Source organism: Bombina bombina, chromosome 1 (assembly GCF_027579735.1).
Source record: "Bombina bombina isolate aBomBom1 chromosome 1, aBomBom1.pri, whole genome shotgun sequence".
NCBI lineage: Eukaryota > Metazoa > Chordata > Amphibia > Anura > Bombinatoridae > Bombina > Bombina bombina.
In genome coordinates this window covers 739,552,200-739,624,288 of record NC_069499.1, presented here as the reverse complement: position 1 = coordinate 739,624,288, position 72,089 = coordinate 739,552,200, and the positions used below count along the sequence as shown (strand labels likewise).

General features: G+C 37.4%; 1 protein-coding gene across 1 annotated transcript; it reads left to right on the top strand.

Moving 5' to 3' along the window:
* Positions 1-19,984: 19,984 nt before the first annotated feature.
* On the top strand, positions 19,985-64,694 carry HS6ST2 (heparan sulfate 6-O-sulfotransferase 2). Its single transcript, XM_053714678.1, has 4 exons — positions 19,985-20,028; positions 21,202-21,362; positions 38,395-38,455; positions 62,919-64,694. The coding sequence occupies exons 1-4, from the start codon at positions 19,985-19,987 to the stop codon at positions 63,613-63,615; spliced, it is 963 nt and encodes a 320-aa protein (XP_053570653.1). The 3' UTR covers positions 63,616-64,694.
* Positions 64,695-72,089: the final 7,395 nt, after the last annotated feature.

Below are 72,089 nucleotides of genomic sequence, written 5' to 3'. Positions count from 1 at the left end.
GTAATTTTCCTCTTACTCGTTTACTGTACCCACACATATTATATACCGTTTTTCTCGCCATTAAATGGACTTTCTAAATATACCATTATTTTCATCATATCTTATAATTTACTAAAAAAAATGATAAAATATGAGGAAAAAATGGAAAAAAACACACTTTTTCTAACTTTGACCCCCAAAATCTGTTACACATCTACAATCACCAAAAAACACCCATGCTAAATAGTTTCTAAATTTTGTCCTGAGTTTAGAAATACCCAATGTTTACACGTTCTTTGCTTTTTTTGCAATTTATGGGGCAATAAATATAAGTAGCACTTTGCTATTTCCAAACCACTTTTTTTCAAAATTAGCGCTAGTTACTTTGGAACCCTGATATCTGTCAGGAATACCTGAATATCCCTTGACATGTATATATTTTGTTTTAGAAGACATTCCAAAGTATTGATCTAGGCCCATTTTGGTATATTTCATGCCACCATTTCACCGCCAAATGCGATAAAAAAAAAAAGTTCACTTTTTCACAAATTTTGTCACAAACTTTAGGTTTCCCACTGAAATTATTTACAAACAGCTTCTGCAATTATGGCACAAATGGCTGTAAATGCTTCTCTGGGATCCCCTTTGTTCAGAAATAGCAGACTTATATGGCTTTGGCGTTGCTTTTTGGTAATTAGAAGGCCGCTAAATGCTGCTGCGCACCACACGTGAATTATGCCCAGCAGTGAAGGGGTTAAATTAGGTAGCTTGTAGGGAGCTTGCAGGGTTAATTTTAGAGATCAGCCTCCCACCTGACAAATCCCACCCCCTGATCCCTCCCAAACAGCTCTCTTCCCTACCCCACCCCACAATTGTTCCCGCCATCTTAAGTACTGGCAGAAAGTCTGCCAGTACTAAATAAAAGAGTTAAATAAAAGTTTTTTTTTTTTTTTTTAAATAAAAATAATAAAATATTTTAGTTGTGATGGACCCCTGCCTTAGCACCAACCTCCCTGATCCCCCCCCTCCAGCTCTCTAACCCTCTCCCCTACCTAATTACCACCATCTTGGGTACTGGCAGCTGTCTGCCAGTACCCAGTTTGGCCCCACAAACCAAAGTATTTAAATTTTATTTATAAATTTTATTTTTATTTTGAATTATTTCTGTAGTGTAGCAGCCCCCCCACAATACCCCCACCCCCTCCCCCTCCCAGATCCTTTTATATGTAAAGAAAAAATATTAACTTTTTTTCCCCTTCCTTACTTCATTGGTGTCAGTGTGGCTAATGTGTGCATGTGCACGTGCACGTGCGCCCCGGTGCACACGCGCGCCCCCTCGTGCACGCGCGCACACGCTCCCTCCTCCCACCCAGACAACGGCACCATCGGCACCATCGGCACCATTGCTACCGGTGCAGAGAGGGCCACAGAGTGGCTCTCTCTGCATCGGAGTCTTGTAAAGGGGTATTGCAGGATGCCTCCATATCGAGGCATCACTGCAATACCCTCAGAGCTGCTGGAAGTGATTGTGATCACTTCCAGCACTCTGTTAGACAACTGACGTACCAGGTACGTCTATTGTCATTAACAGTTAGTTTTTGCATGACGTACCTGGTACGTCAGTTGTCATTAAGGGGTTAAAAAGCATTCTGTATCTAAATCATGAAAGAAAAAAATGGGTTCAGTATCCCTTTAACTCAATCCCTGACAGTAAACCTCTTGGTTAAAACAGCTGTAGAAGCTGAACTAAAGTGCTGTTTGACTTGCCTGCATTTTATAGCAACAGAAGCTTTGTATGCGGTTGACATTTATTGTACAATAAGCTTCTCTAAAATGTATATTATATTATGGTTACTGTACCTCTTATTATGTTATCTGGCTTTATTATTTTCTAGTTTACTTCATATAATAACCATAGATATGTGTCATGTGGCCTTGTACCTCTGTGAGCTTGTAATAAGCAGTCACGAAGCACAATGAGATCCCAGGAGACCACCGTTGTGTGTGGGTAGTTTTAACTTAGTATATCATTCCCTGTGTGTCATATCTTAAATCTGTATTACAATATCTTGCCTAGATCGCAATGGCTGGTCTTGTAAAACAGAACGAGAGTGTATGTTCTGTTCTTAAATACCAAAATTAGATATTAATTAGACATTTGAATGTGTTTTTTTTTTCTTCTCTAATGTTTCAGTTTTGATTTACAAAGCAAATATCACAGGGAAAATGACAGACAAATTCAGAAAATAGCACCAAATATATTAAAATGACATACGCGATACATTGCCAGGTACAAAGTCAGCTATACATATTCATCTAGCATAACATGAGCAGCAATGCCCGTCTCCCTTTAAGTTTCAAATAGATTCAAGATATTGTTTGTAGAAATAGCTTTGTATTGTAGATAATATGTTTCTGTACTGTCGACTACAAATAATTTCCCTTTAAAAACCAGTAAGTTACAATCCTTGTGCAATGCGTGTACATTTATAGTCGCTGTGTAAATATAATATCTCAGTTTCTAATGTCCCATCTCTGACAACTGAGCAAACATGGTGACTTTTATTAGATTTGCTGGGTGAAAGAGCCAATTATACCAGGAGCTGCAAAGACAATAACAGCCTATTACAGAGAGACTTTGTGATCTCGTTTCTCATCTGACCTTGGTCTCGGTTCTTTATCTCCAGTTTCCAAAACTCTAGATCTTAATCCCATCTCACACAGTCACAATGTGCATCCGCATCCTAAATTTGGTGCCTTCCATGGTTTTTTTTTCTTTGTGTTTTTTTAATTGTACAGAATAATTCAGTTACTGGGCAAACTTGAATACAATACTTATGTCTTTAAAGAGATATTCTAGTGTAAAAATAAAGAGAATATTATTTTATAAAAAAATATGCTTCTTTATTGTGTTTAGTTTCTTGAAAAGGCTAACACTCATATTACACTCCTGGGACACTCCCTTCCTACTCCTGACGCTCAACAGCTGTATCCTCATAAGGAGTGGCACAGGAGCAAAACTTTGACTATGTAACTAACCCTTTTGCAAGGATTAAACATATAGGGCTAGATTACAAGTGGAGCTCTAATTTATTGCCGCCTGTAGAAGGGCAAATTTTTCTGTTTACAGGCGCACAATAAATAACCAGACATTACATCTCTTGTTAATTTTAAAAATGTCCCCCAATTGCCCCCAAACTTAAAGGGACAATAAAGTAATAATTAGACATTCATGCTTTAGACAAAGCATACAATGTTAAACAACTTTCCAACTTACTTATATTATTTAATTTATTTCCTTCTCTTGTTATCCTTTGCTGAAAGGTTTATCTAAGTAAGCTCAGGAGCAGCAAAGAACCTAGGTTTTAGCTGCTGATTGGTGACTGCATATATATACTGATTGTCAATGGCTCTCCCATATGTTCAGTAAGCAACCAGTAGTGCATTGCTGCTCATTCAACAAAGTATATCAAGAGAACTAAGCAAATTAGATAATAGAAGTAAATTGGAAAGTTGTTTAAAATTGTATGTTCTACTTTTTTTTTAATTGTATTGTTATTGAGGTTATAGAATATACAAATAGATGCAAAGTTACAATACAGTCTTAAACTTGAGTATAGTGTTTTTAAACTTACACAATATAAAAAGAGTACATCAATATACTTTGTATATAAAATAACATTGGAACAGGATATAACTCTCCTGGTCATAAACATATCAATTTGTAAGTAAATAGCAGGTATACTCATCATCATACCTCTTTTATAGTTAAATCGGACTATTTCCCATTAGAGTAAGCGGCCACTCTTGGGCCATGACCATTAAAAATGTAAATAGGTGGGAGTAGTGATATACAATTTACAGGGATGGGGGATATAGTTATATAACCAGAGGTGGACTGTGATTTATTAGGACTAGTAGTAGGTGATGTGTAGAGTCACCTAGGAAGTCAGCCGCCTCTGTGGCAAAATGTTTACCGAGAAAAATGATATATTTTCCTTTGTTTACAAAGTAAACACTATTGGGGGGGCGGGGTTAATGGCAAGAAATTGGAATTCCTAATAGGGTGAGGGTAATAAGGTAAATTAGAATGTTAAGTGATGTCGGTTAACTGACTTACCGATTATTTCTCAGCACTAGGGTATCAGAATCATGTCAACTAACATATAAGTCTAAATACACAGAAAGCATAACTTAACCTCTAAAACTATCAGATATATATTTATCCATTAAACTAGTCTCTTATATGTGGTTACTTGTCAGCAGATTTCACCTATCATTAGGGTTGTATCATGGAACTCCAAGAAATATACTGTTGAATCAGTAATGTTGTTTAGCCTGTAGTGTTCATACATAGTGTGAAGTGTCATCACTGGAGTGTGCCAATAAATTATATTCATTGAGATATAGGGGCCGAATTATCAAGCTCCGAATGAAGCTTGATGCCCCTGTTTCCGCACAAGCCTTCAGGCTCGCCGGAAACAGCAGTTATGAAGAAGCAATCTAAAGACCGCTGCTCCATAACTTGTCCGTTTGCTCTGAGGCTGCAGACATCAATCCACCCGATCCTATACGATCAGGCTGATTGACACCCCCAGCTAGCGGCCAATTGACCGCAAATCTGCAGGGGGCGGCATTGCACAAACAGTTCACAAGAACTGCTGGTGCAATGATAAATGCCGACAGCGTATGCTGTCTGCATTTATCGATGTGCGGCGGACATGATACGCTACATTGTATCATGTCCGCTTGCACTTTCATAAATAGGCCCCATAGTATTAAGTATGTGGAAATACTAATATGTATAGTGTTTCAAGCATCTCTATGGGTATCGGAAGACACACATATGCTCTCAGGGATATCTCATAACGCATAATAAAACAACCTTTAAACATATCTGGCTGGGCTTACTTGTTCTATGAATTAAGCTATACATATAACTTGTGCTCTCATATATAGAGTTTGTAAGGTTCCTTTTTTAATTAAATAAAATGTAGCATCTTTAATTTTTTTTAAAACATAACTGCACAAAGCAGTTTAAAGAGGTTAAAGTGAGCGGTGTGGGTATTAGAAGAAAACGACATATACACATATTAACACATAAATACATATGTATATATTTATATACATATATATTTACACTTTGCTGCCCATCGCTGTACGAGGTTCTCTGCTGTGTCTCACGGCAGGAGAACAAGGCTCCCATTGGAGCCTATGAAAGTGCGCTCTCATGAGCACAAAGCTTCTCTGCATTGCGAGGTTGCGTTTGCATTGCACTTAACCTGTAATACCAATACACATTTGCGTGCGCTGGTATTACCAATGGAGCGCAAATATCGTGCTCGCAAAAGTGTAATTCTCCGCTCCATTCGTAATCTGGCCCATAGTGAAATAAAGGAATTTAATTTAAAAATAAAACTAGATAACAGAACAGAGCCTTTTATTTTTACTCTAGAATGTCCCTATAATACTGCAGTAGTTATTCAATAACACAGCATGATAGCTAGGAGCTTATATATGACTTGTTTGTTGCCACTTGACCTTCTCTTTGGCCTGGGATTTGACAGTTCATACTCAGAAACTTGTTAAGGCACATTGCCATTATTTGCTTTTCATGATTGTCAGAAAATATTTTTTAGCTGAACAGCCTTTTGGATCTGATAAATTCTACCAGTGTGGGGGTGGGGGTTACAAAAAAAATAGTGAGATCTAAGGAAAGGGATGTGCAGTCGGTAGAGGCAGGGGAGGCAGAGCCTCACCTGTCATTATGGGAACAGAATTGTAAATTAAAAAAAGTTTTTTGTGTATAATTTTTTTTTGTATAATTTTTTTTTTGGTATATAAATCTATGGAGAGAAGCAGTGACTAGGTCTGCCTCCTCCACTGTGCAATGAGTATCATGTGTGGCTAGGAGCCGTGAGCACCAGTGCCACCAGCTGGTTAGTATAAACTAAGTGCGCCGCATTAACTCCCATTTGAGGCAGCTCCCATAGCTGCTTTTTGAGGGGTGGGTAACTATCCTGTCACGTTCACACCAGGAACGTGACCAGAGTGGTCAGTGAGATAGGAAGAGGCGGAGCAGCTGAGAGCGGCAGAGGAAGAATCTCAGAGTGGATGGAAGAACTGAAAGCAAGGTAACCATGTGCCTTTGCACATTAAAAACAACTTGGTACTGTGTAACCACTGCAGGAGAAGGTAGTGGAACAGCTTGAAACACCTATTTTTTGGAGGAACTAACATAAGAATAGCTGAGGTACCTGCATGGGAATGGACATGACTCCTACTCAGCAGACAGCTCATTGCAAGAAATTATGGCTACTCACACACTCCCCAACCTGTGCAGCGTTTTAATCCTTGCAATGAGCTGTCTGCTTCTGAGCAGGAGTCATGTCTGTTCCCATGGAGGTACCTCCATGGGCATCAGGAGGGGGAGGCAGAATGGGGTGGGGGGCAATTTCCTCTGGTGCCGTTAGAATTTGTGCAATGATGGTTGGTACAGGGGCACAGAGGATGCAGCCCTGTGCATAGATCAGAGTAGCTCATAGGCTGCATCTCTGGGTGGGATAACAAAGTCATCCATATATGCTTGAAAAAAACCTCAAGCTCAAGCCTGTCTAATCTGCTGTGCGGTGCCTTTGTGATAGTATTTCTAGCACCGGAGTAAGTCAGTGGGCTGGGCCGCCTGTGTCAGTAGTCCAGGAAGTAGCTGCAGCACTTAGATCTCTATATTTTTAAAAGGGTAAGCTGCAATTTACTCACAGACTTTCTCCCTCTCAAGTTGTAGAGATTGCTCCTCAGCTTTAATTGAGGGTTCCCAGTCTTATGATTGTATGGGTTGCAGCAAGGTGCAACTCTATGTAAAAGGCTGTTCAGGATGCTATTGGGGTTATCTTTCAGTGCTCTACCAGTGCCCTTACATAATGTTCGTGAATATCAGCACTGCCTATTTGTTATCCTGCTCTTTTTGTTACTGCTGTTAAATATCTGAAACTCCAGGCTAAAGTGTTTGTTGTTCTAAGACTTAGAGATATTGTTGTTAAGACTCATTAGGTTGTAGCCATAAGAAAAGCCTAATAAAATTTGATATATATATATATAGTGTAATGTGTATGCATCCCCATATGTAAATTTTATTTTATTTTTTAAGATAATTAGGACCCTGTTTGTAAGTATGATTGCATGAGAGTCTTTCTGTGTAAATGGTACCTGTTATATGTGTCCCACTGTAGTACGTGATAATCTGTGTATGTCCTTGTAAGTAAGCATAAATGTGTGTAGAAGAAGTGTTGACATACAGTATGTAAATATGATACTTGGTATGTCCAAGTAATTATGATCCTATGTATGTGTCCCCTGAATATATGTTAATTTGTTTAAATGTAATAATGTGAAAAAGCAATGCTGTGTATAGATGTGCCCCTGGATATGTGTGGATTTGACCCATGTGTGAGAAGATAACCCAGTGTGTCCCAGTTGTAAAGATTACCCTGTGTGTATGCCTCCCTGCCTGTGTGTGTGTGTGTGTGTAACCCTGCCTGTGTGTCTGTGTCACCCTGCCTCTGTGTGTGTGTGTGTGTGTGTGTAACCCTGCCTGTGTGTTTGTGTCACCCTGCCTCTGTGTGTGTGTAACCCTGCCTGTGTGTGTTTCCCTTCCTCTGTGTATGTGTGTGTGTGTGTGTTAGTGTGTGTGTGTGTGTGTGTGTGTGTGAAACCCTGCCTTTGTGTGTCACCCTGCCTCTATGTCTGTGTGTGTGTGTCCCTGCCTTTGTGTGTGTGTAACCCTGTCTGTGTGTGTGTTTGTCACCCTTCCTCTGTGTGTGTGTGTCACCCTTCCTCTGTGTGTGTTGTGTGTGTGTAACCCTGTCTGTGTGTGTGTGTAACCCTGTCTATGTGTGTGTGTGTGTGTGTGTGTGTGTGTGTGTGTGTGTGTGTGTGTAATCCTGTCTGTGTGTGTGTGTCACCCTTCCTCTGTGTGTGTGTGTGTCACCCTTCCTCTGTGTGTGTCACCCTTCCTCTGTGTGTGTCACCCTTACTCTGTGTGTGTCACCCTTCCTCTGTGTGTGTAACCCTGCCTGTGTGTGTGTCACCCTGCCTCTGTGTGTGTGTGTGTGTCACCCTGCCTGTGTGTGTGTGTGTGTGTGAGTGTCACCCTACCTCTGTGTGTGTCTGTGTATGTGTATAAATATTTATAATTCTACAGATTTGACTGAATATTGGGCTGGTCTTCAAATTTATTCAGGGCTGCTTTTTATTCACCAATACCTAATCATTCCTCTGCTCACATAACATGTTATTGGATAAGGTATCACTTAAAACTGGCATTTAGATGGTTAAACATCTACTAATTCAATTATATGTAATAAACATGGGAATGGGGCAAATGCTTAAAAAATGTATGCATATAGTTATGTCAATTGGTGGGTGTCAAATAATCTTTTTCTTATGGGCAACAGAAGGCAAAGTGATATGAAACCTGTTATAGTAAAATAAATTGTAGACCCTATGTTAATATTCCAGTAGCTGTGCTCAATCACACTGTTACTGTTTCATGTCACTTATTCAGTGACACCTTGTTTGCCCCTTACCTCATGTGTGATATTCTTCATAGAGCTAAACAAAAGCATTCCTTCCTTGTTATGAATAATGAAACAACTTTACAATATATTTTCATTATTTATTTTGCCCCTTTTCCCTCTGTAATTTAGCACTGAATATTGAGACATTTCTAATTATCAGAACATGTCTTGCTCCTTGCTGACTTCTCAAGGCTAAACCTGCTACATATACATCCCTACTTGGCTTTAGTGAATAAGAGCTGCAAAACTCTTTATACTTACTCCATGACAGTGACCTTGTTGTCTGAAGAATAAAGCCCAGATTGGCTTCTCTAAATAAGGCACGTGGTGGGTGGAGTTTGACTACTGGAGAATAGCTGCTGTAAAAAGGATGTTAATTTGTTTTAACAACGTTAATGAAGCATTCAAAACAAAATTTTTACTTAATGTTTCAGATCGAACATACAATATTAAACAACTTTACATTTTACTTCTGTTATCTAATTTGCCCTTTTCTTTTGGTATGCTTTGAAAAGCATACCTATGTAGGCTCAGTAGAAGCAATATACTACTTGGAGCTAGCTGCTTATTGGTGGCTGCCCATATATGCTTCTTCTCATTGGCTCATTTAACGTGTTTAGTTAGCCCCCAGTAGTGCATTCCTTCAACAAAGGATAGCAAGAGAATGAAGCAAATTTAATAATAGCAGTAAATTAGACCTGCAACCTGACAATTTGATCGTACATTTAAGCTGCCTCTGTCAGGTTCATTTATGTGTTTCTCAGGCGTATCATAGCCAGTGCCTCACTAGCCTCTGTCCTCACTGCACGTTTTAGGAAACAAGCATCTTTAAAGGGACACTGAGCCCAATTTTTTTCTTTCACGAATCAGATAGAGCATGCAATTTTAAGCAACTTTCTAATTTATTCTATTCTATTATCAATTTGTTTTCTTTCTCTTGGTATCTTTTTTTGAAAAAGCAGAAATGTAAGTTCATGAGCCGACCTACCTTTGGTTCAGCACCTGGCTAGCGCTTGCTGATTGGTGGCTACATTTAGACACCAATCAAAAATTGATAATAGAAAAAAATTAGAAAGTTGCTTAAAATTGCATACTCTATCTAAATCATGAAAGAAAATTTTTGGGTTCAGTATCCCTTTAAAACTTCATTTCTGGCATCTAATGGGTTAACACAACTTGCCACCACCACTTTTGTGTGTTAGCATGTATATGCATGTGTCAGTGTATATGTTAGTGTCTTTATGTGTGTGTATGTTTGTGTGTAAGTGATTATATGCACTATATTGCCAAAAGTATGTGGACACCCCTACTAATTATTAAGTTCAGGTGTTTCAGCCACACCCATTTCTAACAGGTGTATACAATCCAGCGTGTGTTTTCTTGTTTGAGTGTGTATGTTTACTACTGTTGGTGAGTATGTGAATGAGTGTGTATGTGTGTGTGTATGAGAGTGCAAGTATGTGAGTATATGTGTATGTATCTGCATGTTTGAGTTTCGGTATGTTTTGAGTGTGTGTATTTGTGAGAGTATATGTGGATGTGTGGGGATAGAGTGGATTAATGGGGTAAGGGGCAGTATAGAGGGAGGTATTCTGTGATGTTAAATAAAGGAGCTATTATGATCTGTAACAGGAAGATTAAGGCTGGTGTATGAAATGAACGTATTTTGGCTGTATTCATATGCAGTACTGAGCTCGAGTGACTCCATGTCAGGTTAATTGTTCTTTCAAGGCGCAGTTACAACTCTAGTTACAGCTGTCTTTCTTTTTAGCGCTGTCTTTATTTTTAGCAATATATTTATCAACCCTATAAACACAATGACATGTATTTGGTGTGTTTTTTGCATGACATTCTGTACTAGTGAATTACAGTAGAATGTTATTTTGTGCTTTTAATAAAGATGTGTGTTTTTCATAGAGATCCATGCAGGCTATTTTTGGGAAGAAGCAATGGGCTCATTGTTTTTCTTTTTAAGTGGAATTAAAGTGTCCTCTTTCATCTATTATTAAAATCAAATTGACTAACTGCTAGTTTAGAAACAAGTGAATTTTCTAGATAAATTATTATCCTCACCATTAGCATACACTTCCCAGGAACAGCTTCTGCAGCGCAGCAATATATCGCCTTGTGATAGCCTAATTCAACATGCACGTGTGACTAATGTTGGTAATTATAGTATAGGACACAGCCCTCAAGTAAAAGATCAATAACTTGCTTACAATGCCTTTATAGGCTTTAACCCTTTGGCTGCTAGAAAGTTTAGATAAGTGGCTTAACCCCTTGGATGCCAGTGTTGGATTACATTGTTTTCTAAACTTCTTGAGAACAGCATCTGCTAGTCATTTTCAGGTTGTTGCAGCAGATTAAGAAATATTTTAATTACTCTTTATTTTGTTATACTTTGCAGCCAACTCTTTCTTCTCTGTATTCATAGCATGAGCATAAACTAAAACTGTAAACACAGAAACAAAGAGAAATAATGACGTTGAGAAAAACTACTTTACACTATTTAATTGTAGTGTAAGGTTAGGTGTTAGTGTAAGACAGGTTAGGTTTTATTTTACAGGTAAATTTGTATTTATTTTAACTAGGTAGCTAGTAAATAGTTAATAACTATTTACTAACTAGTCTACCTAGTTAAAATTAATACAAACTTACCTGTAAAATAAAAATAAATCCTAAAATAGCTACAATGTAACTATTAGTTATATTGTAGCTAGCTTAGGTTTTATTTTATAGGTAAGTATTTAGTTTTAAATAGGAGTTATTTAGATATTAATTGTATTTTTTATTTAGATTTATTTTAATTATGTTAAAGTTAGTGGGTGTTAGGGTTAGGGTTAGACTTAGGGTTAGGTTTAGGGGTTAATAACTTTAGTATAGTGACGGCGATGTTGGGGGTGGCAGATTAGGGGTTAATAAGTGTAGGTAGGTAGCAACGACATTGGGGGCGGAAGATTAGGGGTTAATAAGTGTAATGTAGGTAGCGACGACATTGGGGCAGCAGATTAGGGGTTAATAAGTGTAATGTAGGTGTCGGCGATGTCGGGGGCAGCAGATTAGAGGTGTTTAGACTCAGGGTTTATGTTAGGGTGTTAGGTGTAAACATAACTTTTCTTTCCCCATAGGAATCAATGGGGGTGCGTTACGGAGTTTTACGCTCCTTTATTGCAGGTGTTAAGCTTTTTTTTAGCCGGCTCTCCCCATTGATGTCTATAGGGAAATCGTGCACGAGCACGTAAAACCAGCTCAAAGCAGCGCTTCTATTTGTGTGCGGTATGGAGCTCAACGCTGCCATATTGCCTGCTAATGCCGGGTTTTTGCAAACCTGTAATAGCAGCGCTATAGGGAGGTGAGCGGTGACAATAACTTGCAAATTATTACCGAGCCGCTCATAACGCAAAACTTGTAATCTGGCTGTATGCTATTTGCTAAATTACTATTAGAAGCAAAAAAAAATCATATCAACAAGGCGAACAAATTTCTAGATGGTACTGTGCAATTATTATTACCATCATTTATTATTATTATAATTATCATTTATTTGTATAGCGCCAAAACATTCTGTAGCACAATTTGTGTTTGCTCTTAAATGATTTCATTAATAATATTCACATGTTTACCCGGTACTGCAACAACTACTGGGCTATACTTTTGCTCAAGTTTTGCTATTGAACATTTACAATGTTACTCATATGGGGACCGAATTGTCAATGATGCCTCTGTTTCCGCGCAAGCCTTCAGGATCGCCGGAAACTGCAGTTATGAAGCAGCGGTCTTAAGAACCCTGCTCCATAACTGGTTTGCTGCCTCTGAGACTGCAATCTGCCGATCCTATACGATCGGACTGATTGACACCCCCTGCTAGTGGCTGATTGGCCGCAAATCTGCAGGGGGCGACATTGAACTGCTTGTGCAATGATAAATACCGACAGCGTATGCTGTCCGCATTCATCGATGTCTGCGGATCATGTCGGACAGACCGATAATAAATGGGCCCTATGGACTGAAAAACTAAGTTTAACGAATATTCACAAATTATATTATTTTCTGTGTACTCAACTTGAAAGTTGTACAAAAAAGTAGTTGTCCCTGCACTCCAGAATTAATCTGGTGTGTTTATATATATATATATATATATATATATATATGTGTGTGTATATATATATATATATATATATATATATATATATATATATACAGTATGTATGTATATATATATATATATATATATATGTGTGTATATACACACATGACACAGTCACGCTCATAGAAACACCCACAAACACACTCATAGACACACACATGCACATTTTTCTTGTTAAAATGAATTTTCTTATTTTCTCCATATTCTGTCACAAGATGAAGGTAAAAATGAAATCTTATGTAGTGTCTTATAAATCAATGAGGCATTAAGATGCTTGGAGCAGGGTGAGTGAACTTCAGAAAATGAAAAACTACCACAGTTCAAAATCTTTAGGTCTGTGGTTATGGTATTCAGTTCTTCATAGCACCTGCTTGCAAGTGACACAAAGCTACTGGCATTGCCAAAGTCTGTTACATTGTCTAAATGAAATATAAATATCCCAGTGATGATCTGGCTCGCTCCTCACTGCTGCTCACTGGCTTGCTCTAGTAACTGAAAACCTTGCGCTTTAGTGAATAATAGAAATGTTATTTTTTTCTGCTTTGTGCTGCGAGTTGACACCTAGTTATTAAGAGAATTATTTGATTGAAAGAAACAAAATTTCTTGAATTAATTCAATCCTATCTATGTGTGTTAATCACTTTAAAGTTAGGTCCATAAGAATTTGGACAGTGACACATTTTTGATCATTTTGGCTCTGAATTCCACCACAGTGTATTTCAAATGGAGCAATTAAGATGCAGACTCTCAGCTTTAATTCAAGGGGTTAACAAAAATATTGAATTAACCATTAAGAATTAGAGCAGTTTTCACATATAGTCCCCCATTTTCAGGTGGTAAAATGAAGCCTTAAAGGATCAGTAAACATAGAAAATAATGTTATATATTTCTGCACATAGTGCAGAATTATATAACATTATATTAGTGCTAGAGTTATATAACCTAATATTGCCTGTTTTATTAAAAAAGTTTTATTAAAAAATACTGTTTTCCAGACCCGTTCTCTGTGCTCTTCTGAGCGGGTCTGTTTTTTACACTGAGCGCATCTGGCCAGCTGTCTAGTCACAGCCCGGCCCGGCCGAGACTGCTCTGTCTGACTGCGGGAGCGAGCTGCACTGAGAGTAATGGCGCGGTCGGTCCGGGCTGTGACTAGACAGCTGGCCAGATGCGCTCTGTGTAAAAAACAGACCCGCTCAGAAGAGCACAGAGAGCGGGACTGGAAAACAGTATTTTTTAATAAAACTTTGCAGGCAATATTAGGTTATATAACTCTAGCACTAATATAATGTTATATAATTCTGCACTATGTGCCGAATTATATTACATTATTTTCTATGTTTACTGTCCCTTTAAATAAATAAAACAAAATGACATTCTTAATATTTGAAAATCCTTTGTTGTGCATGGGCATTACCACAATTAGGGGTTTCTACCCAAGTGATGCTTTGCCATGTCTTTAATGTCTTAAATTGCTAATTGTTTGTGGCTTCATATTTGTCTTTGGCAAGTGAAATGCATGTTCAGTTGGGTTGAGGTCAGGTGAATGACTCGGCCATTGAAAATATTCTACTTATTTGCCTTGAAACGCTCATTGGTTGCTTTGGTAGTATGGTTTGGGTCATTGTCTATCTGTGCTATTAAGTGACGATTTGCAACTATCATTGTAGACTTTGACAATGATACCCTTACCTCCTGGTTCTTTATTTGATTAGATGTAGTAAAGGTTTTTTTCCACCAATTAAATAATTTTGAGAGAGATATAGATAGATAGATAGATAGATAGATAGATAGATAGATAGATGGATAGATAGACAATACAGATAGACAGACACACAGATACTTTCTTTGTGTGGAAAGTCCATAGCTTTTTGCTTTTTATATTATATAAGCCAGATATCTAAAAAAAACTGTTTTTACTCTCTGAGAGAAGACAGCTAGTGGTTTTGTTTGTCAATATGTGTAATGGATTCTAATGGTTAGGCCTGTATCATTGTGAGAGACTTGGGTTAGTAGATAGAGAAGAGATTTAGGTCCTTATTCAAAATCAAGCGATATTGCAAACTCATGGCAAAATCTTTATCAAAAATTCAAGCCACTATTTACAATCAACCAGTCCCACTCCCATTTGATATACGCAGCTCTTTGGAGGAAGCATAAAACCCATATCGGTGCACTGCAAGGCCTTGTATGTCAGACGTTTGAGTTTGGTCTTTGAGTATACTGGAAGTCTGTGAGGCAACTGCAAGATGGCAGCAGCAAATAATAAAGGATGAATTCATTATAAATTGAAGTGGGACAGTCAGCTGAAAGAATGATCAATTTGCAGTGGTTTAAGGTAGTAATATACAGCAAAAATCCTTTAAAGTGTTGTATGTGTATAAAGTCTGAATAGCTCTATATTCAAGAATAAATATACTGTCTTGCTCTCCCAATTAATAATGGAAGATAAATGCTCTGTAAAGCTGAACTTTGCAGTGTGTACAAGTTGCACAGAAAGAATAAGAGCAGCATGAATTTAAAGTGAAAGTCAATCATAGCATTTCACAAACGCTAGGATTTACTATTGAAACAAATAAAGGGGACTTTCATTCATGAAGTATAAGATACTTCATGCAAAAAGCTCCTTTATTTGTTTCAAACGATCGCCGCTCTGAGCTGCTAAGGCAGGCCACAGCAGAACCAACGTAATGCAAGCGGTGCTTACCCCCTTCGTGCTGTAACGACCTCTTCTGCATTGCTTCAGCGTTTCTTCGGCATGTGCACACTGTCTGACATCCCATCCGGCAGTACACAGGAGCTCGGAAGTGCGTCTCTGTCCCAGACGTCACAGTAACAATAACATGTGTAATCCTAAAATAGATCCGGCTAACTGTGTAACAAAGTCCAAAAACAAAGATTTATTCAAGAATACAGTGCATTAAAAACAAAAGTAAAGGACAATAGATAGAGACCATTCAAAAGAATGGTCATAATAGGCAGCAAAGGCAGAACTCTGTTTTGCTAAGAGGTGACGTTTTCACCTCTTAGCCAATAGCCGTGCGGTAAATCCAGCTTGGCGCCCTTGGGAGCCGGATTTCACTCATGCTATTTGCTAGGGTTGACTTTCACTTTAAGGGACATAAAATTCGATTTTAAAATTTAAAAGTAGTGGATTTAATTTGTCTAGGAGCATTTTGAAACACATTTGAGAAAAGTTGCCATAAGTTCTGTCTTTTCTTGCACCTGATTATCCCATACATGCTCTGTGGCACACCAGTTACAGGTTCTAAATGTTTAAAGGGACATTCTAATGCAAAAATAAAATGATCTAAAGGGACAGTATAGTGGACAAATTACAGGCTCTAATTTTGTTTGCCAATTACATGCTCTACTGAAGAGCTCAGTGACTGTAAATGTGGCATTGATAGTTTGTGAAATTTCTGCCCGGTCAACTGTAAATTCTGTTATCGTGAAGTGGAAGCATTTCAGAGAATCAACAGCCCAGCCATTAAATGGGATAGCCCCAAAAAACATAGGCCTAGATTTAGAGTTGGGCGGTAGCCGTCAAAACCAGCGTTAGAGGCTCCTAACGCTGGTTTTTACCGCCCTCTGGTATTTGGAGTCAGTCAGGAAAGGGTCTAACGCTCACTTTCCAGCCGCGACTTTTCCATACCGCAGATCCCCTTACGTCAATTGCTTATCCTATCTTTTCAATGGGATCTTTCTAACTCCGGTATTTAGAGTCGTGGCTGAAGTGAGCGTTAGAAATCTAACGACAAAACTCCAGCCGCAGAAAAAAGTCAGTAGTTAAGAGCTTTCTGGGCTAACGCCGGTTTATAAAGCTCTTAACTACTGTGCTCTAAAGTACACTAACACCCATAAACTACCTATGCACCCCTAAACCAAGGTCCCCCCACATCGCCGCCACTCGATTACATTTTTTTAACCCCTAATCTGCCGACCGCCACCTACGTTATACTTTTGTACCCCTAATCTGCTGCCCCTAACACCGCCGACCCCTATATTATATTTATTAACCCCTAACCTGCCCCCCACAACGTCGCCGCCAGCTACCTACACTTATTAACCCCTAATCTGCCCAGCAGACCGCACTGCTATTATAATAAAGTTATTAACCCCTAATCCGCCTCACTCCCGCCTCAATAACCCTATAATAAATAGTATTAACCCCTAATCTTCCCTCCCTAACATCACCGACACCTAACTTCAAGTATTAACCCCTAATCTGCCGATCGGAGCTCACCGCTACTCTAATAAATGTATTAACCCCTAAAGCTAAGTCTAACCATAACCCTAACACCAGGTACAATAGCTATTAAATAGTTAAGAACTATTTAATAGCTAAAATAGTTAAAATAATTACAAAATTACCTATAAAATAAATCCTAACCTAAGTTACAATTAAACCTAACACTACACTATCAATAAATTAATTAAATAAAATACCTACAAATATCTACAATTAAACCTAACACTACACTATCAATAAATTATTTAAATACAATATCTACAATTATCTACAATTAAACCTAACACTACACTATCAATAAATTAATTAAATACAATATCTACAAATAAATACAATGAAATAAACTAACTAAAATACAAAAACTAAAAAAGAACTAAGTTACAAAAAATAAAAAAATATTTACAAACATTTGAAAAATATTACAATTTTAAACTCCTACTCTAAGCCCCCTAATAAAATAACAAAGCCCCCCAAAATAAAAAATGCCCTACCCTATTCTAAATTAAAAAAAGTTCAAAGCTCTTTTACCTTACCAGCCCTGAACAGGGCCCTTTGCGGGGCATGCCCCAAAGAATTCAGCTCTTTTGCCTGATGGAATCAGCCAATCAGAATCAAGTTCAATCCGATTGGCTGATCCAATCAGCCAATCCGATTGAGCTCGCATTCTATTGGCTGATCGGAACAGCCAATAGAATGCGAGCTCAATCTGATTGGCTGATTGGATCAGCCAATCGGATTGAACTTGATTCTGATTGGCTGATTCCATCAGCCAATCAGAATATTCCTACCTTAATTCCGATTGGCTGATAGAATCCTATCAGCCAATCGGAATTCGAGGGACGCCATCTTGAATGACGTCATTTAAAGGAACCGTCATTCGGCGAGTAGGCGTCGGTTGAAGAGGATGTTCTGCGTCGGCTTGGAAGAAGATGGCTCCGCTCCGCTCCAGAAGAAAGAAGATTGAAGATGCGGCTTGATAGAAGACTTCATCCCGATGATGGACTTCCGACTTCAGCCCGATGATGGATTTCTTCAGCCGCCGCTTGGATCCAGACTTCAGCCCGAGGATGGACGTCACTCTTCAGCCCCCCGCTTGGGCTTGGATCAAGACTTCCGAGGACCGATCGGTGAACCTGGTATGGTGAAGATAAGGTAGGAAGATCTTCAGGGGCTTAGTGTTAGGTTTATTTAAGGGGGGTTTGGGTTAGATTAGGGGTATGTGGGTGGTGGGTTGTAATGTTGGGGGGGGGGTATTGTATGTGGTTTTTTTACAGGCAAAAGAGCTGAATTCTTTGGGGCATGCCCCGCAAAGGGGCTGGTAAGGTAAAAGAGCTTTGAACTTTTTAAATTTAGAATAGGGTAGGGCATTTTTTATTTTGGGGGGCTTTGTTATTTTATTAGGGGGCTTAGAGTAGGTGTAATTAGTTTAAAATTGTTGTAATTTTTTCAAATGTTTGTAAATATTTTTTTATTTTTTGTAACTTAGTTCTTTTTTATTTTTTGTACTTTAGTTAGTTTATTTCATTGTAGTTATTTGTAGGTATTGTATTTAATTAATTTATTGATAGTGTAGTGTTAGGTTTAATTGTAGATAATTGTAGATATTGTATTTAAATAATTTATTGATAGTGTAGTGTTAGGTTTAATTGTAACTTAGGTTAGGATTTATTTTACAGGTAATTTTGTAATTATTTTAACTATTTTAGCTATTAAATAGTTCTTAACTATTTAATAGCTATTGTACCTGGTTAAAATAAATACAAAGTTGCCTGTAAAATAAATATTAATCCTAAAATAGCTATAATATAATTATAATTTATATTGTAGCTATATTAGGGTTTATTTTACAGGTAAGTATTTAGATTTAAATAGGAATAATTTATTTAATAAGAGTTAATTTATTTAGTTAGAATAAAATTATATTTAATTTAGGGGGGTGTTAGGGTTAAAATTAGCTTTAGGGGTTAAAAAATTGATTAGAGTAGCGGTGAGCTCCGATTGGCAGATTAGGGGTTAATACTTGAAGTTAGGTGTCGGCGATGTTAGGGAGGGCAGATTAGGGGTTAATACTATTTATTATAGGGTTATTGAGGCGGGAGTGAGGCAGATTAGGGGTTAAAAACTTTATTATAATAGCGGTGCGGTCCGCTCGGCAGATTAGGGGTTAATAAGTGTAGGCAGGTGGAGGCGACGTTGTGGGGGGCAGATTAGGGGTTAATTAATATTATGTATGGGTTGGCGGTGTTAGGGGCAGCAGATTAGGGGTACATAGGGATAATGTAAGTAGCGGCGGTTTACGGAGCGGCAGATTAGGGGTTAATAATAATATGCAGGGGTCAGCGATAGCGGGAGCGGCAGAATAGGGGTTAATAATTGTAAGGTTAGGGGTGTTTAGACTCGGGGTACATGTTAGAGTGTTAGGTGCAGACGTAGGAAGTGTTTCCCCATAGAAAACAATGGGGCTGCGTTAGGAGCTGAACGCGGCTTTTTTGCAGGTGTTAGTTTTTTTTCAGCTCAAACAGCCCCATTGTTTTCTATGGGGGAATCGTGCACGAGCACGTTTTTGAAGCTGGCCGCGTCCGTAAGCACCGCTGGTATCGAGAGTTGAAGTTGCGTTAAATATGCTCTACGCTCCTTTTTTGGAGCCTAACGCAGCCATTCTGTGAACTCTCAATACCAGCTGTATTTAAAAGGTGCGGCCAGAAAAAAGACAGCGTTAGCTACGCACCCCTTTGGCCGCAGAACTCTAAATCTAGGCGATAAAGAGCGGGACCATTGAGTGATGAAGCACATAGAGCATAAAGATAACCTATCATCTGTTGCATTACTTAGTACCGAGTTCCAAACTGCTTCTGGAAGCAACAGCAAGACAAGAAATGTTCATCTGGAACTTCATGAAATGGGTTTCCATGGCCTAGCAGTGGTTCACAAGCCTCACATAATCATGTACAATCCCAAGTGCCAGCTGGAGAAGTGTAAGCACACGACCACTGGATTCGAGAGCAAAGGAAACTTGTTCTTTGGAGTGATGGGATGAATCACGCTTCTCTATCTGGAAGTCTGATGGAAGATTCTGGGTATAGAGAACACTACCTACCAGAATGCATAGTGCCTTCTGTAAAGTTTGGTGGAAGAGGGATAATGGTCTTGGGCTTTTCCGGGTTTTTAAGGCTTGAGCTAGGCTCCATAGTTACAGTGAAGGCTCATCTTAATGCTGCAGGATACAGAGACATTTAAGACAATTGGGTGCACAGACACACTCTAAAATCTTGTGGAATATCTTCTCAGAAGAGTTGCGTCTGTTATGGCTGTAATGGGGAGGGCAACTCCATATTAATGCCCATGTTTTTTTATTTGGATGTTCAACAAGCTCATATAGATGTGATGGTCAGGTGTCCACATACATTTTGAAATATAGTGTATCTACAGATCTGCTCGTTTCCTCTCAGGCAGCTTCTATCCCCCTCCCTTGTCACTTTTTGCTCTATTTCCTCTTTGTCTCCTATGTAGTACATATTATTAATTAAAGGGACAGTAAACACCTTGAAATTATAATATAAAATGCTTAATTACACAGTAAAAAAAACTTTGCAATATACTTTAATGATTTATTTTGCCCCCCGTTCATGTAATTTAAGTCTGGGAAATTATGCATTATCCAGTATTGAAAGAGCACATGACAGGCCTCACAAGCAATGGTGATGTTGTTAACGCAATGGCAGTGACAAGCCCTGTCGTCTCCAGAGATAAGCCCTGATTGGCTCCTTCAAATAAGGAAAGTAGTGGGTGGGGTTTTACAGCTGGAAAACAGTTGCAGCATACAAAGTGTTAATCTGTTCTAATATAGTTCGGATTCTGCTGATATGCTAATCTAATGTATGGACAATTACAGAAAGATGTTTTAAATACTGAAGGGTAATGATATGTGTAAAAACATAGAAACTAAACTATTTCATAAGCCACTCCAGGCCAATACCATTCTCCATGCAAGAAGTGCCCATCCCAAACACACAGGTTTTGGCCTTATAAAGGGAGAATATATCAGACTGAAGCGGAATTGTTCTGATAATCTTGTCTTTGAAAAAGAGAGTATAAGACTTAAAGATAGGTTCATAGCTCGATGCCATAGGCAAGAAATAATAGATAGGGCTATCAATGAGGTTAAACTCCTGGAAAGGAGTGACCTTTTAACTGACTCTACCGAGACGTAGACATAACAGAGACAGTCTAATTTTCATTACTGCTTTTAGTCGACAATATGGACAGATTGTCAATGTAATCAAGAAACATTTACCTATTCTAAGAGGAGACAATGATCTCCATGACCTGGTTAAAAAGGGCTGCTGCTTTGTACCCAAATGTAATGGTACATTGGGCAATTACCTATCACCAAGTATGGTAAATGCCAAAGGTACGAATTCAGGCACTTGGTTAAAATGCAAAGGTCACTATAAGTGTGGCTTAACCAATTGTAAAGCCTGTGGACACGCTTTGGTGTCAAAGCAATTTCAGTCACAGGTCACACACAAAGTGTACGACTTTTCCAGCTGTACCAACTGCAGGAACACACTATGTAGTTTATTTGATAAACTGCATAGACTGTAGGATGCAGTATATTAGTATGACCACCAGGGAGGTGCGTGTTCGAATTAGAGAGCACTTAAATGATATATATTAACATCTACACATTGTTCAGCTTTAGCAACACACTTTATAGACAAACATGATTGTCAAGTTGTATCATTCAAGTGGCTTGTAATCGACAAAATTAGGGTACCTCATAGGGATGGCAATATTGATGTCCTTTTGTTAGAAAAGAAGCTTTTTGGAATTTTACCTTACAGACTAGGTTGCCACTAGGCTTCAATACAGAGACTGACATCATGAATGTATGGAAATAATCTGTAAACTCATAAATAGGTGATATATATACTTATATCTACCTAGAATAAATGGGTTATACTTATACAGGGAGTGCAGAATTATTAGGCAAATTAGTATTTTGACCACATCATCCTCTTTATGCATGTTGTCTTACTCCAAGCTGTATAGGCTCGAAAGCCTACTACCAATTAAGCATATTAGGTGATGTGCATCTCTGTAATGAGAAGGGGTGTGGTCTAATGACATCAACACCCTATATCAGGTGTGCATAATTATTAGGCAACTTCCTTTCCTTTGGCAAAATGGGTCAAAAGAAGGACTTGACAGGCTCAGAAAAGTAAAAAATAGTGAGATATCTTGCAGAGGGATGCAGCACTCTTAAAATTGCAAAGCTTCTGAAGCGTGATCATCGAACAATCAAGCGTTTCATTCAAAATAGTCAACAGGGTCGCAAGAAGCGTGTGGAAAAACCAAGGCGCAAAATAACTGCCCATGAACTGAGAAAAGTCAAGCGTGCAGCTGCCAAGATGCCACTTGCCACCAGTTTGGCCATATTTCAGAGCTGCAACATCACTGGAGTGCCCAAAAGCACAAGGTGTGCAATACTCAGAGACATGGCCAAGGTAAGAAAGGCTGAAAGACGATCATTACTGAACAAGACACACAAGCTGAAACGTCAAGACTGGGCCAAGAAATATCTCAAGACTGATTTTTCTAAGGTTTTATGGACTGATGAAATGAGAGTGAGTCTTGATGGGCCAGATGGATGGGCCCGTGGCTGGATTGGTAAAGGGCAGAGAGCTCCAGTCCGACTCAGACGCCAGTAAGGTGTAGGTGGAGTACTGGTTTGGGCTGGTATCAGCTTGTGGGGCCTTTTTGGGTTGAGGATGGAGTCAAGCTCAACTCCCAGTCCTACTGCCAGTTTCTGGAAGACACCTTCTTCAAGCAGTGGTACAGGAAGAAGTCTGCATCCTTCAAGAAAAACATGATTTTCATGCAGGACAATGCTCCATCACACGCGTCCAAGTACACCACAGCGTGGCTGGCAAGAAAGGGTATAAAAGAAGAAAATCTAATGGCATGGCCTCCTTGTTCACCTGATCTGAACCCCATTGAGAACCTGTGGTCCATCATCAAATGTGAGATTTACAAGGAGGGAAAACAGTACACCTCTCTGAACAGTGTCTGGGAGGCTGTGGTTGCTGCTGCACGCAATGTTGATGGTGAACAGATCAAAACACTGACAGAATCCATGGATGGCAGGCTTTTGAGTGTCCTTGCAAAGAAAGGTGGCTATATTGGTCACTGATTTGTTTTTGTTTTGTTTTTGAATGTCAGAAATGTATATTTGTGAAAGTTGAGATGTTATATTGGTTTCACTGGTAAAATTAAATAATTGAAATGGGTATATATTTGTTTTTTGTTAAGTTGCCTAATAATTATGCACAGTAATAGTCACCTGCACACACAGATATCCCCCTAAAATAGCTATAACTAAAAACAAATTAAAAACTACTTCCAAAACTATTCAGCTTTGATATTAATGAGTTTTTTGGGTTCATTGAGAACATGGTTGTTGTTCAATAATAAAATTAATCCTCAAAAATACAACTTGCCTAATAATTCTGCACTCCCTGTATATATATATGTCCAATATTAACCTATAGAGCAAAGTAAGGAATTTGAGTTATTTTTGATTATAATACCAATATTACCCATCACTAAATATATGGATCTCCAAAATGGTTTTATATAGACTTTTTAGTAATATACCTTATCAAACTATTGAGAACATTGTGTAGAAAGTAAATTTACTATATATGTTTATCTATTTTACAGCCTAGTTGTACTTAACTCCCTATATAGTGAAGAGGGTTTTGGTTCTAAATAGGTTAAGTTTGTCCGGCCCCTGAACTCTCCTGTGTTTATCTCTTCACCAATCAGAGTAGCTGAACACCTTTAAAATAATGCAGGTGTGTAATAGAACATTAGGCTTCCAAAACGCGTCAAGCCATCCTTCGTACTTGCAAGTGTGATTTAATGTTTGCTTTTTTTATCCATGTTTAATAAATATATATTTCGTGCATCTTACCTGAGCTCCGCTGTTCTTTTGTTTTCTGCTTAAATACTGTCATGCCTGGAGTCTTCAGCTTGCTGGGCCATTTGATTGCTGTTGTGCCGCTTGTGATCTTTAGCTGCTACCTAGTTTTTCTTGGGGTTTTTTTTCTTTCTAGAACCCTTTGTAGAACAGCCCTTTCCTGTTTTCTTTGCCGATTTGTTGAGCTAGTCTCTGGGTGTGAGTAGTTTAATACTCCAGTGTATAACTTATTGTCTATTTTCCTGATTATCTGCTTGCCTGCTGTTTTTGTACTTCGTCTGCCAGATCTGGATTTTGACCCTTTTCTTGTGACCTGTTTATGCCTTTTGGCTACTGATTCTGATTTTATTCTGCCAGCTCTGGATTTTGACTGTCTGACTACTCCTTTGGATACCCTTTTGCACTGTTCCGGGGTCCAAGTCTGGACTACTATTTAAATAGCCTGTCAGTGTTATTCGGATACCTGAGTGTCTCTCCACCTGACGCCAACTAGCGGCCAGGAAATAGGGAGACTACTTTCTGTTGCTCATAGCCTGACAAATACAAGGTGTTTACAGCCCCTTTATTGTGTTAATATATGACCTGGTTGTATGGGTATCATATCCTATGAGAATATAAAAAAGTACATACATCTGTGTTAGAAAATCATTTTATAATGGTTCCAATGAAGATTAGGGTGTCCCTACACAACAAAATAAAAAAGAAACAGCTAAGGATAAAGCAGGCAGATTTACTTCTGTTTTTGTATTGATGTAACCAGTCTCTCATCATGTTAAACTCATTTATATAATAACACAGAATTTGCCGTTTTTTTGCCTCAGAATAGAGTTGTTTGACCTTGCAAAACAGCAGTAAAGTGATCAAGATCATCCGGACACTGCTAATTTCCTCTGGGTATATTAACAAATGGTGTTATTAGGCAGAAGTGTATTAATTATGAGATAGAGCTGCTCAGTTGAGAATGGACTTAACTAATGTTTCCGGCGCTGTTCCTTATGCATATTCTCTATAGATTCATATTAAGCTTCAAGCAGTCTAAGCTGGACAGAGTCATTTTACTAAGCTGAAATTAATGCAATCCTAAAATTATCCTTTTGCAAATAATGATTCTAGTTAGTTTGCTTCAGATAATTGTTTTCAAGAGGTTGCGTTTGAACAGGGGATTTGATTATAAGAATCAGCCAACCAAATTCTGTTGGTCAAAGAAAATATTCCAAATAAATTAGTATAATTTTAATACTTTTTGTTTTAATTTATATACAATGTGCGTCTGTTTATCAAAAACACACAGTAAACTATGAGCTGATCACAGTCTTGTGTTTTGGTTTTGTTTCCGTTAGATAAAGATTTCTGAACTTTAGACAGTATTGTCAGTGTGTTTTGTGTTTCTGTCATTAATACCACACAAGTTCAAAATTGTTACCTCCCAAAAACATCAAAAAATAATTATCCGTGTTGTTAATCTCGCAATTTCATATAAAAAAAAATCAGCTTCACAGGATTAGCAATAAACAAATTAGCAGTTTCAGGGGTTTAACAATTACATAACAGGATGATGGGCTTGTATGTTTATTAATCCCTTTTAATAGTGTGTAGTGATGCTGATAGTTGACAGGTGTGCAGTTAACCTGCTGTGCGCCAAAACCAGAGATATTTGTGTATGGTATTTTCAAGGGATTTGAGTGAGAGCATTATAAGCATAACTACAGTTGCATATACCTAATAATCAGGATATGCTAAATAAAAAAAGGCACTGAAATTGAAATCCAGATAGATAACAAAAAAATGTTTAACTCCAAATATCAAGGGGATGGAAACTCCCCAGATAAGATCCAAAGACGCCCCACAGGTTCACCATAGGTAATCTTTTACAAAATAAGAAAACAAGGGGGGTGTATCATAGTATATGACATGTGAGATGTTAAACCAAGTAGAACACTTTCAACAATACTCACATGGATTTCAGCACTAAAACATTCAGGCTGATTGTTCTGAGCACCCAGCTGTCTCACTCCGACAACTGTTACAACAATATCAAGGAAAAAATGATACCTGTGAAAATGATTTATTAAAATACATAAAAGCATATACAAGTATAACCACAGCATATATCAACAAAGGCTGTGAAATTACTTAAAAACAAACTCAGCAACGCGTTTCTCGGCTACCATTTTATTTTGATTTCCTTGGCAGCAGGATTGAAGAGCACTCATTGTTATACTTGTAAATGCTGCTTTACAATTAGTAAGAAATAATTACGCTTTCATTCCAACTGAATCTATTTGTGTATCTTGGGAATAATTTAAATGGAGAAGGAATATATGCCTTTAATTTTATGAATCACTAATATCCTTTAAAACAAAATGCACTTTTAGCAAAAACAAAAAAGTGTGCGTTTGTTATATTGTATTAAAGGGACATTATACGCTACATTTCAAATGTAAAATGTTTATTTAAGGGAAATAAACAGCATCACAATATGCATTCATTATTTTTCTTTCTGCCTGCTTTTGCTATAAAATTCCTCTGAAATGTGTTTCTCCATTATACCTAAATATGGTGATGAAATTTACCTAAATCTGCAACATTCTACACAGTGATTGGTTCGCTTGGAGCACTGGCACATTGATGTTTGTTCCTAATTGGTCACAGCAAAGGAGGAAAAGAACATTAATTCATCCAGACTTTTCAAGAAAGTTATACCTTAATTTCTCTTGATTTGCAAAAATGTGTAAATTCTGTTAACAAATCGATAATATTAAATTATTTATTTTGCAGTGCAGTGCTGTTATGTGTTATGGCTTTAATGTACCTTTAAGGGAAGTACATAAGTAGCAAATGAGGAGGCTTACAGGCATACTACAATAAGGGCAATAAAAATCTAAATAAAAGATTTATATTTAAAACAGTGTGGGGCAAACACATTAAAAGGACATTGAAGTCAAAGTTAATCTTTCATGATTCAGATTGAGCCTGCAAAATGCTTCCTAATTCCATTATAAAATTGTGCACATTGTTTTTATACTAATACTTTCTGATGCACCAGCTTCTACTGAGCGTGTGCAGGAGTCCACAGTGTATACATATATGAGTCTGTGATTGGCTTATAGCTGTCACATGATGGGGAATATAAGGAAATTTTGAAATGTGTCAGAAAAAAAATTACTTCTCATTTGTTGCCTTTTTTTATGCACTTATTCATTTAATGGTCCGCTAACCCTGAAATTGTTCATATCAGTATCACAAGTTCCAAAATTCTTTTCAATTGGTCCAGTCGGCCTTTAGGTTTAGTAGAATATAATGAATACATAGCAACATAAGTTGCTAATGAACAATGTTAAAAAAAAATTGGAATGTGAAATCCATTACACCAACTAATGGTCGGGTCTCATGTTTTAACAATGTGTTCCAAATGTGTTATGAGATTATTTACTTGTTAAAAATGTTTTCAAATATAAGGATGCTTAACCCTTTGAGTGCTAAGCACTTTCCCACCTGGGTGCTAAGGTGATTTAAGTTTTTCATGATCCACAAGACTTACACCGTTGGAAAGGTTAGGCGATTACCTTTCCCGCGGTGGATCTTGGGGGTCTGTAGCTACTTACTTGCCTGAAAAACAGATGTCTAAGCAGCATGCCCCCTTTCCCTATACTTTGTATTGTACATTTTTAATAAAGTTGTGCGGTGACGTCATCACATCATTGCGCGTGACGTCACTGTGCAAAACATGAAGCCCCGGCGATGCCTTTCACTATGCAGGGCCGATCGCCGGGGTAGGAGCGGGTGGGAGCCCCCAGATCTCCCTCAAGGTGGGAGAGTGCTAGTGACGGCTCTGAGCCGTTGTTAGCACCAGAGTGGGAAACTCTGTGATGGCTCAGAGCCGTCGTTAGTACTGAAAGGGTTTAATAAACAACATTAGTCAGTGGACTACATTCATGGACGCCTATTACGCGCCAAACATTTTCTTTTTTTAATTCAAACAGAGCATAACATTTTAAAAAAGTTTCCAATGTACTTCTATTATCAAATTTGCTTTTTTCCCATGATATTCTGTGTTGAAGAGACACCTAGGTGGGTGGTGCCATATAGTGCTCTTGCAAATGAATGACATTTATGCAAAACTGCTACCATATAGTGCTTCAGAAATGGGCATGCTCCTAAGCATAAGTCCCTGCTTTTCAACAAAAGATACCAAGAGAAAATAAAATGTGGTAATAGAAGTAAATTGGAAAGTTGTTACAAATTGCATGTTGTATCTGAATCACGAAAGAAAAATGTTAGCTTTCATATCCCTTTAATGAAGAGCTGTGTTAAGGTTAGATCACCTTCAAAATTCATAGAGGGGGAGTTCTGCCATTAAGTTGTGTTAAGTGTGCCATAACATATCTTGTGACACTAGCAATATGGAAAAGCACTAATTACACGTATGACTATTCACATCTGTATTTGTAAGGTAAAGTAGTTTTGCTGGATAGAACGAGAACCGTCTCATAAACTTCGCACCCAAGAGGTTGGCCTCGGGTGTACTAAATGTATGGTCATGGTTTCTCATGTAAACCCTAATCAATCATGAAGATTCATAGGGGCCGAATTATCAAGGGCCAAATGGCCCCTGATCCCCATGTTGCTGCACGAGCCTTAAGGATCTCCGAAAATAGCAGTTAAGAAGCAGCGGTCTTAAGACCGCTGCTCCTTAACTAGTCCGCCTGCTCTGAGGCTGCAGACATCAATCCACCCAATCCTATACGATCGGGCTGATTGACACCCCCTGCTAGCGGCCGATTGACTACAAATATGCAGGGGGCGGCATTGCACAAGCAGTTCACAAGAACTGCTTGTGCAATGTAAAATGTCGACAGCGTATGCAGTCAGCATTCAGCGATGTCTGTCAGACATGATGCGCAGACCATTAATAAATCAGTCCCAAAGACTCCATTTCCATTGTGAAGTATCTTTTTTTTTTTTAATACTTTATTTATATCCAGCAATGAAAACAGACATCACAAATATGTCTTCAAATCTTGCAAAATTAGATAACATTGTTGACATAAATAAAATATTACAATAATCATTTTTGGTGAACAGTTGAAATAATATATCATACAGATATAACTACTGCAAGATACCTTCTACAAATATAGCTACAACAATCTGACATTTCTGTATTGTACATCCATATTTCTAGAATTTTATGTTCTTTTTTTTCTTTTCTCGTCCATACAAACTTAATTTTTATATTCAAAAAAAGCCATTGCGAAGTCTCTAATCTCGTGGTTGTATCTCGCCCCCTGCTGGCGGCCCATTGGACGCGAGTCTGCAGGGGGCGGTGTTGCACCAGTAGCTCTTGTGAACTGCTGGTGCAATGCTGAAAACGGCGGGCGTATTGCTCGCCGTATTCAGCGAGGTCTGGCGGACCTGATCTGCACTGTCGGATCAGGTCCGCCAGACTTTCTTAAATAGGTGCCATAGGATGATTATTTCCAGTAAAACCTTTCTGTATAATGTCTTTGCCATCTCTTCATTTTTCTGTGTTTACTCTCTCCCTCTTCCTACTTTCAACCCCCAAGTGACTTTGGGGGACTTTACAAACAATAAACATAACCACATAATATAATTGATAATTCTTACTCTTACATTGGGTGCTTCTAACTCTTAGTGATAGCAAAGGTCCCTTAACCTCTATGGGTGCCAACCTGCCCAGCTCACAATGGTCGAACTCATCAAGTGTATCGAGAAGGCCTTGCTGTTCATGAAGTCTAAGTGATAAGATGCAGAGATCCTGTAGTTTGAGTTTCCTAAAGCTATTTTGCAGCTAGTAATTAAGACCCACTTATTTATTTTACCATTCATCTACTCTCCCGCTTTCACCGGTGATGTAGTTTCATATAAATGTCCAGTCTATTTGCAACTCTCCCCTTAACTGTGCCTCCAATAGGTAGTCTGTGTTTCTCAGGGGGTAGAGAATTCTTTTTGTATGTTCTCACCCAATTGCTGTAAGTACAGTCCCTACTTTTTCATGAAGTGTGGTGTTCTTCCTTGCATGTCTCTTAGGGTGTCCTGTTCATGTGTCATTTGTTTCTGAATGGTGAGTTTCAATTGTATTAAGGTAGGCGTCTTGCTATTTAGCCAGTTCTGAAAAATCATATTTCTAACTTGAAGAACTACATTATATACTAATGACTTGACCTGTTTGGGGATCTTTTTAGAGGGAGACAGAAACACTATCATTCGAGGGGAACATTCCATCTCCAGATGTAGTGTGGAGTTTAACCAGTGCATCACCATGCCCCAAAATTTATATCGTTTTGGGCATTTCCAGATCATGTGTGATAGATCAGCTTCATGTTTGAAGCATCTCGGACAGTTTCCGGTTGCCTGGGGAACCCATTTTTTATATATCTTTAGTGTGATGTAAGCTCTTTCTAGGAGTCTAGTATGTGATTCTCTTGTGCTGGCTGCAAGGGTGGCTACTCGTTTTTGAATGCTGTGTTGGACTGTTTCTTTTGAGATTTCTTCTCCTAGCAATTCAGTCCAACCCTCACTGATGTGTGTCAGAGTATCTGCATTAGTGCTGTCAATGAGTGCTTTTATATGTTGGTGAAATGGTGGTGGAACCTTGAGCAGTCATGGTAAGTAGTTTGTATGTCTGTAAATGTTTTAAAACTGGGTTCCAGTTTCTCCAAAGCTTGTGATATTGAAGTTAATCCCTTTCCTTTCCATACCTGGAAAACTTTTCAATGTCAATTTTCAGTGTCAATGCCTGCTGGAAACTCAGGGTTCCCTTGTAAGGGAAGGAATTTTATGATCTGGTGATTGAATTTCAATTTCTTACAGGTTTTTCTCCAAACCAATAATCGCTGATGCATTAAGGGATAGGTGTTAAGAAGTTTGTTTAGTTGATGGTGCGTCATGTCTGGTATTGCACTGAGTGATCACGGTTTAATTATTTGTTCTTCTAAGTCAAGTATGGTAAAATGATTTTGACCCGTTAACCAGTCGAGGAAATATTTCACTTGGGCTGCCCAGCTATAGTATTCCGGGTGTGGCACCGCCATGCCCCCCGAGTCAACTGAGACTGTCATTCTGCGTGTGTGGATTTTTTGTTTGGTGTTTTTCCATATGAAGGAGAACAATGATTTGTTTAAGAGTTTAAGGTCTGATTAGTGAATAATTTCCGGTATCATTTGAAATAGGTACAGTATTTTAGGGAAAATAATCATTTTGTTGAATCCTACTCTTCCCAAGATAGATAGGGGTGCTTTGTCAATTTAGTCATTAAGTCTTGCATGTCTTTGATTATAGGTTTGTAATTTAGCTGGTACCATTCTCTAGGGTTGGCCGAAAGTTTAATCCCTAAGTAAGTGAAAGAATGCTTTATTATTTTAAAATTGTAAGGAAATGTAGAGGAGGGTCTTTGTGAATGGAGCCATGTTAAGTCCGATTTATCAGTGTTAATTTTATAGCCTGATATACTTCCAAATTGTTCAATAATGTGCATAATTTTGGGTAGGTTTGACTTTGGGTTTTGGATATATAATATCATATCGTCCAAGAACAAAGACAGGTGGCACCGTATCTTGTCCATTTTAAGGCCTTCTGTGTCATTACGAATCTTGATGGCTAAGGGCTCTATAGACAAATCAAATAGTAATGGAGATAGTTACCCCTTCTGAGTGGGAATGATTGGGTGGATTCTCCATTAATTAAGATTGATGCTTGTGGATTGGAAAAGAGAGCTTTGAACATCTGTGCGAAAAGGACTTTTATGCCAAACCTGTCTAAAGAGGTGGTCCCAAAGGACCCTGTCAAAAGCCTTTTCAGCATCGACTAGCAGAGCACATGTGTCTGGTATTCTTTTTCCGGCCAGTTGTCATGGCTATTCCAAAAGTGAGTTAATATGAGTTGAAGTTTTCTAATGTTGGTCACTGAGGACCATCCCTTGACAAACCCTGTCTGATCCTCATGGATTAAGGAGGGTAGTTCATTGGCCAGCCTGTTTTAGTTAATATTTTATAATCTGTGTTCATAAGCGAGATTGGGTGGTAGGACTCAGGAAAAAGTGGATCTCTGTTGGCTTTAGGTATAACACAAATTTGTGCTTCTGTGAAATATTGGGAGATATTAGCTGTACCTGTCATTATCTTATTGTATAAGTTTTTGAGGGTGGGTGCAATTTCTTTCTGTAATATCTTATAAAATTCCCCTGGGAGACCAGTGGGACCCAGGGCTTTTTCTAGTGGAAGTTCTTTCAGTGGTTTTATTGTTTCCTGGATCAAAATGGGTGCATTTAAAGTCTGTAAGTTATTCTCAATAATCTTTGGATGATTTAATGTGTGCCAAAAAAGGGGTTCATTGAGAGATATCTACTGTCTGATCTTAGTATAGTGCTGTGTAGTATTCTTTGAATGTGTTTTGAATTGCCCTGGTGTGCACTGTATTGTTATTTTTGATGGCAGTTATACTTTTGTTTGGTTTTGTGAGTTTAGTGATTCTGGCTAGTAGTTTGCCTGTTTTGTTTCCGTGTCTGTAGTATTTGGCCTGCAAAGCACTCATAGTCCTTATAGATTCTTGCTTTAGCGCCATGTCTCTTTGTGCTTTTGTTTCTTTGTATTTCTGTCTAGTCAAGTTGTTAGGATTTCTCAGGAATTTGTTCCTGGCATTTAGCACCTGTCTCAATAGAGTTTCTTCTGTCGTCTTTTTTTTTTTTATATACATTCCCGTCACGTTGGAGGTAATTACCCCTCTTAGCACTGCTTTTTCTGCCTCCCAGTGTAGCAAAGCATTTCTCTGTGTTGTTGATTGATAGAGTCGTATACCTCCCATTACCCTATCAAGTGTCGTTTGAGGTTTTGGTCACAATATAAGTATGTCGGAAAGGACCAGAAAGGTTACCAGAAAGGAAGGCACTTCTGATAAGACAAAAAAAAAAAAGTTAAAAAAAGAAAAAGGAAATTATGTCAATAATATGGCTTAAACTTGTTTTAAACAAGATAACAGAATAACAATCCAACAAACAGTAAACAGCAGATCAACTAGTTTACAGTTTTCCCTCAACAGCCCTCCCCCCTATTGTAAAGGATATTTGTTCAATGGGTCTAGCCCCTATGTGGAGTAGGTGACCCTTCATAGTTGGTTTTAAACTTTGTTAGGACCTAAATAGTCCTTCTGCAGCTTTTGTCCACTTTACTCCAGGATTCATTTCAGGTTCCCTGTTCTTCTTCTTGGTCTTCATGCAGCGGTCGGTCTTCTTTTTGTCTTTTTATCTAAAAACATTTGCAAGTGTCTTGGTGTTTCAAAATTTTTTTGACCTGTTGGTGTTTGAAGTTGTAGGCGAGCCGGATATAGTAGGGCTATTGATTCCCCTTGATCCATTAATACTTTGCAGTAAGAAGAGAATTCCCTGTGTCTCGTAGCCACCTCCGCTGAATAGTCCTGAAACATGTAGATTCTCTTTTCTTCATAGGTAATCACTGGTGTTTGCCTGTATGCTCATAGCAGTAACATTTTATCTTTGAAATGTAGGTATCCAATCATTTTTTATTTGACGTGGGGCTGCATTCTGCACATGTGGTTGGGCTGCACTGCCTATTCGATGTGCCCTTTCTGCGCTGCATGGGATGTTTGTTTGAGCAACTTTGAGAAGGTTTGGAGTGTGGTTTCCGCAAAATCTAATAAGGCTGTAGAGGAAAGAGATTCAGGCAGTCCCACTATGCAAATGTTGTTCCTCCTTGATCTGTTCTCTAAATCATCAAATCATCTAGCTTTAGTTGCAGCAACTTATTTTGTTTTTAGAGGCTAGTGATGGAATTAGTGGTTTCTCTCTGTCTGTCTTCTCCCTCGGCCACTGTCCCCAGTCTCGCTGAGAAAGATTTGAAATCTGTAGATAGAGTATCTAGGCCTGTCTGGAGTTGTTCGATCTTAGGTAAGAATAGTGCAGACAGCTGTGTTACTATTGGGTGAGTGTCTTGCATTGCTACGTCTGTCGTTTCCATCTGTGCAGTGTGTACAGCTTGTAATTCCGCTTAGTGATTATGGCGTTTATCTGCTCCTTTTTGTTTCCCAGAAATTCTGTCGATTTTTTTATTGTAAAGGGAATAGTACTTTTGCATGCAGGCTAGGCAGATTTGTCAGCAGGCGGTAGTTTATAAAAGAAAATCAGTGTCCCAGATTGGCTGTATGTCAGTAGGTTTATAGTTTAGTTAAGGGTCTTTGAGAATTGGGGGGGGAGGCTTCAGGCTTCTTTTTTAATGTGCCATTTTTGTTACAAGGTTATTCCTCAGCCTGAAAATGTTGTCTTTTCGTAGCTTTTATATTGTATATCTTCCTTATGGGTCCAGAACACACTTTTTCCCCTCTCATTATCTGCTCATTAGTGATGTGTCACGTAGCTGCAGTGCATTTAATGCGCTTAGGGTACAGTACACTTTGCTGTCAGATTGTGTTGTTTATCTGCCCCAAAATGTCTCTATATTGGATTGGCTTTCCTCTTTCGATTCTACTTTTGTGCGCCCCTGCACCGCAGATCTGTCATGTGTATGAGACAGACTGCAATTAATGCTGCATGTTTTCTTTTTTATGTTTACAAGATGGCGGCCGCACTGAAAGCAATGTGCGTGTCAGCCCCTTCACCCTTACTACCTGGGCAATCTGTGGCTTTGCTGGGGACTTCTCTAACTGGAGCAAATAGGGATTTACCCTACCAGTATATGCCTGAGGTCTGGAGTTGGGAGCGGATACAGTACCTCCTGTTATGCCGCTTCTCTTCTCCTACTATAGGCACTTCAGTGGGGGAGCCAAAGTTTGGGGCTCCTTGCTGAACAGTGCCAGACAGGTTCCGCTTTCCCCCTGTCAAGGCTTGGTAGCTCTGGGGGTCCTTTATGCGCCCACCGGAAGTGGAATTGTTAAAGAGTTTTTTGTTCTTTCCCCCCCCCCCATATGTTTGTTGTGCAGGGTTTGAAGGGGTTTTCGTGATCTGGTATACATGAGATGTAATTTAGCTCTTAAAATTGAGCAATTTCTAATTCTAAGCGCTTGGAATGCACCTGCTGACTTCTCAAAGTGAACCCTGCTACATATATGTACCTATTTGACTTTATCAGATAACAGCTGCAAAACAAAACACTTTATACTAACATTATGACAGTGGCTAACCTTGTTGTCTGTGGTCTAAAGCCCAGATTGGATTCTCCAAATAAGGCAAATGGTGGGTGGAGTTTGGCTATTAAAAAGTAATTGCTGTAAAAAGGATGGTAATTTGTCTTAAAAATGTTAAGACTTGGCTGATATGTTATTTTATTGCTTTTAGAGGTTGCAAGATGAATGTGGCTCCTTTGATAATAATTTTGCTGATCTAGCAACTTGCATTGTATTAAAGGGACTTAAGTCAAAATTAAACTTTCATGATTCAGATAGAGCAACAATTTTAAACAACTTTCCAATTTACTTCCATTAACAAAATGTGCACAGTCTTTTTATATTTACACTTTTTGAGTCACCAGCTCCTACTGAGCATGTGCAAGAGTTCACAGAATGTACGTATCTGCATTTGTGTTTGGCTGATGGCTGTCACATGATACGGGGGAGTGGAAATAGACATAATTGTAATTTGTCAGACAAAAAATTACTACTCATTTTAAGTTTAGACTGTGGGGCTGAATTATTTCTCATTTTAATTTTAGACTGTGGGGCCACACAGCAGTTATGAAGCAGCGGTCTAAAGACCGCTGCTCCATAACTTGTTCGCCTGCTCTGAGCGGCGGACATCAAGCCGGCTGATCCTATACGATCGGGCTGATTGACACCCCCTGCTAGCGGCGGACATGATACACTACATTGTATTATACACTTTAATAAATCGGCCCCTAAGTGTTTTTGTATTGTCTTTTTATCATGCATTTGTTGATTATGCAAATCTACTGTATTTACTGGTCCTTTAAGCAGTGGTTACAAATATCTTTAATTTCAATTTTTTTGGAATATTGTTGAAAGTTTCTTCAGTGAGATTTAGTTTCAGCAGTTTTATTGAATCTTTTTCTAAGTCTCAGATGATGTTTTATTGAATGAAAATGAGCTTAAATCCAATATTGTTTCATTATATTATCTTGACAACACTACTCGTTTTGGACAACTCCAGAAAAATAATTGTATCTCTAATCGTACCAGATAAATCTTGGCATCATTTTTTTACACCACTTAGCACTGGATATTTATTATGTGAATTTAAAGTGAAGGTCCATTTTGCTGAATTAGTGCCCGGTTTTTAATACACCTATTAAAAACAAGGGAACTTTAATTAATAAAAATTGACATTTCACTGTTTTCTTCAAAAATGTACCTTTTAATCCTGGCAGCCGCTCCAGCACTTCCTCCGCTCGTCGTTTGCTGGTCCAAAATGACGAATCCGGCTTCCTCCAATCACAGCGTTGCATCAGGCAAAGATTCCCCTGGGGGGGAAGCTGTGATTGGAGGAAGCCCGATTCATCATTTCTGACGTCTGCAGAGGCTTCCGACGGCCGGGGGAATCGCTGGAGCGGCATTCAGGATCAAAAGGTAAGTTTTTGAAGAAAACAGTGAAATGTCAATTTTGATGAATTAAAGTGCCCTTGTTTTTAATAGGTTTATTAAAAACCGGGCACTAATTCATCAAAATGGACCTTCACTTTAAGGTAATTTTTGCTGAAGAATTTCACACACAAAAACAACAATATACTCAAAGGCTTACAAGGCAAACATTTTAAATTGTTAAATGGGACAACTTTTTGACACTTTATAATACTGGTGGCCTCACAGGTCCTGTAATAAGTGGGAAATACTACAGAAAAAGTAAAGCATTATGGAAGAATAAGAGCGTAAAACATCATTAATATTAATTAATTATTAATATAAAGTATAATTAGGACTGAAAACTTATGAAGGAATAGAAGAGAATATGAGAATCTAGAGGAAGAGACTAAAAAATAACAAAATCTTGTGAGTGTGACGTGCTGCTTTGTTATGAAGCACATACCCAAGTCATGTTATTGACTTGAGCTTTCAATTTCACTATTAACTTGTGAGAAATAAGTTCCTAATCAAATAAGTCCAAAAATATTACAGGATGCAAAGCCACATTTCCTAATTTTAGGACTTCCAGATGGTGACCCAGCCTTGGTACTTGTCTTGCAAACTCATCACAATTTTAGCAATACATTGCACAAAGCAATCCCAAGGCTGCACTTGCAGATCATCTGTTTAATTGAGATGAAGAGGTTAAATTGGTTCTCAGAGAATACTAACCAATGATGGAGAGCACCACCAAATAATTAATTTGATCTTTAATGAAACAGCTGTCCGTCGAAATGGGTCTGTTGACTTCACACAGCCCTGTCTTTGCTATACCCTCAGCACGTCCCTGCCAAGCTGTGTGCCACCTATAATATTGCAGGACAACAGTTTTTTAGCTTGATAGGATTGCAAGGAACTGGTTGTGAAATGGAAGGATAAAGAAACGGCAACAAAAAACATATTACTTTCCATCAAGAGAGTACAATGTGAAAAACATATATTCTTGTTAATATACATTTGTTTATAAATATGTTTTGAATGTGCCGTATTTGTACATTATAGTCTTGAAATGAAAACAGCTCTGGGATTACATAGGATAAAACACAACGTAAATATCTAAGGGAGCAACATTTGCTTTTCTTTAAAAACCACAGAGTTATGAACAGTTGTCCTTTGTTCTGTGTTTTAAGAAGTGTTTGAATCTAATGCTTGAAATTCTCTGCAATATTTAAATCTTGTTCTTTCACGTGTGACTGAAAATGTAGAAGATACGTGGTCATATTAACCAGTTGTCCTTACTGTCTAAGATCTGTGAAAAGACCTGGGCTGTTTCTCATTAACCAGGTCATAGTGCATATGCAGGGAGCTCCTAGCCTCATTGTGCAAAGCAAATAAAAAATGTGATCTCATTAAAGGGTCACTATAGTGGAAAAGTTACACACTCTAATTTATTAGAACATATAATTTTTGCATTACTAACGCTAGAACTCTTTGTGTTTAATGTCCACAATGGGGTTAAACACATGGTTAAAGTTCAGCTCAGGAGCCTTAGAGCACTACAGCTCCCAAGCTGAACACCACTGCCGCTGCCAATATGCTAACCAACTGTTTCCTGCTTCGGACTAGCAGTCCTCTGCGGCTCCTAAGCAAGAGTGTATGTGCTTAACCACAGCAACCAGTGCATGTCATTTTCCCACAACATTCTCCCTTTAATCTAATAACTAAGTATTTGGTGCTAAAAAGTTACTGACTGGCATCTCATACAGCCCTTACAGTTGTATATAATACTATAACTGATAACAAAGAACAGCAAAGTGAATAGAGAAACCATTAACAAAGCCCATAGGGGCTCTGGGAGCTTAGCTAGACAATTCATACAAGACATAATGCATTTGTATATCTGTGTGCTTTTATACAGAGCCACATTGCATTCACTCCCCATCCTCACTCAACATGATGAATAAAGCCAATACAGCCCGGTACAGACATATTTTCAGTCTCTCTGCATTTACCTTTGTATTTATTAAGTGCATTTTATTCTTCAGTGATAAATAAACCATCATAAAAAAAACCTCTTGAGGATCCCATCTTTTTATACAACAGAACCCTTATTTTTTGTAAGAACTCAGCTCAGTTAGAAACCCCAGAGCCTGCTGCTTCAGAAGACAAAACACAATGACCTGGTGTGGTCAAGAACAGGACAGGACCACTACAGAACAGGCCTTTATGGAGGCATATTAGAGACAGGGTTGCCAAGTGTTCTCTGCTTAAAGGGACAGTAAACACCATGTATTGTGATGCTATAGAATAACATATCAGCCAAGTGTAAACGTTTTTAAAGAAAATGAACATCCTTTTTACTGCAGTTGTTTTTCAGTAGCCAAACTGCACCCACCATTTGCCTTAATTGGAGCAGCCAATCTGGGCTTTAGTCGTCAGACAAGAAGGCTAGTCATGGTCATTAGTATAACGTTCATTGTTTTTCAGTTGTTATCAGTTAAATCCAATTAGGGACAGATATGTAGTAGAGTTAGCCATGAGAAGTCAGCAGGTGCATTTCAAGTTCTGAGAAATAGAAATTGCTCAAATGTCAGGACAATAGTGAAAGTATATTGCAAAGCTGTTTTCTTACGCATAATATTTTATATAAAAATCCGAAGGTGTATTAAACGACTCAAATTACACAAAGCGGCAGGCCCTGATGGGCTGCCAGCAGAGTACTATAAGATTTTGGAGAAGGAGGTTAGCCCCATATTAGCATCCCTATACACGGAATATCTACTGCATAATACCCGCCCTAACTGTCGTTTTACTGAAGCTAATATCTGTATCATCCCCAAACCAGACAGAGACCCCACACTCACTCCTTCTTACAGACCCATCTCGTTGCTTAACAGCGACTATAAATTACTGACGACCATACTAGCTAACAGACTGGCTACTGTCCTACCCTCGTTGGTGCATTCAGACCAAACGGGATTCATTACCGGACGCTCCTCAGTGGTAAATCTTAGAAAGACACTGGCGGTGTCTGCCCATTATTGGTATGGTACTGTCAGATCCTTCCTTTTTTCTCTGCTCACTGCCCCTTTAATGAATTCACCTGCCTATTTAAGACACACCTTTGCCTCTCTTCTATGCTGGATTATCTGCAATTCTCAGTCAACTGTGTGTGAAACTGAGCCAATCCGGCTCCACCTATTTTCCCCAGCATCTCAGAGCGGCACTCTCGCTCTCGCTACTAACCGCAGCTTCTACTTTCAGCTTGTCTCAGACCAGTATCGGCTGCAACCCGCTGACGTCATCAGCTACCGCCTGGAGCCATTCTCACTCAGCTCCACGCTGCAAGCCGCAAACCTCCGCGGTCTCTCATTTAACTTTGCACACCTCTGTTTCCAGGACTGATTAACAGGTCGTATGTTTACCAATACTATTACTTGATACCTTATATTTCATTCGCTACAGTATCTACCTTGATCAATATCTCACTGAATATCTGGACAGTATTATTACATGAACCTGAACTTTAATCCTGCCTAATTAGTTTACTGCAGACTACAGTGTTTGTAGGATAAAACTATCTAGCTGGCAAATATTAATACAGATAGGTTAACCTAGCAAAAGTCTTATTCCGTTAACCAACCTGTAACACTATACATATTTTTTGTCAATTCCTATAATAATTGCTATAAGAAATCCTGTATGTTTCACTCTCCATAGTGAACAAACAAACAAGAAATATAATTATAACAGTATAATCCAGCCTCTAAATACAGGTATAGCACTATGGATATGACAGAAATTGCAAACCAAATTGCCACTTTAACTCAACGTATGGATTCTGTAAATTTAACTCTCAGAGATGTGCAAACTGAAAATCAGGTGCTCAAAGATTGCCTTAGAGATATGTATACTGCTAAAACTGCACATTCAGAAGCACATCCTGAACCACAGGTGTCTTTTCCTGACAAGTTTAGTGGTAATAGAGCAATGTTTAAGGAATTTAGAAATGCTTGTCTTTTGATGTTTGAACTAAAACCCAGAACTTATAGCACTGATAGAATTAAGGTGTTGACTACTATCTCTTATTTAAGGGGTGAACCCCGTGTCTGGGCGGATAGTTTGTTTGAAAATCAGAATCCCATTCTAAACTCTATACAGGATTTTCTAAAGGCTCTATCCTCACTATATGAAGATCCTTTTAAACAGGAATCTGCCGAATCCTCTCTCAGGGCCTTGAGACAGGGCAGACAACCTGTAGAAAATTATATATCACAATTTAAAATCTATGCAATTGAATCAAAGTGGAATGAACCCTCGCTTAGACACCAGTTCAGGATTGGGCTTTCAGAAGACATCAAAGATGAGCTCTCCCGTACTGGCGTACCAGAGCATTTGGAGGATCTCTTCACACATTGTACTACAATTGATAGACGTATAAGGGAACGCAAACAAGAGAGGGCAAACACCCCTACCTCATACAAGCGACAGAATACTCCACCAGTACCCTCTAGGGATAATGAGACTCCAATGGATATTGGATTTATCAGAGGTCCTCTATCAACTGAGGAGAAGGGCAGAAGACGCACTCATCGTCTGTGTATGTACTGCGCTGCCCCTGAGCATGACCTGACAGCATGTCCTCTCTTAAAAAAGACAAAAAACGGTAAGACTTCTTCAACATTTCTTAGCCTTTCACTAAACAGACCAAAACAACCACATATTTCTATGTCCTTTACTTTACAGTGGGATCTACATTGCCTAAAGATTGATGCGATTATTGATACAGGCGCTTCAGGAAATTACATTGATTGTGATTTTGTAAATAGAAATAAAATACCCTCACAAGCAAAAATGTCTCCTGTTTCTATAAATTTGGTTGATGGGTCTTCATTATCCTATGGTCCAGTAACTCTTGAAACCACTCCCTTACTTATGTGCACCTCCACAGGACATAGAGAATCTATCAGCTTTGACATTATACCTAGTCCTCTATATCCTGTTATATTAGGTCTTACTTGGTTACAACTCCATAAACCTATCTTTGACTGGCACAAATTGACTATAGACCTAACGTCTCCCTACTGCTCTCAGACTTGTTTCCCTCTCAATAACATTCTTCTCTCATCTACTTCTCAGTTGCCATCCGAATATACTGATTTCCAAGACGTATTTAACAAGACTGATGCACAGACACTTCCGCCACACAGGACCTACGACTGTCCTATAGACCTCTTACCTGGCTCCACAATACCAGTGGGTCACATATACCCCCTATCTAAACCCGAACTAGATCACCTAAAATTATATCTACAGGAAAATCTAGCAAAAGGGTTTATTAGACCTTCCACCTCACCTGCTGGCGCAGGTATATTTTTTGTTAAAAACAAAGATCAGTCGCTCAGACCAATTATTGACTACAGGGAGTTAAACAAATGTACCAAGAAAAATCGCTACCCATTACCCCTCATCCCTGAATTGATAGAAAGATTACGCACTGCCAAAGTCTTCACAAAATTGGACCTCAGGGGTGCTTACAATCTTATAAGAATGAGAGCTGGAGATGAATGGTTAACAGCTTTCAGAACTCGCTATGGCTTGTATGAATATACCGTTATGCCTTTCGGGTTATGTAACGCTCCAGCTACATTCCAATGTTTCATAAATGACATTTTTAAAGACATCTTGGACACCTTTATAGTAGTTTATCTTGACGACATCTTGATCTATTCTGATACTATACAACAACATGTGACCCACGTGAGAACAGTATTAGCAAGACTTCGTCAACATAAGTTATACGCTAAACTAGAAAAGTGTGAATTTCATTGCAGTCAAGTCACTTTCTTGGGTTACATTATATCGAACACTGGTATTAAGATGGATGACTCTAAAATCCATGCTATCACTCAGTGGCCTACCCCAAAAAATCGCAAACAAGTACAAAGATTCCTTGGTTTTGCGAATTTCTATCGAAAGTTTATTCGTAACTTCGCCCAGACTGCTAAACCACTTACTGATTTAACAAAACACACAAACACTTTTAACTGGACATCTGACTGTCAGAGAGTCTTCCAACAGTTGAAAACTGACTTCACCACGGCACCTATTCTTAAATTCCCAGACCCAGATTTACAATTTATTGTAGAGGTTGATGCGTCGGATTATGCTCTGGGGGCAGTGTTGTCACAGAAACAATCTCTTACTGATGTGATGCATCCTGTCGCCTATCTTTCCAGGCTCATGCTACCAGCTGAACGAAATTACCCCATAGGGGAAAAGGAATTACTGGCCATCAAAACTGCATTTGAGCAATGGCGACATCTATTAGAGGGAGCTTTACACCCTATTATCGTTATTACAGATCACAAAAATTTACAATATTTACAACAAAGTAGGACTCTCTCCTCCAGACAACTCCGCTGGAATCTCTATTTCTCACGATTCAATTATCTCATCACCTACAGACCTGGTAGTCGAAACGGCAAAGCTGACGCCCTCTCCCGCAAAGACATTAGACCGCTCAATGTGGAAACCCCGACTACAGTTATACCCTCATCAAACTTTTTAGGTCTACTCGTCCATAACGATCCTCAGTTTCAGAAAGCTCAAAATCAGGATTCCACAAAACCAACTCATCTTCTGCAAAGAAATCCAGATGGTTTATATTACCATGGTAAACATCTATACATACCACCTCAGTATAGAATTTCTCTTTTACGAGCTCATCATGATTCCCCACTCACGGGACATTTAGGCATACAAAAAACTCTAGAGCTACTTAAGCGTAATTACTGGTGGCCAACTATGCTTTCCTCCGTAGAAGACTATATTTCAAATTGTGGTATTTGTGCCACGTGTAAACCATCACATCAATCTCCGATGGGACTTCTACAACCATATCCAGTTCCAGAAACCCCTTGGACTCATCTCGCAATGGATTTTATTGTCGATCTACCAAAATCTTCGTCCTACACCTCTATTTTTGTAGTAGTTGATTTACTAACAAAAATGGCCCATTTCATACCAGCTATAGGAGTACCCACTGCACAACAAACTTGCGACTTGTTTATTAGGAATGTTGTTAGATTACATGGGTTGCCTATGGTACTCCTTTCGGACAGAGGATCACAATTCACCTCTCGGTTTTGGAGACATTTATGTAATACTCTACAAGTAACTCAAAAGCTCACAACTTCATATCATCCACAAACGAATGGACAGGCAGAACGCACCAATCAGTGGTTGGAGCAGTACCTCCGCTGCTTTTGCTCCAACCAACAGGATCAATGGGCTGACCATCTAGCTCTGGCAGAATTCGCCTACAACAACGCTAAGAATTCTTCAACTGGCTTTAGCCCTTTCTTTCTCAATCATGGACTCCATCCCAGAATCAGCTTTCTTCCTTATGCAACATCTCCCTGTCCTAAAGTTAACGACACTGTGAATGACATCTCCCAGACCTTGTCTGTTGCTCGAGACAACATAAAACATGCACAAGCATCCCATAAACGTTATTATGACTTGCGGCATAAGCCTCAACCTGTCTACCAGGTTGGACAACTAGTCTGGTTGTCAACAAAAAATTTGCGCTTACATACACCCTCCAAGAAAATGAGTAAGCTATTTAGAGGTCCTTTTCCTATAATTGCCGTTAGGAATCCAGCTACTGTCACTTTACAACTGCCTCACTCATATAAGTTACACCCGACTTTCCATGTCTCCTTGGTTAAACCCTGTCTTTCCGACAGATTTACCGTGGATTCTGTTACACATGTTCTTTCCCAGGATTTGGAATATGAGATAGAAGCTATTCTTGACTCCAGGCGGCGAAGGGGTGTTTTGGAATATCTAGTACGATGGAAAGGGTATGATCATTCTGAAGACTCATGGGAACCTGCTACTTCAGTCACGGCCCCCAGGTGTGTTTCACTTTTCCACCGTAGAAATCCGGAAAGACCTTGTCCTTAGAACCCTCGCTGTGGGTGTTCTTGGGGGGGGGATATGTCAGATCCTTCCTTTTTTCTCTGCTCACTGCCCCTTTAATGAATTCACCTGCCTATTTAAGACACACCTTTGCCTCTCTTCTATGCTGGATTATCTTCAATTCTCAGTCAACTGTGTGTGAAACTGAGCCAATCCGGCTCCACCTATTTTCCCCAGCATCTCAGAGCGGCACTCTCGCTCTCGCTACTAACCGCAGCTTCTACTTTCAGCTTGTCTCAGACCAGTATCGGCTGCTACCCGCTGACGTCATCAGCTACCGCCTGGAGCCATTCTCACTCAGCTCCACGCTGCAAGCCGCAAACCTCCGCGGTCTCTCATTTAACTTTGCACACCTCTGTTTCCAGGACTGATTAACAGGTCGTATGTTTACCAATACTATTACTTGATACCTTATATTTCATTCGCTACAGTATCTACCTTGATCAATATCTCACTGAATATCTGGACAGTATTATTGCATGAACCTGAACTTTAATCCTGCCTAATTAGTTTACTGCAGACTACAGTGTTTGTAGGATAAAACTATCTAGCTGGCAAATATTAATACAGATAGGTTAACCTAGCAAAAGTCTTATTCCGTTAACCAACCTGTAACACTATACATATTTTTTGTCAATTCCTATAATAATTGCTATAAGAAATCCTGTATGTTTCACTCTCCATAGTGAACAAACAAACAAGAAATATAATTATAACAGGTACCCACACACAGACTCTAATTTGCCTGATGCTTGCCTTTTGGCGTTAGACGCCGAAAAGGCTTTTGATAGAATTGAGTGGGACCACCTATACTCCTCCATGACACAGTTTGGTGTCACGGGCGCCTTCTTTAACCTCATCCAAAAGCTATACTCAGCTCCTAAAGCCTCACTGATTATCAATGGAGGGCTATCTCCTTCCTTTGCTCTACAAAGGGGAACTCGGCAGGGATGCCCCCTGTCGCCCCTCCTCTTCGACTTGGCCATAGAGCCCTTAGCTTGTTACATTAGACAGCACAGTGAGGGATTAGAGATAAACGGAATCAAACAACATCTCTCGCTTTATGCTGACGATCTCCTCTTGTTTGTAGGCAACCCAGAGGTCAATATACCCAAACTTATTGAAATCATTGACAGCTTCGGATCATTCTCCGGTTATAAAATTAATAGGGATAAATCAGAGCTAACTTGGCTGAAAAACACTACACATAACATACTATTAAACAGCGGATTCAAAGTGACAGAGGGTACGTTTAAATACCTGGGTATACAAGTACACGTTGACCCCTCCAAACTATACCCCCTAAACATAGGAAAGATGGTTCAGATTGTTAGAGACACACTACAGGGATGGAGCGGACTTCCACTGTCATTGACTGGTAGAATACATCTTTTTAAAATGATAGCTCTACCTAAGATACTCTACCCCTTACAAATGCTACCCTTGATGCTAACTCATAAAGACATTAAAACACTCCAATCTGCGTTAGGTCAATTCGTCTGGCAAGGTAAGAAACAAAGAATAAACAGAATGACTTTGGCCATGCCGTATGAGAAGGGAGGATTACGCCTTCCAAATATTGCCTGGTATAACTGGGCGACCCTCACAAAAATAGTACTGGACTGGCTGACGGGAAACAGACAATTTACGACCCCTACTTTAGAGTCCAGCATAATATATCCAATGCACCTAGCCTTCCTGCCACACGCCAGGCCTAACTCTTTACCCTCAAAAATCCAACAACATATACTATTTAGAGACCCATTGAGAGCATGGGCCAAGCTGGGCAAGTTATGGGGCATACAATTTACTGCTAGCAAACTCCTCCCAATCCAGGGCAACCTTTCCTTCTTGCCTGGATACACTACTGAAGTGTTTCGGACATGGCAGGAAAAGGGTCTTACCAAAATCGGGCAACTATTTAACCCCCTAACTCTTACGGTTCATTCCTTTCAAGATTTACGAAACACATATTCGCTCCCAAACACACATAGATTTGCATACCTACAGTGTAGGCACTATGTCACACAATTAAAAACTGATGGTCTTCTACATACAGAAAACAATAATTTGACTGCACTATGCTCACTGGCTAAACAGGGTTCCTACAAGCTGGCAAACACATATAACCTAGTACTCAGGCACTTTGACACCCTTACCACCCAAAAACTAGCATCAAGGTGGTCCAGATGTAGAAACATACAGATTGATGGCGAAGGGCTTCTAAACAGTTTAACAGAAGTTAGATCTATTACATTATCAGCGAACCTAAGAGAGACGCACACCAAAATTTTGCAACAAGCTTACATTACTCCAGCTCTCAGGGCCAAATGGATCCCGGGAGCACAAGATGTATGTGTTAAATGTAACCATGCGAGTCCTGACTGGATTCACCTATTCTGGGACTGCCCTAAGCTACAATGGTTCTGGGGTAAACTAACCTACTGGCTATCTAAAGTCACCAAAACTCGAGTCTTCCTTTCGGCACAAAGAGTCCTGTTTCTACTCCCAGAACATAATGTCAGCCCCCATGATACTTTTGTTTCTGTGTCTATTTTGACTGCAAAACAAATGATCCTACAACACTGGGCAGATAGTTCAACTCCACCTCTTCAAAAGCTACTTACCAAGATACACACACAGATGCTCATAGAACAAGCGGATGTTAGGGGGAACGTTGAACAAAGGATAGCTAAGTATATAAAGAAATGGGAACCTTATCTACTACACCTACCTGACGCTGTCAGGGAACGTGTCCTATATCCGTTTAGAAGCAGTGATTTCATCCTGAAGGAAAACCTTAGGGGAAAGTGGTGTTTTTCTAACGTAGTCACACAATAGATAGGTACATTCCACCATAATTTGCCCCTTACACCTATTACTTCAGTACACTAAGATACGGCTGGCGGTCCAAGGGAGCTCCGGGTAAGTAGGGGATACCACAGTCTCTGATGGTATACCCCCCCTTCTCCCTTTATTTTCTTATTTATTTCTTTGATTGTTATAGTTTTTCTTTTTATTTTTGTTTTCTTTTTCTTTGTTTATTGTTGTTGTTTATTGTAAATATTTAAAAGGAAAAGAGGAAAAAGGTGAGGAGAAGAGGCATGAACTTTGACTCCCAAGACACCCTGATGCAGGACTATTAAGTCACACTCAATGGACTTTCTTTATATGATGCCAGGGTCCAAGCCCTGTATGGGTTGTGATGTACTTACTTTCTTTGTATGTACTGCATTTCAATGCTGTTATTGTTTTTTCCATTTCTTTGTGCCTATTTCTCCCTCATGTGGTATAAATAAAAGTTTAAAAAAAAAAAAAAAATCCGAAGGTGTTTACTATCCCTTTAACTGGGAAGCTCAGTATTTTAACTAGCTGTCGACTAAAACTGAAAAATAAATAAAATAAATATATTTTTATGTCTCTTGAGCAGTAGTTATACTTTCAAAGGCCTGCAATGATTGATCCTGAAAAAAATAGCAGTGGTCATTGCAAATTATTTATGTGGAGTAATTGCTTCGTTAAAAAGTCTGAAAATTCCACAACTCCCAAATCAAATAATAAACTGTATTATTATATTATATTATTACATTATCTTGGGTGTAAAAGTTTAAATTTGAAATTTCCATGTTTTGTAAGCTTGATTTCAAACTTAAAGGGACATAAAACTAAAAAAAATATTTCATGAATCACACAAAGCATGCAATTTTAAACAACTTTCCAAATTACTTGTATTATCAAATTTTCTTTGTTCTTTTGGTATCCTTTGTTGAAAAGTTTACCTAGGTAGGCTCAAGAGCAGCAGTGCATTACCGAGAGCTTGCTGCCAGTTGGTGGCTGCACATGCATGCCTCTTGTTCTTGGCTCTATTTACTGGATGTCTCCAGTTTGCTCCTTGTAGTGCTTTCCTGCTCCTTCAACAAAGAATACCAAGAGAATAAAGCAAATTTTCATTTTAGAAGTAAATAGGAATTTTAATATTGTATGCTCCGTCTGAATCATGAAGGAAATATTTTTGGTTTTATGTTTCTTTAATAAAGTTTAGTATATGACCTGAATATATTTACTAAGAACAAGGGACTGGTTCCTTCCCCCTACTGACTATGGTCCAAGCAGAATAGGAGTTTTGCAGGTAAGAAGGGGACATTATATGCACCTCCAGGAACCTAAAACAAAAACGTAATGCTCATTTTCTAAGGTGCTACAGGTGTAAAGACACCTGGGTTAAACAAGCACTGATATAAACTTTATTTGTGTTACTTGATAGCATTTCATTATATATTTAATCTAGTAGGGCTTAGAGACACAAGTGTCTATAAAAACTGGTATCAAGTGTGTGCCATTTAAATGGAAATTTCAATACAAATAAACACAAATATATATATGATTATATGGCTGATTTTAAATGGATATTAAACTAAAAAAATATGTTTATCCTGCTTATAGAAGAGCACTCTTTGCAAATATTTTTGGCATGTAACTTGTTTGTTAAAACCATTTAAATTGATAATTGAAACAGGAACAGGAAGTGCGTGTTTGTGCACAGCTTACTCGATTATCTGTTACTTGCTGGCAAAGTATTGTTGTTGGACAGAATTGTTGTTCTACATTCATAAATATAAAAATTATTATAAAAAGAAGAAGGCAGAAGAAAAAACTAAATACGCCAATACAAATTAAAAGACACTTTTAGATACACCAGAGAAGAAAAATGACTTGTTCTTCCTTCTCTAAATCAAGCTCTGAGCTGTGTACATTATATAGCAAGTACTGTAATATAAAGCGGAACGTCAGACGAAGCTGCACCAGATATTCGCTTGTCCTTTAGTAAGTTACAATACCCAATACATAATGTTCTTGGTATATTGAAGAGGAAATTGTTTGAAAATTCACTGACAGGTAACTCAAGAAACATTAGAATTGCGGGTTAATACTAACGTGTTATTGGCACTTTCAGATAAAAAATATCATTGTGAGCCACAGTACAGTAATCTCTTCTACTGATTCCTCATTGTAGAACCTTCATCAGACTTGTCAAAAAGGAGTTTACCCTCATGATAAGGTTGAGCTCATGGATAGACAACAACGTGACCTTGCATCAGACAGATGCCCTCTCTGCCCTTCTTATGGGCAACAGATACAAGGGCACCTTGTACAACTGATTATTTTTCCTCAATGCTAAGAGTAACAAATGGGAGATTTAACCCTAAAGTAGAGTTAATCATCTTATAATACTGACTTAGTGTCTCTTTAGATTTCATTTGTCTTTTTCAGATAAATGTGGACAAGAAATTGCTATTATTATATTAAAAAAAAATACCACTTTTAGGGCCAGATTACGAGTGGAACGCAAACGTTTGTGCCTGAGCGATAAGGGATTTATCGCGGGGGGTTGTGCTTGTTGGGTTTGATGTTTATATATGTGTACATATGTATTTATATGTGTATATATGTATTTACAGACATATATACACATATAAACACATAAATATATATGTATACATATAAACACATAAATACATATGTACACATATATAGACATCTATACTATAATTGCGTTTGTAATGTTTGTTGCCGTTGGCAGTTGCGCACTCATCCTCAATGGAATGTTGGCAGCGTGAGGACAAAATAATTTACCTGGATGCAGTGAAGCTGCATCCAGGTGAATTCCAAAAATGGCCATTTTCGGAATCCACCGGGATGCAGCAAAGGCAAATGGAGCATTACAAAAGAAACAACTAATCGCCCACATTAAAGTATTTTTTTTTTTTTAAAAACTAACCGCCCGCATCAAGTATTAAAAAAAAATAATCTAATTCATATCAGCCAATAGGATGAAAGCTACTCAAATCCTATTGGCTGTTTAAATCAGCCAATAGGATGAGAGCAAGTGAAATTCTATTGGCTGATTTGAATAGCCAATAGAATTTCACTTGCTCTCATCCTATTGGCTGATTTGAACAGCCAATAGGATTTGAGTAGCTCTCATCCTATTGGATGATTTGAATTGAAAGAATCAAATCAGCCAATAGTAATTCAAGGGACGCCATCTTTAATCGCATACCTTGAATTCACTATTCAGTGTACGGCCCAGATCGTGCAAAGAGGATTCTCCACGCTCCATGGCTCCGCGATCGACGGTCTGCAGTTCCAGGGTCGCCGGTCTTCAGCTCCACGGTCTTCAGTCTTCAGCTCCGCTCCGCGCAGGATGTTCCTGAAAGAAAAAGAGGTTGCGCTTGGAAGAAGACTTCACCGCCTGGAACAGGACCTTCTCTGACGGACTTCAGGAACCGTGAGTACCAACCTGGGGGTTAGACTTAGGCTTTTTAAGTTTTTTTTGGGGGGGGTTGTTTTATTTAGATTAGGGATTGGCAGTAAAAGAGCTAAATGACCTTTTAAGGGCAATGCCCAAACAAATGCCCTTTTCAGGGCAATGGGTAGTTTAGGTTTTTTAGTGTTAGGTTCTTTTATTTTGGGGGTGGGGGAGTTTAATGTTAGGTGGGACTTTGTATATTTTTTGTAAAAGAGCTGATTATCTTGGGGCAATGCCCTGCAAAAAGCCCTTTTAAGGGCTATTGGTAGTTTATTCTTAGAGTAAGAGGTGTTTTTATTTTGTGGGGGATCTTTTTTATTTTCATAGGGATTAGGTTTAATTTTGTTAAATTTGGTAATTTGATTTTTTATTTTCTGTAATGTTAGGCTTTTTTTTATTTTTTGTAAACTTAGTTTTTTTTTATTTTTTGTAACTTTAGAATGTATTAGTTTAGGTAATTTGGTTTTATTTAATGGGGTGTTAGGTTAGGGGTTGATAGGTTAGGGGGTTTTAGGTTAGGGGTTGTTAGGTTAGTGTACTTGTTATTTAAATAGTTATTTGCGTTGTGGGTTTTGGAAGTTTAAAGGGTTAATAAGTTAAATAGGTTTATTGCGATGTAGGGGTTTTACGGTTTAGGGGTTAATAGGGTAATTAGGTGTATTGCGATGTGGGGGTTTTGCGGTTTAGGGGTTAATAGGGTAATTAGGTGTATTGCGATGTGGGGGTTTTGCGGTTTAGGGGTTAATAGGGTAATTAGGTGTATTGCGATGTGGGGTTTTGCGGTTTAGGGGTTAATAGGGTAATTAGGTTTATTGTGATGTGGGGGTTTTGCAGTTTAGGGGTTAATAGGATAATTAGGTGTATTGCAATGTGGGGGGGTTTGTGGTTTAGGGGTTAATAGGGTAATACGGTTTATTGTGATGTGGGGGTATTGCGGTTTAGGGGTTATTACGGTAATTAGGTGTATTGCGATGTGGGGGTATTGCGGTTTAGGGGTTAATAGGGTAATTAGGTGTATTGCGATGTGGGGGAAATTAATAACTGGAAGTGATGCCTGTTTTACTAAAAATGTTGTATATAAAGATATATACTTAAAGTAGATATAATTTAGAGAGAAGAAACTTTGTATTTATTTAGGACAGTAGTTTGTCTAATTAGAGTGTGGCTATATCTGTAGTTTATTATATAGAAAATATTTTTGATATATTTAAGATAGTAGTCCATTAAAATTATAGTATTGCTACACCTGTAGCTTAAATATTTATATAAAAGAAGAGTTACAAAATAGGTTGTTTCTACATCTGTAGTTTAAAAAATAATTAGACTGCCCTCAGTGCAGGCTTATTGACTAGTATATATATAAGTGCATTGGAGGGTTAAGTAGATGAAAAAAATAAAAAAGCATATTTAAGCAATATTAATTTTTAATAAAGTTTTTAACTATGTATTCACTGTACATATTTGTCATTCCAATGTTCTGCACATAGCAGAATATATTGTATGTATTTTTAAATAGATATTCCTATATACATCTGTATATATATATATATATATATATATATATATATATATATTTATATATATATATATATATATATATATATATATATATATATATATAATCATCTATATACTGTATATATAGGTATAGATATATATTATACCAAAGTACCATCAGATATATGTAGATATATGTATTTATTAATAAATAGAACATATTCTTGTATGTGTAGAACATTGGAATGTGAAATATTCATATCTCATATTTCATGAGAATATGCGATTGGGTCAATTTTCTCGTGACTTCTGTGGGGAAATACATGAACACGCATATGAAATTCTAACTTTGACTTTTTGCACTTTTAGGGTTAGCGCGCGAGTGAAAACAGTTTACATTCAACTCATAATTAGAGCGCAACCTGACACACACAAAAAGCTTACTTCCAGTGCAATAAACGCTAGAGCGGGAGCATTAATTAGTGCGCTACTTGTAATCTTGCCCTTAGTATATAATCATCTCTCTTGTGCCAGGCAAACTCCACACTGTGAAGATCTCTGTGTGCCCTGGTAGTTCTCATCAGTGTCTTCTATCCTTAAGTGTGTATTGTACAAAAGTGTTAGCTTGCCAGGTTATTGAAGACAAGACAGGGGGGTTTGGGAGGCCTGCAGCTGGTGATTGGAAGCTATGCACATAAGCTGCTCCTGATTGGCTCAGTGGTCTTACTTGGCTCAGGATTAGCAGAGTGTTGCTGGTCTGTGGGTGACTTTAACTAAGTTGGAATGGGATTAAACACATAATTATATACAAGCAATAGTGCTATCAGCATTCGATTGCATTAGAACCATTTATTATTGCGTGTTTATGTCCCTTTAAAGGAAGCTGGAATTTCAGTTATGAAATTGTTCCTTTTACAATTACTAGTGTTTTAGAACCCCTTTTGTTGTTATAAACCATGATAGTTGGTCATCACATTACTCATTATCTCTGATTTAGTTTTTTTTTTATTTTTATTTAAGTGATGTTAAAGTATTTGTCTCAACTCAGAATTCCCATGGTCCCTCTTATCTGAACTCAAGTGAAGTAAATTAGCTTTTTTGACTATGATAGAAAGGTTCCGGTCTCCTTGTTATCCTTATGAATGAACTTTGGACATTCCTCCTTTAACCCTTAGCTGCAGGTTATTGAATACCTAAGGGGTTAAGTCTCCTAGTAGATACTCTACGATATAGTTCAGTTTATCTCTCCTCTACCTTGGCAAAAGTAAAATGTAAACACTCTAGCAAGCTGGGATAAAATATACACAGTTATTGATTCTGGCCCATGATTTGTTTCCCTTTTTACATTAAGTCCATATTGATTGGCATTTTGACCTTAGAATGGAAGGTTTCATTGGGCTTGACCAGGCAGGAGTCTTGGCATTCTTCTCTTTGAGGTAGCCGTTCTGTGGCATTTAATGAGCTACTGAAAACTGTGTGAAATAGATTACATGTAATGTGTTTGAAGAAGCAGTGCTTTTTTTTATCTTGAAAGGCTATATTATTTTCATTTGTATAACCATTAGAGTCACTGTATATATATATATATATATATATATATATATATATATATATATATATATATTTGTTTTTTTGTTTTTTTTGTTTATAAAAATGTTTACCAGGAAGGATACATTGAGATTTCTATCGTTTTCAAGTATGTCCTGGGTCCACAAAACATTGCATTGTTAAAATAGGGTGCAATAAAATACAGAAACAATATTAATACATAATATATGCAAAATTTAACATAGAACAGGAAGGAAATATATAATCAACCATGGCAGGTGCATTCTGTTTTAGATATGTAGAGAGGGATCTCTTAAAGGATTTTAGGCTTGGGGAAGGTTTAAAAGTGTGTGGGAGGTTGTTCCATAATTGTGGTGTTCTGTAGGAAATATATATAAATAAATGTGAAGGAATTGGAGACAGTGCTTCTTATTTCCTTTCCATTTTTAATATATATTTTCTGTCAAGTCAAATTGGCAAAGCAAACATATATTTATTGGGTCTCACCTGGTGTCAGCTCTAAGTAATGACCTATTGTTTTCATAATACCAATAGGTCCATTCACATTGAGAGATCAATCCAATATAGGATGTCAGGAACTAGACAATTTCATCAGAAGTAACCATGTTGTTTAGTAAGGTGAATTTAATGGTCTATTATTAAAAATATACCTTCAATATTTCTTCCTACGGAAAGGTTCTTTATTTGTGCAGCGAGCTGCTGTGTTTCATAAAAAAAGAATGTATATTTTTGTACAGCAAGTGCAAAGTAGATGTCATGTACCTGTTAAAGACTCATGAAAGCTGAGCTTTTAATTTTATGCAACAGCAGTGTCTATAAATTAATACTTTTTAATTATGAATGGTTTATTTCTGTCATATTTATCCAGTTTGCATGCTGAAGTGCAGCCGCCAACCCGTTTTATTCTCATGGAGGTCTACAGTAAAATAGCCAATCAGAGGTTGTATTGGCTGAGCTGTTACAGTAAAACTTTAATTCAATTCAATTGCGCTCAAGCGATCACTTTTACTTGTAACTTATAATACAAGCGCTACATCTGACGCACACAAACAGCCACAATAAACCCCTTTTCGGTCACACGTAACTGTTAACGCGCCACTTGTAATCTGGCCCAAAATGATTTATCTACAAAAATCCCCATAGACTTTGATGGTGGTTTTTCTTTCATGATTCATGTGATTTTAAACAATCTTCCCATTTACTTATATTATCTAATTTGTTATGTTCTCTTGTTATCCTTTGTTGAAAGGATACCTATGTAGGCTCAGGAGCTGCTGATTGGTGGCTGCACATACACGCCTCATGCAATTGGCTCATTCAATGGATTAACTAGCTCCCAGTAAAGCATTGCTGCTTCTTCAACAAAGGATATCAAGAGTATGAAGCAAATTAGATCACAGAAGTAAATTGGAAAGTTGTTTAAAATGATATGGTCTATCTGAAAAATGAAAGAAACATTTTGGGTTTCATGTCCCTTTAAGGATTGTGATCAACCACATATGTATTTGATCTTGCTGAACCAGACTCTGATTTGTGAACCAACTGCAAAAATCCTGAACCAGACTGATTTTTGAACCATTTGCAAAAATCACAATGAATAAATTGTATAGAGGGTTTGATTATGCCGCTATAATTAGAATTACAAAGGTTTTATGATTCCATTCATTGTGTCTCAATATAAAATGTCTTTGTGGACCATTAATCACCACAAGACTCTTCTCAGTCAAGTTCAAAGCCCTAGTCAGGCTGCCGAGTGTTTTGCAAAACATTTTTGTCTGGCAATAAACTTAGTCATATCAAGAATGTCATTCATTTCAATTAAAAGCTGTGTCGCCAAGCTGGTCCTATTTAATGGACTGGCTCAGAGGCAAAAGGACAGTCTCTGGTCAGTTTCTGCTTATTTTAGTCACCCACATTGGAATAAAAAATATTGTATTTAGATCTTACATTCAGATTACACATTTTAAATAAATGTATTAATAGATGTATAAATATGTAGGTTTCTATGTTTATTATTTTATTATAGGGGATGAGTTTGCTGATGAAAAAGAGAAAAAAAAAGAATAATCATTCAGTTGTACAATGTGTATATATATATATAGTATATATCTCACATCTCATTGTAGTCCATCTGCCAGGGTGCAGGAATAGTTAGACATAATCCAATAGTAGAGAGATCCACACTCACTGGATTTGCAGAATGCATTAACAATTTATTGTGAAAACAGTGACGTTTCGGGTTCACAGACCCTTCATCAGACTTGACTTGGTAATCAGGCAGTTTGTGGTTGATATTTGTCGATTCCGATATTTACAACGCAGTTTCACTTTGTCAATCCCACTGTTTCAATACAGTAATGTCACCCTGAGAGCTGATTTGGTGCATTGCTTTCAGGGGTGTGGGGAAGTCAAGACCACATTGCTAGGCGGGTGTTAAGCAAAAGAACACCTTATGTTGCCAATGCATTATTTGTGCATCAGAATTACAAGTAAGGCATCTACGCTTCAGGTCTATTATTTTAATGTAAACATGTGAAAGCTGATTTTTACATTCTTATAAATAGGAAATTAATTCAATTTCATAGGAAACATATTCAAACCCTAAATAACCTTATAATATTAAAAACAAATGACCAGCTTTTGTTCATTAATAAATAAAGCTTTGTTTTTAGCAAGTTAGTGATTATTTTCTCAAAGTCAGCATCCTCATAAAGCAGCAATGGCCGACTAATGTTTAAGAACAGCTGAGACCTAGATGTTGAAATATCTTTGAGCATGAATGGAGGAGTCTAATTGACTGATAAACTGACTGACCTGTCATGTGACTTCTTGCATTGGGAACAGTACATCTAGATCAGTCAGTTTCTCAGTCTGGTTTAGCATTAAAATGTAGCCCTAGAAAAGAGAATATGTAAAATGTTGCAATCAAAATTCTGTCTGTAAGGTAAATAGTGTTAGAATGTTGCTTTCAAAATATCAATTGCTAGAGCATCAGTTTCTTCTAGAAACTGCAGAATTTTGGTTTTTGTCTATCTGTAAAATTCAGTAACTTTTGCCCTTTGGACCAGTAACTTATTACCCAGGACTGGTAAACTATATTGTGATCTTTTTTTCAAGTCCTGTACATCAGTATCTAGCAGTAGATCTGACCAAGACCTCTATTTAACAAAGTCTGGCGGACCTGATGCGACAGTGCAGATCAGGTCCGCAAGACATTGCTGAATGCGGAGAGCAATACGCTCTCCGTATTCAGCATTGCACCAGCAGCTCACAAGAGCTGCTGGTGCAACGCCGCCCCCTGCAGACTCGCGGCCAATGGCCCGCCAGCAGGGGGTGTCAATCAACCCGATTGTACTCGATCGGGTTGATTTCCGGCAATGTCTGTCCGCCTGCTCAGAGCAGGAGGACAGGTTATGGAGCAGCGGTCTTTGTGACCGCTGCTTCATTACTGCTGTTTCTGGCGAGTCTGAAGACTCGCCAGAAACACGGGCCGTCAAGCTCCTTTCAGAGCTTGATAGATAGGCCCCCAAGTGTTTTGCAACGTCTTGAATCCCTCTCAACCATAACATAACGTGGGCTCAAGTTCAAAGAGATGTACTACAGTATAAATTCTGCATCACTACAGTGGAATTCAATTTAAAATAAAAAGTTATCCAGTACAATAATATAAGTCACTGTGTTCACATAGATCACACTAACAAATGTCACAAAAAAATGGACTAAACTATGCACACCCCTATTCTAAATCTTACTGCTTTTCTGATCTGACAACAGTGAGACAGCTCCAAACTTACTACAAAATGTAGCTTCACAGGATACCATGTAGTTAGTAATGACCTTTACTTCGTATCTGGTTGCTGTCTGAAATGATAACAACGTTTCTTATTATAGTATGTGTTTGACTTCACCCTCAAAATTACTGATGTACAGTAACTGATCATTCTCTCAACCAGTATTGATTTTTGAAAAACACACTTATTTTTTCCCTAAATAACCACTCATCTGAAGCTCTTCAATTGTTTTTAACCCCAGAGATTGAGCCTGGTGTGCTGCTGTCAATAAACAGATTATATCAACTCACACTACCGATCTTATATTTTTATCTGTTTATAAACCTATTTTCACCCAGTGCGGGGCAGGGATTCCATGAGTCACAAAGCTTTCTAACACATATCTGGCATAAACACATCATTCCTAACAAAACTAATGTATCTGCTCAATGCTGGCTAATCTGGTGGTTAATCTTATCACAGGTTACAGTACTAGTATAGCTAGATAACCTGTGCCGCTATTATTATGTGTTAGCCATTCCATTTCTTGGGTTAATTATCACGTTATTATCAAAATAAAACCAGTGTTGCTTTACTTTCTATAAAAGGTTAGATAAGATAGATAGATAGATAGATAGATAGATAGATAGATAGATAAACATACAGACACAGAGGCTGACAGGCAGGCAGTATATTGAGAACATTAAACACCAACTTCATGTGTTTGGCACAATTTGGTTTGCAGTTTGCCATCCTTTGTATATTTCTCTGAGCATAATTAGAAATGAAATCGAAATCTATTGTGATCAAATTAAATCAAATCTGTTGAAAATTAGTAACGTAAATCACTATAAGTTTAACTTCAGATTTAAACAGCATTTACCTAACTTTTTTTTTTCATTCAAAAAAATATTTTTGATTCGTTCACAGAGACATGAAACCCAATTATTTTTCTTTAATGATTCAGATAGACCATGCAATTTTAAACAACTTTCCAATTTACTTCTATTATCAAATTTGCTTAATTTTCTTGGTATCCTTTGGTGAATAAACAGCAATGCATTAGCTGAACTCATTGGGTGAGCCAATAACAAGTGGCATATATGTGCAGCCACCAATCAGCAGCTCCTGAGCCTACCTATGTATCCTTTTCAGCAAAGGATGCCAAGAAAACCAAATAAATTAGATAATTGAAGTCAATTGAATAGTTGTTTGAAATCACATCCTCTGTCTGAATCATGAAAGAAAAAAAATTGGGTATAATTTCCCTTTAACTGCTAGTCTTTTTTTGAGTATAATGTACCTGTAAATGAGCATACATGTCTCTATATATACAATTTCACATACAAAATACATTGTTAATCATTTTCAAAACTACTCTAAAAGCTTGGTGAGTGTGTTTATCTCCCTTAAAGGGACATTAAACTGCTGGGCACACCTACCCTAGAATGGTTACTACTCACTATGTTGCATTTATTCCTGTTTCTGCAGCTCTTTTCAAATTCCTTCTCCTGTTTTAATAGCTTAAAGGTGCCAGAAACTGAAACTCCGCCTCTTTGTACTGGGGGCTGCCATCTTGTAGGTCAGGTATTCTCACAGCCTGTGACAGAAGCTGTGCACACTTACAGGTAAGTAATATTTCCTAATTACTTTACAGCTGTATAATGTGCTTCAGGTTACGGTGCACGACAGAAAGCAGGAGCTGTACATTTTTGCTGTGGCTCTATATTATTGTTTAGTGCATTTTTAAATATATCTTATGTAACTGTACAACTGTAAAAAATGCACAACTGTACAGCTCCTGCTTTGTATCATGCACCCTAACCTGAAGTACATTATACAGCTGTAAAAAGAAAAGGCAATATCACTGATCTGTGAGTGTGCACTGCAATTGTCACAGGCTGTGAGAATACCTGAGCTACAATATGGCAGCCCCCAGTACAAAGAGGCAGAGAAAACAGGAGAACTGATTTGTAAAAAGCTGCAGGTACAGGAAGAAATGCAATAACATAGTGAGTAGTTACTATTCTTTTGTAGTTGTGCACAGTAGATTAATTTCCCTTTAATTGTGGCCAATTAGCTGTTAATCGATTTGTTCACTGCTTTAAGCAATCACTGTCTGGTATGTAGCTAGTTTAGGCAATTTGTAGGTTTTCAAAAGAAACCTAGGTTATAGAATTTGCTTTTCGGCTTCTCTTGGGAGCACGGCACAAACATTTTTATACAATATATTTTACAGTAAAAACCTAGCAAATTAAACAATTAATGGATATTGCAAAGCTTTTTACTACTCGTAATTGGACATTTTATATTACAATCTCAAAATGTTTTATATCATTTTAAATAAAGCCATCATGGAAACGAAAAAGTTAGTGATTCGCACAGATGAACATAAGGGCAAAGCCATCTGTCATTTACCCTGAACCATGTGATTTGTTTGTCTCTGAATTCTGTTTGTGTAATTTATACAACAATGATTTTACCACTGGAAGATAGGACACCCCACAAATATAGATAAAGAACAAGAACAATGTATGAATGGGGTCATTTATTGAGGATTTCAGCATGAACTGCAATAGCTAGTGGGAGTCTTAAAGGGACAGTCTAGTCAAAAATAAACTTTCATGATTCAGATAGGTCATGTAATTTTAAACAACTTTCCAATTTACTTTTATCATCAATTTTGCTTTGTTCTCTTGGTATTCTTAGTTTAAAGCTCAAATGCTAATTTCTTAGCCCTTGAAGGGCGCTTCTTATCTGAATACATTTTGACAGTTTTTTTCACAACTAGAGGGTGTTAGTTCATGTGTGCCATATAGATAAGATTGTTCTCACGGATGTGGTGTTACCTAGGAGTCAGCACTGATTGTCTAAAATGTAAGTCTGTTAAAAGAATGACATAAGGTGCAGTCTGCAGAGGCCTAGATACAAGCTAATCACAGAGGTAAAAAGTATATTATTATAACTGTGTTGGTTATGCAAAACTGGGGAATGGGTAATAAAGGGATTATCTACCTTTTTAAACAATAAAAATGTGGGTGTAGACTGTCCCTTTAAATTTATATTTTACATTATCTTTTCTGGGGGGAGAAGGGCAACAGGTTTTTTATTTAAATCTGTGAACATTTCTGCTATTTCCTCTGAAACATACCGGGACCAAAATGGAAATGACTGCACAAAAATGTTCCCCCACCTCACCACTCTATTTTCTTTTAGGGAAAGCCTGTCAGTATTAATGATTCTAGCATAGAAAAACAGTGCAGACTGTCTGATAGCAAATCATCTTAAAGTGAAGGTCAATTTTGATAAATTAGTGCCCGGTTTTTAATAATCCTATTAAAAACAAAGGCACTTTAATTCATCAAAATTAACATTTAAAGCGTTTTCTTCAAAAATTTACCTTTTAATCCTGAAAGCTGCTGCATCGATTCCCCCGGCCTTCGGAAGCCTCTGCTTACGTCAGAAATGACGAATCCGGCTTCCTCCAACCACGGCGTCCCCCCCCCCCGGGGGACCATACCCTGAGGGAATGCTGTGATTGGATGAAGACGGATTTGTCATTTTGAACGGAGGAAGCGCTGCAGTGGCTCTCAGGATTGAAAGGTAAGTTTTTGAAGAAAACGCTTGAAATGTCAATTTTGATGAATTAAAGTGTCCTTGTTTTTAATAGGATTATTAAGAACCGGGCACTAATTTCTCAAAATTTTACTTCACTGTAAAGCTTTGCATGGTTGTGTCAGTATAATTAAATATGTATTTATATTTAAGTGAGAGTAGTAGCTAAGGCTTTAGAAAATAATTATTTTATTGGAGTTCTGCACAGAAGTATCCTAATGCAGAAAGACATTGCATGGTGTGACATTCAAGTTATTTCTCACAAAACCTTCAGTATCTAGCAATTCTAATACAAACAGAATGTGCTTATCATGCATAAAGAACCCTTCAGTATGATCCATAAAAAAGAAGAATCAAAATGTAGTTATTTAAAGGGGAGCTAGGGACAGCTAGTGGCAGAAAATAGGAATAGCCCAAGATAAATAAGCATTTTGAAAAATCTGTGTAGTGTTTTTTTATGATGTGAAATTAAATTAATATAGGGTTTCTTTTCGTTGATAAAATATAATTGAAAAGTCCTCAGTAAGTGAGTATATAATTTGTATAATTAAGCAAGTATTATTACATTTACGTATATAAGACAAGCTGTCTACCTGCAAATCATGTCATAGTAGAGTTTAGTGATTCTGGGTAGAAAATATGCAAATTAGATTACATTTGTGTAGGTTCCATGTGAAAACTGATATTATTTTCACCTTCCTAACCTCCAATAACTAAAATGATTATTTAGATTATATTTTACATTTGCAAAGAGCTTGAATGTAAAACTCTTAGCATTGTTCTTTAAATTTTAATCACAAATCTATATGAAATAGATTGCAACTAGATTCTTATTTGCTTAGGCTCTGTGTCTGTACAAGCTGCCAGTATTAATTATTTAGTGTCTCATAATGTATGCGGATGCTGAATAGTTATGAAGAATATTGTGGCAACAGAAACATAAATTCCAATAATGCTAATTATTGTTATGAGAATGTACAAACATTGCAACTGTGAGAGGAGATTGTTTCCAGGATATGAACAGGAAACGTGTGGGATTCGGACACCACAAAATGCTGCTCATGAAAAACATGTCTCACATACGGAGCTTTGTATAGAGGGGATCATTTAATCAGGATAATAAAAATAAATACTTTTTGCTGTGGAAACTCAGTGAATCATCAACTAACACAATATTATGTTAAACCAAGTTGCTTTTTAAAGACCTTTTCAAATCGTATTTGAAATGTTTTGCCTATTAAAGGATTTTTTTACTTTGAAACTTATTTTAAAAATCTGTATATATTTTGTAACATACATGTGTGATATACTTTATGATCTATATCCATCTATTTCTCTTATGCTAAAGATTAGCTGAATGCCCTTGTTGGAATAAAAAAAATGAAGCAAAGCGAGGAAGATCAGACATACATTGACAATCAAGACCATATTTATCAATTAATATAGTATATGATTGTGGAACTGTTCCATTAAAATGTAAATTAGCTGGTATAATTTGTACCCACTTATTAAAGCCTTTATCTTGTTAATTCTGAAAAAAATAAGTAAATGCCCCTTTGTTCTTGCTAGTGGTTACTAACTGACGTGTCTTTAGAACCAGATGGAACCTGTTTGTATTTAAAATGTCTGGAAATAGAAAGTTCATTTGACAATCCTAACTGGTATTTTCTTCTTTTATTTCTCTACATTTAACAGAAATTTTTACTACATTACCATTCTTCGGGATCCTGTGTCTCGATATCTGAGTGAATGGAGGCACGTTCAGAGAGGAGCGACCTGGAAAGCGTCCTTACATGTTTGTGATGGTAGATCTCCCACATCCAATGAGCTGCCTAGCTGTTACACAGGAGATGACTGGTCTGGTTGTTCTTTGAAGGAGTTTATGGATTGTCCTTACAACTTGGCCAACAACCGTCAAGTGCGTATGTTGTCAGATCTCAGTCTAGTTGGATGTTACAATCTTTCAGTTATGCCTGAGGATCAAAGGAACAAAGTCCTTCTTGATAGTGCTAAGGAAAACCTTAAGCAAATGGCTTTCTTTGGGCTAACAGAGTTCCAAAGGAAAACGCAGTATCTCTTTGAGAAGACTTTCAACATGCATTTCATCTCGCCATTCACACAGTTCAACAGTACAAGGGCATCTAGTGTTGAGATTGATGATCAGACACAAAAACGCATTGAGACTCTAAATTTTTTAGACATGGAATTATATGAATATGCAAAAGACCTTTTCTTACAAAGATATCAGTTTATGAGACAGAAGGAACATCAAGAGGCAAGGCGGAAGCGCCAAGAGCAACGCAAAATTTTCCGCTCTAGGCATGCTAATCATAAAGAGGAAACAGATAACTCAACTACTGATTACATAGGCAATGTTGAAAAATGGCGGTAGTAGATTTTGCATTTTTAATTTACTAGGTGGACTGTATATGAAATTTACAGGAAAAAAACATTATAGAAGATGGCATAATCCAAAAGATTTTAACTTCATCTACAGTATGAAGCAGAAAACAATTATCAGTTGCCTTTGCAGATGCCTTCACATTAAATGTAATTAGTGTACATGAGGAAATGGAATATGAATATAATTTGTGATGTAAAATTAACACAAATCTCCTTTTATAAACTGGCTTCTCAAAGATAAATGGGATTTTAGTTTCTGCTTTGATATTGACCAATCAGAATGCTACATTTGGCTCAGTTTAGTTGCATATTTCCAGTGGCTAAAGGTTTTTCATTACGTCATATCTATTGTTTTTACTTAAGAGTTTTACAGATTATGCAATAGTGTGTATCATATTAACGGGTTCGTATTTACTTCTTCCTAATTTTTTGAAGCCTCCAGGAATTTAGAAAATATTATTGTTGTATAAAGTCTGATCTTCCTGTGCCCTATGGTAGTAGACTACAATCCCTTCAAAGACCTGTATGTCTTGTAAGATCAATTTGGGCCATAGTTGGTGATTGTTCATATGTGTTGACTTCATTTACATGACTATATGAAAATTTGATACATCGCTATGAAATCAACTTCAGTGTATCACAAAAACTATTTTATTTTTATTTACTTTTCATGCAGCACCAGTATACCTAAATATTAGGATGGGTCTGAAGACAGGATGTGTATATTTCAGAACTTTTGTTACATATTTATCAAATTGTAAGACCAAATCATGAGGCATTAACTAATGTGATATTTGAAGTTAATATATGACATTGTATGTGTGTTTTCCATTCTATGTATATATTGCTTATAAAACTCATTGAGAAAACATACTCTGAATATAAATATCTGTTCTGAGTATGTTATAGATTGTACTGATCTGATTCCACAATTATTGCAATAAGAAAAAAAAATAGACATGGAGCCTTTAACACTATTATGTAACAATGCTCTTTCTTGCTGAATTAGAAAGATCTATGATATGTATTTAATTCATTTTATGGCTTATAAAGTTTATTTGGATTGCATTATTATGAGTTTTTTTGTTGTTTGATTTTTTTAAAGACATGATGTTCCCCATGGGAAGTAAATGTGCAAGGATTTTTTGAATAAATGTAAAAGAATATATATTGTCAATTTGATAATTCTTCAAACAGAGGGAGTGTTCAGTTTTAGGAATCAATTTATTAAAGTCTGGCGGACATGATACTGCAATAACCAGAAAGCGTCTGGAAGCGATCAGGATCGTTTCCACCACTTTCCAAGACCAAGGATGTACGCCATACCTCCTCGGTCGTTAAGTGTATTTTTTTTGAGGATGTACGGTGTACGTCCTTGGTCCTTAAGGGGTTAAGGAAAAAGTCTCTTCTGAATACAAAGGGAAAAAAATTATTTACTGTCTCTTTAAACTTGTCATTCAATTCGATAGAGCTTCCAAACCACATTCATTCTGCAAAATGGAAACACCTAAGCCTACTCTATAATGGCCCCCCATCCACCTTAAAGGGACATGAAACCCACATTTTTTCTTTAATGATTCATAAAGAACATACAATTATTTTCCAATTTACTTCTATTAACACATTACTTTGTTTTCTTGTTATCCTTTGTTGAAAAGCAGGAAGGTAAGTTCAGGAGTGTGCACGTGTCTGCAGCAGTATATGGCAGCAGTTTTGTAACAATATTATACATAAGCAAGAGCACTAAATGGCAGCACTATTTCCTGTCATGTAGCGATTAAGACGTGCACGTACCTATCTAGATAGCTCTTCAACAGAAAACAGCAATGTACCGCAAGTCCCAAGAGATGTTCCTACTTTGTGCTTAACCCTATTGCAGGGGTTAAACACACAGTAATGCAGGGTTGATTAGTCTTAAAATTACATTTTTCACCTATAATGACCCTTTCTTGATCTTTCACAAAAGGAATTTTAAGCAAAGTTCTTTTGAGTGTTCAACATCAAATAAATAGCACTTCAACATTCCGAAGAGTAAAAATACACAATTTAAATGGCAAAAATAAATACATATTGAAATTTGAAAGTAATAAACTGTAAAAAATAAAGTGCTCATTTTATTTTTAAATGAATTCTTATTTACTATTATGTAGTTAAAGGGATACTAACCCCCCAAAAAAATAATTTCATGATTCAGATAGAGCATGCAATTTTAAGCAACTTTCTAATTTACTCCTATTATCAATTTTTATTTGTTCTCATGTTATCTTGATTTGAAAAAGCAGTAATGAAAGGTTAGGAGCCGGACCATTTTTAGTTCAGCACCTGGGTAGCGCTTGCTGATTGGTTTGCTACATTTAGCCACAAATCAGCAAGTGCTACCCATGTGCTGAACAAAAAAATGGGCTGGCTCTAAAGCTTACAGTACTGCTTTTTCAAATCAAGATAGCATGAGAACAAAGAAAAATTGATAATAGGAGTAAATTAGAAAGTTGCTTAAAATCTCATGCTCTATCTGAATCATGAAAGAAAAAAATTGAGTTTAGTATCCCTTTAACGTATGCAAAGGAGTTAAACACCTGGGTACATTTGCGCAATCCAGCATAGGTTATCGATTCATACTTACGTATGTTGCTCTTTCTAAGGAGTAGCATTGCAGGCGCACGTAGTGAAAAAAACGACTACTGTTATTTGTTTATATTTTATGGTATTGTCTAAAGTTTATTACACCAGGTAAAAGTGGTTTAAAGAGACATTAAACTCTGTTATATGAAGGAGAAGCGGATAAAAGTTATATTTCTTACACTAAAACAGGTAAAAGTTAAAGTTGAAACAGTAATTGTATATTACCAAATGCAGATTTGGAGACAGCACCTGTATCAGAAGCAGACGGAGGAGACTAACCGCGTCTCAAATAGCCATATATTAAATGAAAGTTCTCCAGCTCCTCATATAAAAATGACCTTTATTGTTTCACCATGGGTCCAACATACTACAACAACGTTTCGAGCCAATCTCAGCCCTTCATCAAGCATGATGAAGGGCTGAGATTTTCTGGAAACGTTGCTGTAATATGTTTAATTTGATATTTAGTAATTGTATATGTACAGCTGATTATTAGGGATAATTTGTTTGCTTTATTGGCGGATAGTGGGTGGATATTTGAATCCTTCATGAGGATCGGAATGCAGAAGAAGCCGGACGCTTGTGGGATTTGGATTTATCCAGAGCTGCATTTATTCTTGTTAAAGTTTTACCCTGTAGAATCTGGATTTGCACCAATGCTAGTGTGTTGAATTTTCACAAGAATAAATGCAGCTCCGGAAAGAGATGAATCTTACAAGTGACCTCCTTCTTCCGCATTCGGATCCTCCCGAAATCACATCACTAGTGGATCGTGACACACCTAAAGGCATAGAAAGGTCAACATTGTAATGAACAAAAAAGCTTCTGTTAAAAGTCATTACTGTTTTTTTTAATGGAATACGGACATATGCTGCGAGGATCCATGCACCAGTATTCATAACTTCTCAGAATTTCAGCAGGGGCTTGTATGACATAAATTAACTCTTCACTGACACACCACCTCAGCTCTTTGAGTAGGTATGGTGTTTGGATCCTGGTCCTCTATTCACACGTAGCATATGCACGTATGCCACTGAAACAGTGATAACTTCTACTAATGCAATTTTGCTAACGGCAGTTTATTGCAAAAGTGCTTCTATTTAAAACTAAAATGCTTTCATGAACATTTCAATGTTGACTTTTTCTATGTATTTTACATGCAGGAAAGAAAATAAATGACTTCTGTCTACCTTTAATAGTTTGTGAGTTCATTTTTTTCCATTTATATACTAGTTTATTTTCCCCCCATATATTTTTAGTCAACCTTATTTTGATGTGTTCCTGTAGAGACTGGTACCCACATCACCAGATACGTACTTCATCATGTGCTGACTATAGTCTCACAAACCAAATACCTAACTAAACAGTAAAAGTATCTATAAAATATGTTTCTAACATAAATATTTTACAGGCTCTGCTTGGTAATATCTCAAAATAACTAAAGATGATCAAACTGCACTTTATGTTACATCGTTAAACTGGATTATTATTTTTTTTCTTGTGATTGTCTAATGCCTTTAAAGTGATAAATATTCATTTAACCATGAAAATCCAAAGCGCTATTCTGGAAATCTGGCACAGTAACCAGTGACCATTTGTATGTATAGCTCAATACGCACAGTAGTTTCCAAGGTACGCTGACAAATTGTATTGTAAAATCATGTACAAATAAAATGTGATTGTTTCAAACTAATTCAGCATTTCATACCTTTAAATATGTTTCTGTAAATAATGATTTAATATAACCAGAATATACTCTCCTTTAAGAATGCAAACACTTTCCAGAGGTAGGAACTCTCAGGGGATAATATAAGAAATTCTGTCATCATTAAAAAGAGCTACTATTTTAATATTATTCAGATTATATTACATTTAATTGACAAAACCTTTCAATGTTTTAATGTGGAAAGATTGGTATATATTTCTTCATTAAAAAAATGACTTCAGGGATCCATTTAAGGATGGTTTCTAGGGATCCAGATATAATGCGGTTATCACTGAAAATGTCTACTTCCTCAGTTAATTAACAAGTGCCACAATGACTATAGTATTTTCTAAACCGCTGTGAATTTATATTAAATAAAAAAAGACTTTGTTCTTCAGTCCAACTGTCAGATGTACCCAGATTTATGGGAAATATATCTTCAGGCATGATACTGGCATGGTTGATTTTAAATAACGTTTTATTACATATTCAGATAATTGTGATTTAATAAGCAGATTCATGGCAACATGAAGGTAGTATGCCCACTAAGCAAGAGTAAAAAATGACTATTTAAAACCTGCTAGGGTGTGAGTCAGGAACCAGTGCAGAAAATGACTGATTTTATTTAACATTTCTTTCCAATTTCAGGTTTGTGGTTTAAAAAAAGTTGTAGGTATGTGGTAACATTATCTGATCTATGTCAGTAAAAATTTGAATTCAGAAACCTTGTGCATTTAAGAGAAGTTACATCTATCTGTACTAAAGGGACTGCAATTTACTTGACATATATTTTGTTTTGTATTTTTAATAAAGTTTTTAAAAGTTCTGCTTTTTACTCCTACCTGAAAATAATGTAATATCTACAGGCAGAAGTGACTTTCTATTCATATATTTTAATTTCATTCTGTACACAAGGCAGCCATTTGAGAGAAAGATTTATATGGAGCTATTGTGGTGATTTCTAGTACACAAGACATTGTAATTTATTATTGTTAATAAATATTGTGAGTTTTATTATAAAGTTGAGGCCCACATGAGAACTCTGGATGATGAACTTGAAGGAGTTTTGTCTTTTTTTAAGCTAATTTACTTTGTATATATATGTAAGGCCCCAGTCAGAGACAATAAATTACAAGATTTTTCTTTTTTTTTACCGGAAAGACTTTGATTTAACACAGGTATCTCTAAAACATCCCAGCAGTGATAATATACATAACCACTATGTATAATTAAAAAAATAAAGTTAATTCAACTTCTCTTTGTGCCAAACCAAAGGATGTCTTGTGTAGACTCGCTTTCCTCTTCTATGTATGAACCACTAATACAAGCGGGAACATTTATAAGATCAGGCAAATCTTTATACAGAAGATTTCATTCATATATCAAGTATTACTATTTTTTTATTATATGAATCTCAATGACATCATTATTAATTTGCAGTTATAATGCCTTAAAAATATACTGTTTAATTTTCACTAGTTAATAGGTATATAGGGCCTCCTATATATATATATATTAAGTCCAAAGTTATTCAGAACGATAATCAATTAAGCTTTTTTTTGTCTGGCATATTAAAAGAAAATAAATAAAATACATTATCAAAAACTTTGTCACTTCCAAAAATTGGTTCCAAATTGTATGTATTGTTTATCCTTAAAGAAACTTCTAAATCATTAAATGGTTCCTCCACTAATATGTCAAATAATTAAAATATGAAAAATATGCAGTGCGTCTTATAGACCTACTGTAGCGGAGTTTCAAGAAAATGAAAGTGGGCAGACTCAGGAATGAGCACATGGGAGTAAATTATGGAGAATGTCATCTGTAGAGAACAAAATGTAAATGAAATACGATACAATAAATATGTTTACTCTTACAGAATAAATCCGAAAGAAGATAAGGTGAAATAATTAGCACTATCTTCTACTTGCTAAATGCATAAACCCACTGACTGGGCATGATGGGGTGTTGGGTAAATTACAAAGAAAACCAATTACTGGTTATCCCTGTCTACCAGCTTGATTGTATTTCAGGAAGATAAATGATGACAAAACGAACCCACTCATTATCCACAACAGTTGGAAAGCAGCAGGAAATATTCTATTTATAAGCTGTGAGAATTATCTGTTCCCATTACACAAATGCTCTATGATTTTTCATTTTGTTAGTTAATACAAATAATGACAGGAGATGAAAATCATATTACATTTCTTGCTTTTAAAACACACAGCTTCTTTGTAAAATAGAAAGGCATTAAGTAATTGTAGAATGAAAGAAGTGCTATACATAATAATATCCATTAGGCATCATTTCTATAGATCGACAAGTTGCATGATCTGGGAAACATATCATTTATAGGATAGGTGAGAAAAAAAAAAAGGCTAGAGGCGTTATCAATCTGTTACTCATTTTGTCTTAAGTACTGTATGCATGGATTACACAATGCATTGCAAGGGTGTACCATTTTTACTGTAAATAAGGGATATTTTCTTTTCTGCCATTGTTTTGTTACAGGTATCAACATAGACTTTCTGGTTTTAATGTGTATATTTGCAGGGAGAAAACAAATCCATTGATCATATCTGTGTAATTTAACTGGTAAATAAAAGAATCAATTAGAATCTCTTCCGTCTGTGCCTTGTGTTTGTTATGTCTAGTCCTGTATACTGTATGTGCATTTTGAAAGCTTGGAGCAGTCTCTGGTATGAAAGTAAATATACAAAGCTTTTTTACTTACCTACACTGAAGCTTGATCTGACAACAAGGTGATGTAGCAAATGTTCTAGATGTTTTAATGCTCAATGTTGCGTTGTTATATCAACAGACTAAAAGCAAAGCACATAAACACCATACACACATTCCTTCCCAAATATGACACCTGAATAACATATAGTAATTCAAGCATGACAAATGAAATTAGGAATAATTTACTTAGTAGTGTATTTGGTAGACTTTGTAGATAACTAAAACTATGTATATTTAGACTCCTCTAGGCACCTGCTCAATCCTCAAGCCAGGATTTGGCCTACCAGGCCACCGTTAGATTTCCCAGTAGGCCGCTGCAGCTGGGGCTGGTCAGTTACAATATAAGAGGGTGGAGCTACTGATGAGGCGATGCAGTTGCATCACCTCTTTTCTTCTCTGAGCTATATGTATTAAGCTCACACAGTATCCTTGTAATTTATATTTCCTTTCAATGGTTTCTATTAGTCAAGTCACACAGTGAGACACTGTGGATAATAATCTTCACACTGTGAAAAGGAGATATTATGGCCCTTTAAGACAGGATTCCAATACCTCCTGTACATTATTAATGTATATCATTAGGATCTACAGGGAGTGCAGAATTATTAGGCAAGTTGTATTTTTGAGGATTAATTTTATTATTGAACAACAACCATGTTCTCAATGAACCCAAAAAACTCATTAATATCAAAGCTGAATAGTTTTGGAAGTAGTTTTTAGTTTGTTTTTAGTTATAGCTATTTTAGGGGGATATCTGTGTGTGCAGGTGACTATTACTGTGCATAATTATTAGGCAACTTAACAAAAAACAAATATATACCCATTTCAATTATTTATTTTTACCAGTGAAACCAATATAACATCTCAACATTCACAAATATACATTTCTGACATTCAAAAACAAATCAGTGACCAATATAGCCACCTTTCTTTGCAAGGACACTCAAAAGCCTGCCATCCATGGATTCTGTCAGTGTTTTGATCTGTTCACCATCAACATTGCGTGCAGCAGCAACCACAGCCTCCCAGACACTGTTCAGAGAGGTGTACAGTTTTCCCTCCTTGTAAATCTCACATTTGATGATGGACCACAGGTTCTCAATGGGGTTCAGATCAGGTGAACAAGGAGGCCATGTCATTAGATTTTCTTCTTTTATACCCTTTCTTGCCAGCCACGCTGTGGAGTACTTGGACGCGTGTGATGGAGCATTGTCCTGCATGAAAATCATGTTTTTCTTGAAGGATGCAGACTTCTTCCTGTACCACTGCTTGAAGAAGGTGTCTTCCAGAAACTGGCAGTAGGACTGGGAGTTGAGCTTGACTCCATCCTCAACCCGAAAAGGCCCCACAAGCTCATCTTTGATGATACCAGCCCAAACCAGTACTCCACC

Coding starts and splice junctions, on each gene's coding strand:
- HS6ST2 (XM_053714678.1), top strand. CDS start 19,985: ATGAATCACGCTTCTCTATCTGGAAGTCTGATGGAAGATTCTGG. Junction 20,029..21,201: donor AGTCTGATGGAAGATTCTGG/GTATAGAGAACA, acceptor TACTGCTTTTAG/TCGACAATATGGACAGATTG. Junction 21,363..38,394: donor AAGTATGGTAAATGCCAAAG/GTACGAATTCAG, acceptor GCTTTTATACAG/AGCCACATTGCATTCACTCC.